Raw genomic sequence first — 71691 nt, 5'->3', positions numbered from 1 at the left:
AAGTTCCAGATCCTTTAATGCCATAGAAATATGAGACAGAAACATGGATTATATCCTTATATAGACCTCTCTATTGATTTATAGATTAATAGTTTTACTGGACAGAAATTACAAAAAACAAATCTGGTTCTTAATCAAATCCTAATGAGTCAAACTGAAAGTGTCATGGAGTCGTCAGCCTCATGACATTAACACTGACATGAAAAATAATATTGAAGAAATAAATATATCAATTCTAATTATAACATAAATAAGTGATAAGTTCTTTAATGTTATGATCAGTAGGATATATTTATTCTCAGTATAGATGTGGTCTCAACAAACTCATGGCACTTCAACAATATTATTTTACCTTTTATCTGGAAATAGTGTCTGTTTATTCTTGTATTAATTATTGATCGAAAGGTCTTGCCATACCAGTTTATTCCTCTGTATTTACTTTAGTTTTTTAGTTTATTCTTGCATTTTGTTATTCATTCATTTCCATTTAGTTTCCTTTGATTAGTAATTATCCTCTCTTGGTTTATTGCTATGTCCACTTTAGTTTCTTTCCTGTTGCTAGATTTATTTTATCATGTATTGACACTCGCCATCAGTAATCTTCACTCATCACCTGCTGCGCCTCCTAATCGTCATGTGTTTCACATTATGTGTTGATTTTTCACTGTTCAGCGTCGGATTCTCTGTTTTTATGCCATAATTCACATCTAGTTCGTCTCTCCGTTTTATGTCCCGCTTCTCCTGTTTCAGAGTTTTGCGCGATGTGCGCAAAACGTATCGAAGCGTATCGATGGGGAAAAGGCAGACTGACATAAACCTTTTAAAACAACGGAAACAATTTCTGCATTCTGATTATTGAAATTTAAAAGTTCCGTGTTGTTCTAACACCCCCGTTTCATACCGAACCACTTACAGCACCGTTGTTAATGCTATAAAATGAACGCCCTCTATCGTTGTATCACCCATGGAGGGATTTCTTTATTTCTTTATTTAAATGGGTCCATTTTTCAGAGGGATACACAGTGAGGGTATTGTGATTTTAGCTACCAGTAGGAGGAGAATGGAGCTGCGCCAAGAAGCTAACAAACACTGAATAGAAGAAGAGCTGCCATGTATATTGTTGCAGCCAAGCATGGTTTAATGTTACACAATACAGTTTTACCAAGTTGCTCAAAGTCTAAACTGGCATTGTTGTGCATTTAAGGTGTAAAGTTTACCTTCGACCAAACGCCCCCCAAAGGCATCCCAGCGCCCCCCTTTTGTAAAAATGTCCGCCAGCACCCACTGCCGTACTCTGAACGCCCCCTGGGGGGCGGTACCGCCCACGTTGAGAACCGCTACTTTAACTAATTTCTTATAAATGAGGTATACAAGATATTTCAAATGAGGTACAATGAAAATGAAATAAATATGAAATGAATAAGACATTGATTACCTGGACACTATGAGAACGAAGACCCAACCTTTAAATAAAAGTAGGAATAGGTTAATCTTTTGATTGATATTAATTTGGATTTCTATTTTATTTTGAGAGATGCCATTTTCATTTCCTGTCCAAAACAAGGTTATTGTTGAATGTAAATTTTAAGTCTAAATCTAAAAGGATTATAAATCATCTAAGCCAGTCTTCCTCAAATTGTGGTCTTCAACTACTGGTGGTCAGTGGGCGCCTCCTAGTCGTTAGCAAGGTACTGCATATATATGACTGTTAATTTTCTGCCTACAGTTAGCTTTTTTGCAGTTTATGTCATTAGGAGTTTTCAATTGGACATGGAGGTGAGAATGATTTATCTCAGCTATATAAATGAAGCCTAGTGATTAGAAAGTAATATGTTTTTGAGCAATAATGAAGGTTGGTATTGTACTAGTTTTTAATTGTTTAATACTCTCTGCTTGTAGTTGCAACTGTGCTCTTCCTTTTTTTCAGAACTTTTTAGATAACTTCCCCAGCAGTGATGTGATGGTGTTTGTGGCTCGAGTGTTCCTGCTGTTCCAAATGATTACTGTCTATCCTCTGCTGGGTTATTTGGTGCGAGTCCAAATTATGGGTCAGCTGTTTGGAAATCATTATCCTGGGTAGGAGAATACAAATTTTATTTAAATTTCATATTTGGAGATTGTCTTTTTTTTTTTTTCTTTTTTTTTCATTTATAGCCATTAGAATTTAGGGTCAATATCAGTTTTGTTTACTTTCAAAGCAATATAATACATTTTATTAGATATGACTGATTAACTCAAATCTAATTAACTTTAAATTCTAGTTTTTTTGTTTACCAACCATGACTTGTTTTCAGATTGCATCTTTTGAGCTTTGTCAACATTAATTTCCTGTGTCAGAAATGTTCAATTTAAATAGCTGTTCAATCTGTTTGATGATATTCCCTTATTAATGCATTTCACTGAGTGCTTGGTACAGTGACTGATCTGGTAAATCTGAACCAGTACACTGGAGCATCAGATCAGTTTTTCCTTCTGTTACTGTAGGTGTTGAACTTGCCTGGTCAGGTTCATGACACAGCAGTTTACCCATTTCAAGTCTTACTGGATCACCCAGGCATCAGAACTTGATCTTTTCTTGGAAACTCTTGAACAACGTTCAGGCTAATTGAATGCTGTCTGTCCCATTGTCTCTACTCAGTTTCATTCACATTCTTGTGCTGAATATTCTCATTGTTGGAGCTGGAGTTCTAATGTCCATGTTTTATCCCAACATTGGATCTATAATACGGTATGTATAGGTTTATGTTATTAACTGTTTATGAAAGAAATATCCAGTAATGTTAGCTTGGAGATGCTTCTTCAATAAACTTGTTTAAAGCTATTAATTCTTCAACTACTGTTATGGAATGATTATCTTTATTGCAGAAATATTCTTCTAACAAGTAGCACACTGGTTTTACTCATCCTGGTACTTTGCTTCAGAGAGCCATCTAGTGTCCTAACAGAGGTTGAATTAATTCTAATTCTTAATTTAAATAAATGGCATTTTAAGAAGAACAGATGTACAGAGATTGGACCAGTAATTGTATCATTGTAGCAGAATGAATTTGATTGTCCAGTCCTATAGTATGTTTGGTTTAAAGCCAGCCTCTGCCAACTAGTATGTCAGTCCAAAACTTTACAGTTACAGAAAATCTCTAAAGCTATTTTATATAAACATGCATTAAAGATAATCCTTTTCAAGTTTCAGGTATTTTGGGAATGTTCAAGGTAACCTGAATCTTTAAAAGATTCAGGTTACCTGAATCTTTAAAAGTGAAGGGTCTACAGTAATTTGGAAAGCACTTATACACCTTCTGACAATATTAAATCTGTGCATGTTACAACCCCAAACATCAATATATTTCAGTGGGATATGTAATGATCCAACAGAAAGATTGTGAAGTGGAAGGAAACCCCTCAATCCCCCCACACACCATCTTCTAGTATAAAAATAGAAACCTGAACCTACTGAGTAGCAGTCTGTTCTCTCTCCAAAAAGGGAAAGACACCCAAAGTCTTGTTCTGTTTTCTTGAATTATTACAATATAGTCAATTTTCCTCTGTGGCCCATATGTGTTTTCTCATTCACTGATCATAAATCTATTTCTCTCTGCAGATTTTCTGGAGCAATATGTGGACTGGCCTTAGTGTTTCTACTTCCGGCTTTAGTCCACATGTTCTCTCAGAGGGAGCAGGGGAGACTGACCTGGCAGTCAGCCTTTTTCCACAGTTTCCTCATCGTTCTGGGTGTGGCCAACCTGATGGCTCAGTTTTTTATGTAGGAAACAACTAGGCAATAATTTAAAGATGAGAAGATCTAATGGAAGGTTTAGCCGCTACCACCTAACTTTGGTGTGCTTTAAATATCTGCACAACAAGCTCCAAACATATGCAAGCATTTACATACATATTTATTTCATTATATTCTTCATATTCAAATAAATTTAGAACCATCAGTTGTTTGAACTTACATTGAGTAAAAAAAGTTTTGAACACGTCAATATTTTCTCAGTTTAAATATTTCTAAAATGGCCATTGGCAGAGTTTAGGAATGACCCAAGTAATCCACACATATGAAGAAATCAAACAAATTAGTCCACAAAGTCTGTTATGAGTAAACAAATGAATTGAAACAGGGGACATGTGAAGAAAAGCATCTTCTACATCTCTCTTCTACAGATGTCTCTTTCACAGAGAGATGTAGAAGGCCAAGAAAGTAGCTCAAATCTGTGAATATCTAGGAAAGATTTCTGCTGCTGTGTACAAATCTATATCAGATGATTAACTGGTAGCCTTTAAAAAGTTGCATGAGTGGTAAATGCAAAGACACCTTCACAAAAAAATAAAAACATAAATAAAATCACTTATCTGTCCATTTTCCAATGCGCTTATCCTTCTGGCGTCTATCTCCAGCGGTCAACGGGCGAGAGGTGGGGTCATTTTGAACAGGTCACCAGTCCAGCACAGGTCAAACGATCATGCACACATTCATACCTCATGAGAATTTAGAGACCAGTCAACCTAAACATCATGATTTTGGACTGTGGGAGGAAGCCAGAGTACCTCGAGAGAGCCTACGCATGGACAGGGAGAACATGAAGAGTTCATGCCGGGAATCGAACCCAAGCCCTTCTTGCTGCAAGGCAGCAATGATACTAACTGCTCCACCACACAACGAAAAGCTTACTGTTCCTAAACAGTCAGTAGTTACAGCTGCATTCCCTCCCACCCCCCAAATATAAAGGCTCTAGTGGCCTTTATTTGACAGGAAAGTGGGTAATTGGAGAAGGGGGGATGACATGCAGCAAAGGTCGCCAGGCCGGCAATTGAACCTGTGACATCCGCTTTGAGGGCTAAGGCCTCCTGGTGCAGGGGTTGTCCTTAATCCCTGCACCATCTCAGCACCCCACAGGTGCATTTTTAAACTTCTTAAACTTCCTAGTGAGCGCTGTTGGATCTATTATCCGAATGTGGAACAAACATGACTTCACTATAAACCAGCCAGGCGGCCCTTGTAAGATTTCTGAAAGAGGAGTCAAAAGAATAACTAGAAGAATTGTCCAAGAGCCAAGAACCACTTGCAAAAAGTTGTGGAAATAGCAGGTGCAGTTTCTCCAGTTAAGCAATAAGTAATCTACACAACTGCCTCCCCATAGGTCCATATTCCCTTGAGTCTTTATCTTTATTATATCTCTGATTAGTTTGACATTTTCTAATGTGGGAGTCTCTTGTGCCTTCATGTCCATCTGTCTGTTTTTAATCTCTGTATAGCGCCGCTTTGTGTGGCACTTTGCTGTATGAAGATCGCTCTTGAAAAAGTTTGGTGATAGTCAGAATCAGCTGACGCATAACAAATCTCATTCCAATGTCACCATAAGCAAAGTCAAATAAACAAAGGTTGGCCTGCATTAAAATGAGGCTGGTAACATTAGTATTAAACATGTCAACATTTTTCTCAGCTTAAATGTTTCTAATGGGGACACCAAGTAAAACTTAACACCAGATCACCATCAGCAACAACCCACACCCAAGTAATCCACCAACACAATCAAAGCAAATCAATCCACCAGTGAATGTATGACTGAAAACATAGAATGAAACATGGAATAGAGCCTATTGTCTCAGACAAAATGTCTCCAAATCTTAAAGGTTTTCAGGGTTCTTTTAATTGCACATTCAGCTCATTCCATATATTTTCATTTAGGACAGGTGACTGAGCCATCTCAACAGTTTTACTTTCCATCTCAGAAATGATTTAAGCGTTTCCTTGGCTGTGTGTTTGGAACTTGCTTTAAATTAACATTTGTTTCATTCTCACATTATCAAAAATTTCCCAGTAAATCTATCCATCTTTCCTTGCTTTATATGAAGTGTCCCAGAACCAGGAAAAGAAAATGTATAAAGACATAAAATAATCATAAACTAAATGGTAAACTGTTTGATTTGAAAAAATACCAATATAGACAAAAACGTTACAATAACTGCAAAAATGTTAACTTGTGTAGAAACGACAAAGAACATATAGATACTTGTAATGTACTAGCAATAATTAAAAATAATTAACTTTAAGAGGTGACAAATGGGTATAAACCAAAACCACCAAACTGAATAGATGTCTTTAGCATGCTCTTCAAGATGTCCAAGCTCTCAGGTGGCCTCTGACCTTCAGGCTTGTCCCACAGTAGACGGTCATAACGATGCCTCACCTTGTGATTTAGTTCTCACTGTAGGTACCAGTGAGAACCATTTCAGAAGACAGAAGCAGTTCTCATAAATGGGGTGGGCTATAACATTACGGCCATTATTAAGTTTTAAATGCCACTAAGAACAACTTAAAATCAATTCTAAAATGCACACCAACTTTAAATACAAACTTTAAAGTTGCCATGATGTGAGCTCAGCTTCTGAATTGGCTGTAATAGAGCTATGATTTTTTTCAGCAAGGTTAATAAGCAGAGTATTACTAAAATTGATTGTACTGGCTGTAAAAGTGTGAATCAAAGTTTCTGTATTGGACTATTAGAAAAATAGTTACGGTCTTGCAATGTTCCTCAGAAGATAAAAATATGTTTCTAGTGACATTCTTGATATGGTTTCAGAAACCATAGTTTGAATCAAATATGTTTTTCAATTTTGTCCTAATTTAGATGAAGGAAATTCTCATAATTTAATATGTAAAAAAAAAACGGCTTCAAAGTGCCTGGATGTAGGCTCATCAGGACGCACTAATAAATGGAGCTGTGTGTCATCAGCATAACTATGAAAGTTAATGCCATGTCTCCTAATAATGTATGCCAACAGTTGGTGGGTGGCATATAAGGATTCAAAATATTGGGACTCAGTGCTGAGCCTTGGGGGACACCATAGTGTAAACTACAGTTTTACACAGATTGCTTGTGTAAAACTGTAAATGCAAAACTGGGATGCTGCTAGTTTAGCTGATTAAGGAAAAGCTTCTCCACATTTTGCTAAAAACACAGCAGATTAGATTAGAGACATTAAGGTTTGTTCTCTTCCCATGAGGCTTCACAACAGCAGTCTTAAAGACAGTTGTGAAGCCCGCTGCCCCGCTCCATATGAAAAGAATAGTTGATATTAAAAGCATAATTTTGAAAAATATATGGCTTATAGGGTCTAAAGGATATTTTTCTGTTTTAAGTAAGAAATAATTCTGCTTGCCAGTTCATCAACCATTCTCCAGTGTTTCCCCACCATTTAACAATGACTCGGAGGTAATATTTTTATGCTGCCATTGAAATAAATTATATCTTATATTGTTTATGTTTCCTCTGAAGTAGGTTGCAAAATCTCCACACTATGTAATTGTGGAGTTACTGGTGGATACTGGGGAGGGCTGGTTTGGTTAGTCTGTCAAAAACTGAGAACAGGATTCTTTGATTATTTTTAGTACCAGATATTAATTTTAAGAAATATGAATGGTTCACTTGCTTGACTGTTAATGATTTAATTCTGGAAATTGTGGTAATTTATTTGCTGATCTTTCCTTTCTGATTTTCCTCATGTCTTTCCCTGAAGATTTTATATTTTGTATTTCTTGATAAACTGTTGGATTTTTTCCAACCATAAAATGTAAAAATTCTATTTATGTAAAAGTATTTTATCAAGCAATGTATGATTGTTGTTAATGCTGACCAAAGTGAAACTTCAGCTTCATGAAGTACTGTGGTTTGCTGTCTTTGTAGAGCAGTTTTTCTCCATTCTTCAGTTTAACAGCCTGGTCTCACTTTTTGGGTTGCAGCTGATTTCTATGGCAGAGCTCTTAAAATGGCTGCTCAGCAGTGAAAACACAGCAGCACTCAGCAGTTAGACACTGCTCTCAGGCATTGGTTTTAATCAGACAATAACATTTGGAGCAGTCTGAACGAAGAGTAGAGTTGCTTTTCCTCCTCTGTGGGTTTAAGTCCAAGATGTTTGCTGTTGGGTTTAATTCAAGTTAAATATATTATGAACTTTATGTTTCTGAAAACTTTGTTCTTACAAAAGGTACAGTGTGTTGACATTTTTGAAAGAACTTCAGTAGTATTTAAAGCTGTAACCAAACGACTGACCGGTATTTGACATGTTAAGATGATGTCTGTACACAGCATTGTCCCAGTAGTGATAGACAAAGGGAATACTTGTGTGAAGATGTAGGATCTGTATGTTTGGTAACTTTAATTAAACTTCTTGTTGATTTTATCCTTTGCAGTTTCAATTTATTGGACTTTAGATTCTATTACCTTGCTTCCCAAGAACCAAATGGGAAAAAATAAGCTAGAATACAATATTCAGGAGCTTTAAGATTGGATTTATTTTCTTTTTTGATTAGAGGGATAAACTGTTCTATAGATGTGAAGCAGCCACTGTAAAAAGTGTCCTTTATATTAATCCGAATCTAAGACAAGCTGATTGACCAGCAGGCAGAGATTTAAACATCAGTGATGTTTAAATCAGTGATGATTTAAACATAATCAGTGATGATGTTTAAATCATCACTGATTTAAAGTGATGATTTACTTTAAATCATCACTTTAGTAGAACATAAAACATATGTTTTATGTTCTACTAAAAACATACTAAAAATTATGTTTTTAGTAGAACATAACTAAAAACATCATTTAAGTTATGTTCTGCTGAACATAACTAAAATTATGTTCAGTAGAAAGGAAGACATTACCTGAAGTTTTTAGAGCTTTTTGTGGCAGTTAATAGATGAGCCCCTCTGTAATCTGTAAACAATTCAGATAATAATTTAATAGGCTTTTTAAAATCTCCTTCACTAAGTGTCTTAATTTTGGCATTAAGTTCTTGGAAAAGCTTTAATGCAGAAATTGCTTAACAAAAGTGTTACTCCAGTTTTGACCAGTAAGTGCCAACAGGGACAAGGAGTCCCTGATGGAAGTCTGACACTCCTTTTAATTTACTGTGACTTTATCAAATTCTTATGCTACAACAATTTTTTTTCTTTGTTTTATTGTGAGAATGAGTTATGAGTTTTCTTTTGTAAATGCAAATATTCAAACCAAGACCATGAAAATAACACATTCATACTTGCCTATTAAAAGTATCCTTTCTAATTCTTATCATGCTATATGTAGTTGATAATTTATCTAATGAAACATTTGCAAGCTTAGGTCTTATTGTCTTATGGTCTAAAGAGACTAAATAACACTGTGATAGTAATAGACCTAAACCCCACAGATATTTATTATTCTGAACTTCCTGTGTCAGATTATGTATCCTGAGAAGTTAATCAATATTCAGGTCACTAATTCAGAGGCCTGACAGGAAGTGCTCCCCCACAGATACCATTACTGGTATTAACTCTGTCTGAGGATGGGATAGGGTCACAGGAGTGTCAGTGCTCAGTATGGTGATAAACTGACCTTTTAGATGCTCCTCATCTTGTTGAAGTCTTCTCCCCCTCCCAAACTCCACCTTGGATTTTTCTTTTATCCTATTTATAAGTGTGCAGTGCTAGTGGGGGGTGGGGCTTGGGCATTAATTGGCTTAATGAGGATCTGGTGGCTTTATACCACTCTTGCAGCTTATTTTTTTGAGAACAGTGAACACATGGGTAACATTAGGAACCATTTCCTGAAACATTTAACCAACTGTTTCCCGTGGTAACTGTGGGAAATGTTCTAAAGTTGTATGTTGATGAGCATCAATAATTTATTTCCTATGAAGTTATTTGTTTGTTTTAGTTTCTGACCCATTAGCAGCTAGTAGACTGCTGAGATAAAACTGTATGCAATGATCAACCAGTGATTACAGTTTCCAGTCACAGAAAGTTCTGATGTTTGAATATTAAATGCTTTAAAAATAAGACCTGGAAAATTGTTCTCTAAAGATTGTGTACATTAAATATGTTAAGATCTTGAATATTTTTTTTCACTTCAATATATTTCAGATGCAATAATATATTAACTAAACTTTTATGCCATTCATTTCTCCATGTGTTTCCTATGTGTGCTTGGCTGTTCGCTCCCCAGCCTTGCAGTAGAGTCATTGGGGAGTGGTGCTGGGAGGGGTGGCTACAGCAGTTCGGCTGTCTGTGATTCGCTGACATGCACTCTAATTGGATCATGTAGGAACTTGCTTAGCTGGATGCTTTGTGCTTGGATTGGGAGCAGCCTGCAAAGACAGAGGAAGTGAGGCAGAGAGGGAGGAGGCCAGAGGCTGCTGTGCACTCCAGTTGGAGAGAAACGACAGCGAGAGGAGGAGTGAGAGAGGAAAGAAGGAGAAGGGGAGTATCCATCCTCCTCTGACCCACTGTGCTACTGCAGCCCCCCTCCCTCTCTAGGATTTGCTTTCTTTCCCTTTTCTCCTTACTCATCTGTTTCTTTGGCTGCACTAAGAGGAAGGACACCTACCGCTCCCTGATGATTCAGCCTTTCAGCTGCTTGGAGCACTTTAGACAAGGCAGCATGTCCGTCCTGCCACTGCAGTGCCCGGCCAGCCTGTCCTTGACGATCCAGTTACTGCAGCCGGCCCATCACGTCGACACCGCCCCTTCTCCTTCCCCTGCCAAAGTGTTCAGGTGAGTCACAACTACTTTTCTACCGTCGCTCACGACTCAACCAGATACAGCATTAATATATGTGTATGTATTTCGCCTGCAGATAAATTGACTGCAGTACAACTCCCTGACTGTGTTTAAAGCATGTGTAAAAAGCTGTCTTTCCTTGGATGCAGGTCGTCCTGCCACCTCGTGGACCACTGTCAAGCTTTCAGTCTCTGAAGGGCATTTTGCTTTTTCGTCCTCTGACTCTACAGCCTCATGTTGGGAAGCCTTCTCATAGACTGTCGTGGCAGACCACACTTGTGTGATGCCCTGTTTTAATGGTTGAAGCATTCAGAGACTCTTCCTCCAGCAGTTTAAAAGGATGACTGAGGGAATGGAGGACTACTCTGCAGGACCAGCTCCATCTCCTGAAACGGCCTCCCCCACTGGCCCGCCTCCTGATACTGGGCCAGTCCCAGAGGAGAAACCAGAGGAGACGGAGGCAGCTGGTGAGAGTGGGGATGAGGGTGTAAAGGGAATTACAGAGGAAGGCCGAGGTGATGGGGAGCGTGAGGGTGCTTTGGGAATTGTGCCTTTGCCTGCGACCTGCTGTGTGTGCATAGAGATGGAACAGATTAACCGTTGCCTCCACTCTGAAAAAATCTGCATTCTGCCCATCCTGGCTTGCCTTCTTAGTTTAGCTCTTTGCACTGCTGGACTCAAATGGGTCTTTGTGGATAAGATCTTTGAATATGAACCACCCACCCACTTAGATCCTAAACCCATTGGCCAGGATCCCATCATTATATCGGTTAACCCCACTCTTGGAATCACAGTCTCTATTCCTCATTCTGCTCCCTCTACCGTCTCCCTGACCACTACCATTGCCATTACATCTGGACACCCGGACATTTTTGGGAAAGAGAAATCTACAGTCGGGCCATTTGTGCCTCAATCTCCACAAGTGACATATCCTTCTGTGACCCTGAAGTACAATGCTGAACGTTCTACTGTTCCAAAGCAAAACTCCAACCCACAGACAACCCAGGACTTAGACAAACTCTTTCAAACTATATGTAAGTATCCCAACATTCTCGTCAACAGGTTCTCTCCTTCTCTTCTTGTTTTCTGTTTAAGAATAGGCTTTTAAAACTAAGGTTTAGGAATGTATTCATGGTGCTTGGTGACAGCATAACGTGAAAAAGTAATTTAATTTACAGCAGTCTAAGCACAGCACTCTTTTAAAAAGTTTTAATCCTTGTATTTGTTCTCGGAACACCTGATTTTCTTTTTAAATGGCAGGTTGATGATTGGAGGATTGCTGAATTTGGTCTGGACCTGGGGTCTGTGGCTCCTGGTCCAGACCAAAGAGGACTCTTTCAAACACAGCTCTGTTCTGTGGATGTGTTCTGTCAGCTGTTTAAAGAATTTCCTTTGAATGATAACATGCTGTGACATGCAGAGTGTAGCAATTGCCTACTTTGCCAACTGTTGCTATACAGGTAGGCGTGTTGGAAGCAACAAATGAACTTGTTCCAATTTCTGTTGCCAGCTTTTATTCCACCAGTGATTCAGGTCAATTTCTGGAAGCAAATGTTATCAAAATACTATGCAATATTAGGATCACACTAGCTCAGTTTCTTTCTTTGGAAGCTTTTGAGTTCAGAGAAATGAGATGGAAGTATCCACAGAGCTGGTCAGGATTTCCAGAACTCAAAGGAAAGAATTGTGTGTTTCATTTCTGAACTCAATCAGCATAAGAGAAGCTGAAGCAGACTTTATGAAGGGAAGAGACATTTCTTCACATCCTTTCTTCTCCAAGTCAAAAAATTAGCTAAAGACTTTCTCTTATCACAAATTTGGCTTGGAAAGTCAGAGGTTTCTCGACCTCGACCTCAAAATCCAAGATGGCTGCATCATGTGTTAAATATTAAAAGCAGAAAAATACATAAAGAAACCCTGACCTAGCACCATATTGTACATGGTACTGTACAATATCTATCCAACATTCTTTTTTATGTTTGAATTAATAAAATAGATAAAGACACTGTTTTCAGTTTGTAATTCTAATAAATTCAGCAAACATCCAAAACACAAACCATCAGGAATGTAAAAACGGGCGTTTTTCAGTAAGGGTTGTGTCTCAGCTGTGCTGGTCTCTGGTGAAAACCTCTTACTTTCCAATTAAAATATCAACTTCAGCACACTTTCCAGTTGATTTACAGCTATGAACAGAACTCACAGAAGAACCATGAGAATAATCAGTCTGTGAAAGCACTTTAACTTTTTATTGATTTTCTACAATATTTCACATTAGTTTGAGAAATGTAGGAGAGCTTATTTGAAAGGAAATGTGATTAAAATTCCAATAAGTTTCTTGTTTTTTTATGCTCATCAGAGCTTAGTGTTAGCTGGGTTCCATTAGCTGAGCTGTCTTTATAAAGCCCTTGTGTATTTTTCTAGATATTCATCAGAAAGATGAATGAGACAAAAATGATTTTTTTTCCAAAAATGGGACATAACTATCAACATTTCAAAAGCCAGAGATTGAACAGTAAAAACGCTGGCAGTGAATAAAGACCACGATATGGTGTGCTGCTCCACAGTATTCCTGATTGATCTGTCTTCTTCTTCATACACTGTAGTCACTTCAGTGGGGACATCCATTTAGTATAGTTTTGACTTATACATTTGTCTTTTCCATATTTCATCTCAAACTATCTCTAATCTTAATTTGATATATTTCCTGATCCACATTCAAGTTGTTCTTTGTTCTGATGCTGACATAAATATCTGAGCTCTTGAAAAAACTGCAGCAACAATAAGCTTTCATTTTTAAAGAAAGCAATATTTAGCAGTGATAGAAAGTAAACCTGCTAATAATGTAATGTGTATGACTATGCAATGTTTTGATAACCTTATCAAAACATTGCATAGTAAACTAATAATATGGTGACAGTGATCATTTTCTCTAAATACGATATGTTGTAATCAGTATGTTTAATGCTAGATAAGAAGTGAAATCTTGCTGGTTCCATTTGCCTTTTGCTCCAGCACTGCGTTGTCAACATGAGGTGTTTCCTGCACAAATGACTCCAAATCAAGCAGAGATGCTCTGCAGTGCTTCCAACGTTTTAAAATTTGCTCATGCAGATTAAATTTGTCATGCATACCTAGAAACTACAAACATCATCAATTTGAACAATTATCTTGTAATAAGAATTATGCCAACTATAATTTCATCTATAATTATATACAGAAATGTATATATATATATGTGTGTGTGTGTGTGTGTGTGTGTGCTTGGTAGCTCCACTCTAAAACTAAAGGCACCACAAATCTTATTTTATCTGCACTGAAGATGTGGGAGCTGAAAAGGTCCTGCACAACTGTAAGCAACGTGCAACTCCCTGAAATGTGTGGATGAATAGTTCCAGTCTTATGAATAAGTAAAAATCAATAAATGATGCACGACACTAACTGAAACCCTGGGCTCTGATATGGAGACACTTCCTGTTTTCTGCCTGTGCTCCATTTCAAGGTCAGAGCCTTCTGGAAGCTAATTGATGCTGCCGCCAGAAAAACCAGCACAGTAATACTGTCTGTCTGCCTGTGGCTCGCCACCATGATGCTTCTGTTGTGATCACCTCACTTTCTGATTTATTGCCCTGTGAGTGTGTTAGATCATCTCCACTGATGATGGCAGAGGTATTTTCTTTATGACTCAATTAAGGTGAAAACGTATCGGTTTGACAGGAAGGGAACATGCCACAAATATTTTTTTTTTCGAAATTTGATCTGGGACTATTAAAAAAATGACATTGGGCTTGATTGTCATAGCCTACAATTTTATAATATTAATTTAGACACTTAATTTAACCATGGAAGACCGATTGAAATTTCAATGATTCCCTGTCAAGGTTATACACTGGGAGAAAGGGATCAACTTTACAGCATTCTGGATAATGATGCTGAGATCCTCATCTAGAAACAGTCAGACTGTTTCAAGGCGTAATCAGCCCTCAAATTTTTTTTTATTACCAAAACATGAACTTAATGAAAATTATCTTTAAAAATTATTTTCAAAATGAATCAAACAAATGAGTCTCATTGGACCACACATTCGTCTGTGTTGATACGGCTGTGTATTAATCTAAGAAATGTATTTCTTGATGTTCATGTTAAAAGAGAAGATATATTTTTAGAAATTAGATTTTAACCTTATCTAAGTGCTTCTTTTTCTATAGTATTTAGATACATTTCAGCTTAGATTGGAATTGGATGTTGCAGTATTATTGACAGTGATGTCAACATTTCTGCCATCAGACTTTAGACATTATCAGCACTGATGAAGAATGATCAAATGTTTCCTGTTTGAGACTTCCTGGCTTTGCATCATTCCTGTTTCCATTCATGATTCCCATGGTGAACACTTACAAATGTGCTTCCAATTCACTTGATGATGGCAGTAGCTGCCCCATGTGAAAGATACTGATCCAGCCTTTTGGATTTAACTAAACACTAAGCCAACAAAAGAATTGGTTTTGCTAAAATTGTTAACATTCTTGTATAATCTTAGCTGTCCTATTTTGCTTTGTGTATTAAAATTGTTAATTAAAAATTAGAGGCCTACCACCTTAATGACTACTTAATTCACAAAAGTTCTGTTCCTCTAATTATAAAACAACTCTTGTGTTTAGTTATGGCTCAAAGTTATGTGGCTTAACAAACAAGCAAACATTTCTGTAAAATTGAAAGACGTCCAGAAAGCCTGAAGATCTAAAGCTAACCACTTTAAGGGCTTACCAAAGGTCTGGTTTCTGAAAAGCAACATAAAGAAATCAGAGATGACTCAAGAGTGGTTAAGCTAAAGGGATGTGAGGTTCTAAGCTACAAAAGTTGGCAAAAGCAGGAACCCATAGCAAAGCAACCGATGACGCCATGTTAGAAAAGAAACTGTCTGCAAGGCTGTCTAAGCAAAACGTAACGTCATCTGAAGACTGACCAATGGACTCAGACAACCTTATAATCTGGTTTTATGATTAATTTTAAGACAGCTTTGATTGTTTTTCATGTCTGTGTATTTAACAATTTTTGTCTGTATTTTGCTATTATTGGAACTAGAGAGTTGTGCATGTGTGAGAGGAGTTTGATCCACATTAAAAACTAAAACCCTCTTCTACTCTAAATCAATTTGCCAATGAGTAAAACAACAGCTGCAAAGGATTGCAGTCAAGTATGGAGCAAGGTCAAAGACATCTTAACCATTTGTGATTGCTATGGGGAATGGGCAGCCTCCGGTTAAAAGCATGAGCTTGGAGCGTCGCCGAGGACAAATTGCAAATAAAATATTGCATGTTTCAAGGAGACTTGTCTCCAGTGATTTATTCTCTGGCTCACTGTTGTTTTCAGGATTTGTGGGCAGACAGACCCTGCAGTCAGTGCAGTAGTGACTGAAGCACAGTAGCAGCTGGTGCTGAAATGCTAATTATTATTATTACTTTTTTAATATTCAGTGTTGGGGGTTTGCTTGTCATTTTTCAGTAGCAGTGGGGAACTTAGGTGCTTACCCACAGTGCACCCTGCCTCTAGCCTGCCATACCCATCACAGCTATGAGTAACTTTAATCTGATTACTGGATTAGAAATAGTAACACATTAGATTACTTGTTAATGAAAAAAGGGATGAGATTAGAATTGCGGGTTACTAAGTAACATGTTACCGACGTCACTTTCCAATATACAGATTGGCACAAAACTTTAGATTAATATCCTTGCCCAGGTGCACAGCAGCATGTGGAAGCTGGAATCAAACCCACAACTTTCAGATTGTGAGGCAACTACTTTTCCCTCTGTTCAATCTTTGTTGTGTTGAAACACTGATGGACTGGAAGGACAGACTGTCAAAAAAATGTTTTTTTTTTCAGGACCAAGATAACATTCTTGAAAAATTAAGTTATGCCAAGCTGAGGATTCTGCTGAGTCTGTGGTGTAATAGAGCGCTTTAGTAACATACATGCAGAAAAAATTATTTACCTAGAGGTAATGTAAAGTTTAATATGCATATAAAAGGTAATGTAAAGTTTAACATGCATATAAAAGGTAATGTAAAGTTTAACATGCATATAAAAGGTAATGTAAAGTTTAATATGCATATAAAAGGTAATGCAAAGTTTAACATGCATATAAAGTAAGCTTAGTAAGATATACTTTAAGTAAAATCCTAAAGTTTCTACACAGTCTTTCAATAAAGGCAGGCAGTAAAAAAAATGTGTCCATGTTTTTAATTCTTTTTGTACATTATGTATTTATTTATTACTTGCAGTTAAAAAATTGATTGTAATTGATTTTATTTATTATCCTTCAAGCAATAACCCTGGTTGTCATCCTGCAGCTACCACCAGCACCTCCTCTCCAACCAAGACTTCCAGCCACATCATGCGCTGCAGTGACAGGCAGAAGAACTACTGCGTTAATGGAGGCGAATGCTTCACACTTGAAATCATGCCTGGCAGTACAAAGTTTCTGTGCAGGTATGAGACAGACTTCTGGTTATGTCACCAAATGTGTTGGAACTGCTGGAGGAGAACTTCTAACCTCTGGTTATCATTATGTACTCTGGGTTAAAGGGCTTTCATTACCATGTGTACAACTGTTCCTTTTAATTTTGTTTGGTCTTGTAATTCATAATATCGTCTGTATGTCAATCACTCTAAAAACGGAGTGGAAGAAAGAAATGAATGTCTATGTGGACCATGAGTCGGATAAATCAATTGATTGATCAATCAATCAATAAATAAATGAAAGAAAGCACCGGTTAGACTAGAACACAGCCTAATGTTGCCAAAGATTGATGACAATAGGTAAGTAACACTGAAACGACTGTACACAACACAGTGTAAAGTCTTCATCTTGAATGTTAACTAATTACTTAAATAATAAATAACAGTGATTTATCCAATCAAGAGAAGGAAGTCTTGAGGATTGCTGTCTGAGAGCAGCAAGTTGGAGATCTTACAGACAGGCTCCTTTCTGGGGGTTTAAAAGTGGTCTGTGATGATCTACGGAGGCAGCTGACAAAATCAGGAAATTAGAAGGCAAAAATTCTGGTAGCAGTGTGTTTGATGCAGGCGTACTGATTTCTGTTTCTGCTGGTGGATCACCGTTGATAGGCCTGTTACTGGACTGGACATCACGTGACTACTGTGTGTCACGTGCAGCACTGTTTTGCACTGAGTCAATATTATCGGTGATCAGGAAAATGACTGTAATACAAAGGATCTGAAAAAGTATGCAATGTTTTACAATTAATTGTCAATACTATGACAATTAGATAACAACATCCAAGGGTATCTTATTTCACAGTTCTGGAAAAAGTAGTAGTAAAACAAAAAGTGTTAGTTGCCATGGCAACCATGTGTAGGTGGAGTCAAACCGACAGTGAGAGAAAGGAAGAATACAAGTGGTTTTGAGTTCTTCACCTGTTTTTCAGCATTTTTTCCTTTGCCGTGGTGCACTGCAGCTGCTGTAATTTCTGAAAGTTGAATAAATGCCAAAAACTGGACTGCCTTCTTTGGCGATCATTGCAAAATAACATTTGTCAAATAGGGTAAAAAAATATCATGAAGTATTTAACAAACTATATCTCCTACAGCAGCAATTAACAGTATGTAAAATTAAATTAACTGTCTAATATAAAAAAGAAATTTGCTTAGTCCTCTCTTGCATCTTGACACAACTGACTGAATTTTTTTACATGCAATTTTCTTCTCTTTAATTTAAGTCATATTTTATAGAAATCTGATAAGGAGTAAAGGCGCTGTGATCATTTCTGTGCCAGACTCTTGCATTGGAACAGTATGGTTTTGTGGACATGATGTCGCCTGCAGGTACGTGCCACTAGCTGTGGCGACTTGTTGGCGCTCTCCAATGCAGTAATCTACATCGATGGTGCTCAGCTCACCAGGCCAGCAGGACTTATTGCTGTGGTCATTGACAAATCAATGAGAAGTGCAGGCTGCCTGGCACACGTTGGTTCTCAGGAATCTCTGTGGAATGAGTATGGTTGAAGTAATTTCCACTCAGGTTTTTGTCAGACAATACTTTTCTCTGAAGAATTGTGTCACCAGTATACTTTGTGTCTGATGTGCTTTGTTTGTGTAGCATAACAACAGTCAGGATAAAAGTTACAATTTGTTGCATATAAATTGGTCTGTGTTTTACTCACTGATATACCGTCACTCTTTCATCTGACTCAGACACTCAGGAAAAGGAAATTCCTGCTTCAGCTAAATATTATGGGTAAACATACAGGGGCTGTTTAGAGACCATGATTATTTCATAAAATAATCCATGGACATCAGCAAACAAAAAAGTTAAAGTGCTGTGTTGTGTTCATCCTGATGTTTCACTCTTATGAAGGTGTTTAAGATGGAGGGACTGTTTATGATGGATGAGGAGAAATTTACCCTAAAAAAATCCCATCTTGCCTTTAATCACAGTTATGATTTAATGAGAGTGGAATTACATTTTCACAAAAGACCAGGTTGGTTTGGATAACTTCTTAATACATCATTTGAAAATAAACATTTGAAATCTGCATTTTTGCATTTATTCACATTATTTTTGTCTGTTATTAAAATGTGTTTGATGATCTGAAGTGTGGCGAAACAGAAAAGCAAAAACAGACGATGTCTATTAGAGACCAAACACACTACCTGCTTTGATGAATTTGCGATTCCTTTCTCAGATCATAGATCTGCATAAACACGTAACCACAGGCCTCCCTTAGAGATTACTTTAAAAGTGTGTTCTTTTTGAACATACAGCTGGGATTGCTGAATCAAAGGGGCGTGGCCTATTCTCAGCAAAATTCCCCTGAGCTGATGCAGTTGAACTCTGTCACTCTCCTCCTGCAGGCAGTCTACATGAATCGAATGCTTTAAGAAGCAAAGCTGTTGTTCAGCCATTTTATCTGCAAGAGGTTCTACTGAATTAAGTACTTGTGAGATTTAAAGGACACTGGATGATCAGCTGTTGGTTCTGCTCTGTTTGCAGTGGCAGATTGTAGCATTACAGCTAATAGTTTTGATTTGGGTCACTTTTAAACACACTTTCACTTGTGTTTAAAAGTGAAAGTGAGCATTTCCACTCCACAATGTGAAGGGACCTCAAAAGGAACGGGACTGAACAGCTTCCACAGATCAGTGAGTCTAATCTGCTGGGGAGCATCAGACTGGACTCTGGAGCAGTGGAAGGTCAGGTGGTCTGATGAGTCCAGAAGACCAGGTTAGTCCATCTGTGAATTTCCTCTTTGCTGGTGGCATGATACATTCCAAGACGGCAATGCCAGGATTCATCAGGCTCAAGCTGTCTAAAAGTGCTTCAGTGATCATGAGTCATCATGGATTGGCGACCACAGAGTCCAGAGTTCAAACTATGCACAGCACTGGGACTCTCCCATCATCTCTGCAAGACCATGGCACAAATCAATGCAACACCGGTGGGAAATAAAGATTTACATTGCAAAGCTTATTGAAATGATGCCTGAGGTAATGTATTCTGTATTGGTCCAGGTAAATATTACAGTGTGAGACACTTTTTTTTGCACTGGTAGTGGTTTCTCAGTTTCACTTGCTTCTAATTCATTTTCATCCATCCCAAAATGAACTTCAGACAAAGAATGGTGACCAGCTGAAAAGGTCCAGCTATAATCTAAGCATTTAGTGTTATTGTTTGTTGTGAGCAGAGGATTGTTCTACAGACTGAAAGCTTTGAAGTTATCCTGAGCTTTCTGTTATTCACCCTGACTGAGTACCGACTCATTTACCTGTTTTAATCAACCAGAACTGGCTGCTACTTCATTTACTGACTTCAGCCTTCACAACATCATGCTCATCAGATGCTTGTTTGGTATTTGGTTATATATGTCTTCAGAAAAACTTACCTTAATAATCTTTACAATCTTTATTGGATATGTATAAAATCTATTTTATTTTAAACTTAATTGAATAAAGTAATTATTTGGGTTTATTGTGTTCTCAGAAATGTGAGGTCATTTTTTGAGTATAAAAAAACAACTTGTCTGATGAATTTCAAGAGCATGATAGTAAAGTAATATATATGAAGAGGATCTATTATGGCCACCAAAATAAAACTGCCAGGTCTCAGTGAAAGTAGTGCTCTGTAACTTGAGTTCTTAAATTATTCTACTTTTGTTTGGCCATACGACGTTTCTCCTGGATCTCTGTGTTTTTATTGGTGCTCACTGTGCTGTCAATCAGTGTGTGTTTGTGTGTAACACATAGCCGTTGTGTTTCTCCTCTCCCTTCTATCCATCACCCAGGTGCTTGACCGGATTCACTGGGCACCGATGTGAACAGGCTGTGCTTAAGAAAGTCTCAGACCCAAAACGTATGTGAACACAGCTGTCTTCAGTCCCACATGTCATTACTGGTGTCTCACCCCTGTCATGTTTTCTTCAAGACATGATGGAGAAATCCACATTTCCCTGGTAACCTCTAACTAAAATCATGTGATGCAATGATCTTTTAAAAAATAAAATCTGACACAGCCAAACCGGGAAGCATCTTAAGAGTTCTGCCCACTCTCCTCTGCAGAGCACTGTACTGAATTTTGCATGTACTTCACATCTCATCACATGTCATCTGTGTTGTAACCCATCATGTTGAAGGGCTGAGTTGTTTTCCAAGAGGCAGAGATACGTGTATGACTTAATGTTGTCTCCATTCACACTAACATTCTTCCCCTGTGACTCCCAGTCTATAGGATTATATTAGTGACAGTCTGGAATCAGTGGCCACATAAGTACATGCAAATTTCAGTCTGTTGCAAAGAGACAAGTTAAACTGACTTGCTGGTGATGCAAACCCCAACAGTGTGTCATGTAATCTCTGCATGACTGCAGACAAACTAAAACACACAGGAACGTCTGAGAAAAATCACATAACTCAGATTCTCAGATGTAAAAAAGTGACAGCTAGACTTTTTGGTCTTGTTGGACCCGTCCTCCTAACACCAGTGATGACTGTTGTGGGTTTTACACAGATCTTTCGTAACTAACAGCCTCTCGTTCTTGTTTGTTTCTTGTCTTCCATGCGTAGGTGTCCAAGTGAATTTACTGGTGATCGCTGCCAAAACTATGTGATGGCCAGCTTTTACAGTATGTGTCCTGTTCTTCTATCCTTTCATCCATATTAAAGCATGCATCACAAACAATTACTCACATTTGTCCTTCATATCATTAATGTTGTCACATGTTTTTGCATGCTAGCAAATTTCTCTAAAACTTGCCATGATTTGGAATTGGTTCTTAGCTTTTAACTTGAAGGGATGCTTTTACTGTTATCTAGAAGAGTTGCAATAAAATAGAATGGAATTTGCATTGTTGTTTTTTGAAAGTTGGAGAAACAAAACAGTGAAAAGATGAGCATCAGAAACCACATCAGGCTTCATGCACATTGGCACATGCGCGAAGTACATGCAGCCTGTGCATGACCTGTCATCTACATGCACTCCCACTGGATTTCTGACCATTGCCACCCATCACTAACCTTAACATTTGCACACAATATTTTCATTCACTGATGCCTTTCCCAACCCTTGGTTGATAAATTGGTTTGGTTAAGTAGGGTTTTGTAAAGTACTTCAGAGTGGCCAGTGTCTTACTTGCAGTAGACAGGTGATTAAGAGACTAATGAGGCCAGTCAAGACAGCGTCAGATGCCAACATTTGAAAAAAACAAACAGATTTTATCATCTGAACTCAAACCCCATATAATATTTTATAGTGCAACATAGTGGAGATTTACATTGGTTAATTTCAGTCTCCTTTGTTAAGTTAGACACTACAGGGTTTTTGGTAAAGTACTGCACAGGTAGGTAGTCCTCATCCTAAACACCATCAGTACAGTAAACTAGCTGCACAGATGAAGCCTGTAGGATGTTCATAAATCAGAATTCCTTCAAACTGCTGTGAGGTCAGAAGGTTTGAGGTGTATGAGTATCTTCTTAGCCTAATCTGAAACCTTTTGTTGATTACAACTTTTCCTCACCATATAATAATGCTGTTGTTCTTAAAGCAAAAAATTGCTTTTCATCAGATGGGATTTGATTAGTTTTCTCCATGTGTTTATTTTGCTCCATCACAGAGGTTCACTTTGCTCATGCCAACATGACCCTATAGTAGGTCAGATTCCAGGCTTTAGTTAGGATGCAATTATAGAGAACAGAGGAATCTTAGCTCTGCTTTGGGTTGCTCCATTATGAAAGAACATATAGTTAGTATTATTTTGGCCAGTGTTGAAATTGTAATGATTTAAAATGATTATTCTTTAGGTTGGTTAACCTCTGCCCCCACAATGCAATTATTGCAGTTAAAGAACAGAGAATTGCTTTGAAGCTTGATATTTTCCCTGATACCTCCTTGATAACTCATGCCTTAAAATATTTATTCAAATTCAGAATAATATATGAAAATCAACAAATTACATTAGAAACTTTTCTAGTATCCAACAATAAATTGAAATTAATCTTATTAAAAAATCTTCCTCAAAAAACAGCATATGCCAAAAACTACAATGTTATTAAAGCATTGTTTATGATGGTTGCAATGTTCTTGCATTTCTTTTGAGCCCAAGTTGAAATTGAATGATAAATTTATCATCTGCACGTTTCCTTCTCATATTAATGTGTATAAGTGTGTGTTGCCATAATGTCAGCTCTACATATTCTACATCTTCTAATGCTGCATCTTCTGTGGAGATTGGAGGAATTGTTTGTCCCTCCAGTTTCATTTCAGTGTTTGTGTTTTCTAACACACCTGCTTCCATTTAGCGCATCCGTTCATATTTATTTTATCTGTCTGCTCTGCTCTTCTAATACTGTATAAAGATGAGCAAAAAGCAGAGCAAACCAATACAAATGGATAGTTTGGTGTCTTTATCAATGGTGAGATTTGATCATCTAACTTTTTCTCAGTGTTGTGCATAATGCAGTGTTGCATGCACAATGCTCTCTTTCGGTTTGCTTTTAGTGATGTTTGTGATTGAGTGTTACTTTGATATCATAAAGAATTTTCTGTTCTCTTTCAGAAGCCGAGGAACTGTATCAAAAGCGCATTTTAACAATAACAGGGATCTGCATAGCACTCCTAGTTGTTGGAATCATGTGCGTGGTTGCCTACTGCAAAACAAAGTAATTTCTACCACTTTTTTCTCTTTTAGCATAAATGTTTTTAATTTTCACACCCAAATCCCCAAATCTCTCCAATGGGGCAAATCTCAGTTTCTCATCCCAGACTGCAGATTGATCAATTAAATTAAACCTGAATATTACATGCTGGGAGTTTCACTGGTGCTGATCTTAAACTTGAAGCTTTGATGCTTTCTGATGGTGTTTTAGTTGATTCTCAGGAGATGACCTGAAGCGAAGAGATCTGTTTGGGAAGGTTGAGGTGTTATTTTGATCCTGTCTTTTGCTGATCAAAAGAATACAAGAATAAATAAAATTGAATCATTCGTAAAATTCAGATGAGTTTGGATGTATTCTGAAAGTAATGGTTTTTGTGTATCTTTGTGCATGGTCAATTGAATGCTGAAAACACTCATTTGTACCCTAAATGGTAGTTATACTTTGGGGTGAAGCTAATGCAACATGAAGTAGAGCCTTTCTGATCTGTATTTTGAGTGTGTGTGATGGTGTGAGTGCCCCTTCTTGCTGCAGCTTTCACTGCATCATTCACTGCATCATTCACTGCAACATTCACTGCAGCATTCACTGCATCATTCACTGCATCATTCACTGCAACATTCACTGCAGCTTTCACTGCATCATTCACTGCATCATTCACTGCAACATTCACTGCAGCATTCACTGCATCATTCACTGCATCATTCACTGCATCATTCACTGCATCATTCACTGCAACATTCACTGCAGCATTCACTGCATCATTCACTGCAACATTCACTGCAGCATTCACTGCAACATTCACTGCAACATTCACTGCAGCATTCACTGCATCATTCACTGCATCATTCACTGCAACATTCACTGCAGCATTCACTGCATCATTCACTGCAGCATTCACTGCATCGTTCACTGCATCGTTCACTGCATCGTTCACTGCATCGTTCACTGCATCATTCACTGCAACATTCACTGCAACTGCAGTTCTCTATGTAAAAAGTAAATGTCAGTACAGATATAAGCCTTTATTTAACCACTGATATTTTCTAATTGGTGGCGAAGGAAGTGCAAGTCGTATAAAAGTCCTAACTAAAACATTTGACTTTATATGTGTTACAGTTTAGAGGTTTTTAATGTATGTAATATTTTGTAATAATGATTACTTCTGTGTTTACAGTCAGTTGTGCAAATGCTTGTAAAGAAGAAGCATTTGCACGTCAGATTCTACCTTCCCTGTCCGTCTTCACACTGTAAACTCTTGATCAGCAAGATGCATTTAGTTCAGTGTCCATGTCAGAGGTGACATTCAGAAATAATGTGCTTAAAGTTGAAAGCGTCCCATGTGTCTTCACAAAGTACAGTCAGGGGTGTAAGCTGTAATCTGTCAAAATGTTCCAGAATTTTCCGTTGATTTAAAGAAAATACACCAGTCAAATACGGAAAATATTTGTTATGCAACTGCAGAGATTGAAACACTGCTGAGTTGATTCTGTAACAAAATAGACATGATAAGGAAAACTTATGAGCAGGTGTCACTTTTGACTCCCTGTGAATATTTGTAACACCTTCTGGAAGTATTATGACTCTCCTTTGTTTCTCGTCAACCAGCAAGCAAAGGAAGAAACTACGTGAACGCCTGAGGCAGAGCCAGAAGAAGAAGAGAAAGAACAATTCAAATCCCGCTGCTGGCACCTGTATGGAAAGCTCTGCTGCAGGACGTCCCTGTGCTGCTGTGCCTCTGCAGGATTTGAAGATTTTCAATGTAAGCTGTCGGTTTTAAATTAAAAGTACGAGAACTTATATCTGTAGAATAAATTCTCATCCTGGTTCTGCCTACTTCCAGCCATGTAATGGTTCCATGAGGCAGCTTGTAACTGAGGAGACAGAAACGACTTTTCCCACAAGCAAATATCCGACTGCTAATCAGCCCACCACACTCACCAACATCTCCAGCCAAAGGTAAAAACAGACATTTCATTAGACACTCTCTTTGGTTTGAATTTGTTTATGGGAATTTTTGTGTTACTAATTAGATTGAAAATGTTGGCGTAAGTGAAAGAATGGTTTACCTCCATGAAATACCGACAGTGAACCTTTTCAAACCCAACTGTTTTGTGTTACCATAGCATGTTTTTGAACTTACCTACAATAGTATCAGAACAACAAAAAGCAATATACCCACAAAAACGTTTTCAATCATGTCTAGCAGAGACAATATATCCATCAATCCAAAAGAACACATCATAGAGTGTCCTGTGCAAATTTCTGGCCCCTCCCAGTGCGATGTACCAGGAGAGGATTCAATGCAGGATTACACACTGTGTGCTTAACATAAAGACAAAAAGCACAATTGAGCTGTGTCTTCCCTGGAAAAGGAGGTGCCAACATGAGGGCTCCTCTTTGTTCTGTCTGCATCAAGGCAACATGACCAGCAGAGTCAAGAAGACAGAACACAAGAATCTTGGCAAAAACCCAGGGTTCAAACATTCAATCAAAAAAATGTTGCAAAGTCATGGTTGCAGTATAGCTGCTGTTGAGCCAGCTTAATCAGGTTCTTCGATTCAATTCAACTCAGTTTATTTGTGTAGCGCCAATTCACAACAAATGTCGTCTCACGGCACTTTACAAAGAAATCATTTCAGTTCAATCATACATACATTTCAATAGATCCTAGTTATCTGCCAGATTCTAGACAAACATTACACTGCACAAAACAGTGAAGTCCTGGAAAAAGCTGAGATTCAGCACAGAGTGGAGGAACCCTCAGTCCTCCTGCAGAGCAATGAAGCCAGAGGTGCCAACATGAGGGCTCCTCTTTGTTCTGTCTGCCTCCGGGCTCTTCAGATGGTGACGAAGCTCACATAGTGTACACATTATTCCCCACCACTGTTTTAATTTAGCTGCCAAACCAGCTAAACTACTGTAAAAGACCTGTTGTAATTCATATGTTATAATTTTCTTTACCAAAATGAAGTTCGAGGCTTCAACACTCCATATTTCACATATCCATTATTCATGCAGGTATTTTAAGGGTTGCAACACAAACAGCTCAACAGCGCCCCCTAGCAACTTAATAATAATGATAATGGTAATAAAACAGCATAGAGATTGTGATTTAAAATGATAACACTTCCTTACATAACTGTACATGTATTCTGGTTCCTGAGTGTAAAGAGGAGAAGTCTTTTCTCAAGTCCTGAACAAATCCGGGTTGGGAACACTCCGACCTTTGACCTGACACTGAGAACATGGACTCAGGTGTACTTTTACTGATTACACAGAGATTTGTGTCCTGGCATGAAAACTAAATCCAAGTGTGGTTTTTGCAGAGGTGCAGTCTTGATGAGCTCCATGCATTCACCAGTCTCATTTTGGGCTGTTTTCTGATCTGACAGTCTGTTCCTGTTTTCCGATTCCCCTTGTGGCTTCTCCTGTGCATTGAGAATAAATACCAAAATAGAAAGAAACATACATATTTTAGGTGATTTAATAGATCAGACTCTGTCTAAACACCTTCTATGTGATATGAGTTAAACAGACAGTGGGCAGAAAACGTAGCAGTATATGGTCCCCATGTAAATAACTCCCTCCCTGTCTCTGCAGCTGGAGTGAGGACTGGAGCAACAATGTTCTGTCTGATACTGAGTCTTACTCTGTGATGTCATTGGCGGAGAATAGCCAACGTGCCACACAGGGCGTCCGGGGCCGTCTGAATGCCACAAGTGGCACCACTGACTTAAGTTCTAATTCAACAAAGTGCCAAGACACCAAACTCCAACAGGAGTTGCCTTAAACTTCCAGGTAACTGATAAATGAATCTTAAATTTGACAAATAAACAGAACTATGAAGAACACTTTAGGGGAAAATCGTCTACAACTATCAGTTTTAAATCAAAAGGAAGCACTTAATCTGCAAATAATGGGAAATGAGGTTCATATCGCCATGTAAAACATTTATCAAAGGTACATTTAGATATGTTTAATTTAATCATTTTCATCTCTTACTTTAATGATGGAATTTGGAAATCCCTGCTCATTGTATAGTTTCCAGTAGAGAAGCTATTTCATGAACATGTGTGGACTGCTTCTTTTATTATCTCCCCATCAGTTAGTAAGTATGGAATTAGTTTTTCAATCAATTAAATTTGAGCATAATTAATGCAATTATTTAACATGTAAATTGTCCTGAAGTGAAACGTGTCCATATTTCATTTTAATGGAAAAGATGGACAGGAGAAATATGCCCTGTGATTGGTCAAACCTCAGAGGTTGACATGCACTCATTATGGTGTGAATGTCTTCACTTTGAGCTCTTAACATTGAATTTACAGATGAAACAACTTCCATTATTTGATGCAGAATTTGATGTTTCCTATTAAACTACCCGTCAACTGCTGGTTCTTACACCAATATAGGACGTCTTTTAAAGTTGGGCAATAGGATGTATTTATTTTTCTTTAATTTTTTATTTTATAACAATGGTCGGCTGAGGCCAAAAAATGCAGCCTGAGAAAAATAAGACATAATGTAGCTTTTAATGGTATACACNCATTCACTGCAGCATTCACTGCATCATTCACTGCATCATTCACTGCATCATTCACTGCATCATTCACTGCAACATTCACTGCAGCTTTCACTGCATCATTCACTGCAACATTCACTGCAGCATTCACTGCAACATTCACTGCAACATTCACTGCAGCATTCACTGCATCATTCACTGCATCATTCACTGCAACATTCACTGCAGCATTCACTGCATCATTCACTGCAGCATTCACTGCATCGTTCACTGCATCGTTCACTGCATCGTTCACTGCATCGTTCACTGCATCATTCACTGCAACATTCACTGCAACTGCAGTTCTCTATGTAAAAAGTAAATGTCAGTACAGATATAAGCCTTTATTTAACCACTGATATTTTCTAATTGGTGGCGAAGGAAGTGCAAGTCGTATAAAAGTCCTAACTAAAACATTTGACTTTATAAGTGTTACAATTTAGATGTTTTTAATGTATGTAATATTTTGTAATAATGATTACTTCTGTGTTTACAGTCAGTTGTGCAAATGCTTGTAAAGAAGAAGCATTTGCACGTCAGATTCTACCTTCCCTGTCCGTCTTCACACTGTAAACTCTTGATCAGCAAGATGCATTTAGTTCAGTGTCCATGTCAGAGGTGACATTCAGAAATAATGTGCTTAAAGTTGAAAGCGTCCCATGTGTCTTCACAAAGTACAGTCAGGGGTGTAAGCTGTAATCTGTCAAAATGTTCCAGAATTTTCCGTTGATTTAAAGAAAATACACCAGTCAAATACGGAAAATATTTGTTATGCAACTGTTCAGAGATTGAAACACTGCTGAGTTGATTCTGTAACAAAATAGACATGATAAGGAAAACTTATGAGCAGGTGTCGCTTTTGACTCCCTGTGAATATTTGTAACACCTTCTGGAAGTATTATGACTCTCCTTTGTTTCTCGTCAACCAGCAAGCAAAGGAAGAAACTACGTGAACGCCTGAGGCAGAGCCAGAAGAAGAAGAGAAAGAACAATTCAAATCCCGCTGCTGGCACCTGTATGGAAAGCTCTGCTGCAGGACGTCCCTGTGCTGCTGTGCCTCTGCAGGATTTGAAGATTTTCAATGTAAGCTGTCGGTTTTAAATTAATAGTATGAGAACTTATATCTGTAGAATAAATTCTCATCCTGGTTCTGCCTACTTCCAGCCATGTAATGGTTCCATGAGGCAGCTTGTAACTGAGGAGACAGAAACAACTTTTCCCACAAGCAAATATCCGACTGCTAATCAGCCCACCACACTCACCAACATCTCCAGCCAAAGGTAAAAACAGACATTTCATTAGACGCTCTCTTTGGTTTGAATTTGTTTATGGGAATTTTTGTGTTACTAATTAGATTGAAAATGTTGGCGTAAGTGAAAGAATGGTTTACCTCCATGAAATACCGACAGTGAACCTTTTCAAACCCAACTGTTTTGTGTTACCATAGCATGTTTTTGAACTTACCTACAATAGTATCAGAACAACAAAAAGCAATATACCCACAAAAACGTTTTCAATCATGTCTAGCAGAGACAATATATCCATCAATCCAAAAGAACACATCATAGAGTGTCCTGTGCAAATTTCTGGCCCCTCCCAGTGCGATGTACCAGGAGAGGATTCAATGCAGGATTACACACTGTGTGCTTAACATAAAGACAAAAAGCACAATTGAGCTGTGTNAAAATTAAACATGAACTAAAATAAACCTGATCTCCTCCAATGAACGTGTGCTTCCATAAAACAATTTCAACTACAGGTTGAAGTCTTTTTGAGCGATTTTGCTAATTCAAAATAAATAAATGAATGTCTGCGCTCACTGAACGCCTGGAAACCTGAACTGTCCCCAGGTTCTAACCATCGAGCTTGATGAGTTGAGACTTAATATGGAAGAAATTGGCAGTAGTCCTCTGTCTTCATTTTGTAATGCATCCGTGTCTCTGGTAGCAAATAAGACCCACAGCATGATGCTGTCCCCTCCACTTGGACATTGCTTTTCTCATTGTGAATAAATAGTTCAATCTTTGTCTCATCTGACCGTCAAACGTTTCTCCAATCTAATCCAGGTAATAAAGTCTTTGACATGTCAAAGACATTAAAATTTATTTGACATGTTAATGCCAAATACCTTCAGTCATGTTCTCTCTGTCCATGATGATTGCTTGGGTGTCTGGGTTGCTCGCCAGTTTCCTTCTGTCTAAGGACAACACTTGGGGTAAACTTCTTGAAATTTTCATAGAGGTGATTGTCACGCTAGGACACTGATTATAAACACACACACACTACAACTGGTTCAGACGCATTATTAAAGGACAAAGATAAATCTGATGTTCAGGTCCATTGTGTGTGAAAGTAAACCGTTTTTATGTCCTGTTTCTAGAGTGGACAGCTGTCATTAGGCCTAATCTAGGTCACTTGGTCAATGTGAACTCTGCACTCAGTGAAAGATCCAATGTCAGCATAATAAAAATGTATAAAAATATACATCTGACCTAAGATATTATCTCAGCCCATAACAATGGACCTGTGATACAATCTAAAAATCAGTCTTTCCTTCATAACAGTTAAAAATATGGTGAAAAATCCTGTGCTGTTGCTAATAAGATGGAGCTGCACAGTCAGTACATTTTCTCTTTGTCTTTGGTTTCTGGTTGTAGATTGTAGAAACTCTTTAGCTAAGCTAAATTTAATTGTATTATATTTTTTAAACAGTGAAGTAAAAAAAAATGGAGAACACTTATGACAAATAATATACCAATTGATATCAAACCTTAGAAATGCTTAAAAGAAAAAAAAAATAAGACAGAACAAAATTATGTCCTGAAACATTAAAACCAAACTTATTTGGTTTCATTAACTTTGTCATGTTGTTTGGATTTGCTTCAAATTGTATGGATGGCTGACAGAAATAGTCATTATGTATCACCATACCAGTGTTTAATCACTTCTCACTGGAATGATCTGTTTCCAGTTAGGGTGCACTGATTGCAGTTTTCTGGCCGATTGCCGATTACCAACCTTTTAAAAAGCCTGAGCTGCTGATTCCAATTTTGGCCAATATCTTTGTTTTTGTCTGAAATGTTGCTAAATACAGCAAGAAAGTCGCTGAGTGGGTAACATTGGGGTGACTATTGTTAAAAGCAAACATGTAGACATGACCTGGTGGACCAGTCTATCAGTCAAATATCTCTCACTGGAGAGCAGCAGAGGACAGTGACTGACTTGTAAACCTTTGCTGAGGTACATGTGGATAAGATTGACTTCACATGTTAAGTATCGGATGATCAGAGAACACACAGAACTCCCAAAATAATGGAAATCTGCTGGCTGATAAATCGGTGCACCTCTAGTTTCCAGAATAGCAGTAGGACGCCTTCTTTATTGTATCTGGCTGTTTTGACTTGCACTGTGTTCCTTTATTGGTGATGTATGTGCTATGAAGCCATAATTTTCCACTTATGACTTAAATGATTTGGTATTTGATCTTTTTTTTTTAAATTTAAACACAGAAGAAAAATGTAAAAACTTTAAAGTAATAGTTCTGTATGTGGATATAAGAAGAGTCTGTCTGCTGACAGTGTTGTTGCTGATTACTCAAACTCATCTTAAGTGTTTGAAGTCAAACAGAGGGCTGACTGATGAAGTGAGTTTCTGCAGATGTGTGGCACAATAGTTTCTGTTGGAGAGCTTGTGAAATCATAACAGGAAATATTACCTTAGGAAATGCTGCACTGCTATGGTAGACATTAGAAGACTTTACCAGCCAATGTCTGAGATATTTGACAGAAATTAGTTAAAAATATAATAATGGAAAAAATTATCCTAATGATATCAGGAATAAAGAGGTCTCTCTGTGAAGTTAGCTGGAAACAGCGCCCCTAGTGAACTTTCGGTTTAAGGCATGTGGGCCTTTATGACTGATGTGATTTTCCAGCTAATTTTCATTGTTGCATCTGGTGAAATAAAAAAATCTCATCTTGAACTTGCTCATTTACTTTATCTTACTTTGAGTTTGTAATAAAGACTTCATGGGTTGAATCTTAAATATTTGTATGTTATTTTCATTTTTCAGGTCAGTCCTGCAGTATGAGTTTTTGAACTAAGTTGTTTCTAATATCTCTGTTCTGACTGTGTTTGTGCAGATTTGCCTCTCCCATGAGAAGCCTGTCCCAGCTGTCTCCGGACTCAAAGACAGCTCTGAGCACTCCTGTCTCTCCTCCATCAGAGATGTCTGCTCCACTGTCCAGCCTGGCCCTTTCTGTCCCCTCAGTGGCTCTAAGTCCCTCTGTTGAGGAGGAGTGCCCGCTGCTGCTGTCAAAGAAGAGCCAGCAGCAGCTGTCCGCAAGACTGGCCGATCAGAAGAGAAGCTTCTCCCACTATAATCACGGCCTGGTAGCACACAGCTTACCTCCCAGCCCAGCCCTCGTTGCAAAGAATGTTACCTATGGAGTCACGGGGGACTGTGGGACAGACGCTGCCAGCTACAGCTTTTTAGAATTACCAGAGAAACTAATGAATCAGAACTGCAGCACCAAAAGTGCTGTATGCCATGTACTGCATTTCGTGGAGTCCAGTGACAGCATGCTATTCAGTGAAACAGACGAGCCTCATGGAGGAGACGCGCCCTTCCGTACTGCAGACAGTAGCACAGCCCTTTGGGACGTGGACAGCAGCAGGACTAACCCAGCATCACCAAGCCCTGTCCTGCTGGTTAAACCTTACAATCCCATTGCTGTGTAACATTAACAGAAATACCTTCTACAGAGACACATTCACTTAAAATGTAACTTTCAACAAGCTAACTGCTGTATAAAGACTTTTGAAAAAAAAGAAGGAAAAAGAAACTTATTTTAGTGACGTAGCAAATAAAGAGTTTTATAAAAGAAGACACAGCTGTATAAAGATGTTCATGAGCTGCAGGTTAAGTGCCATATGCTCGTATGTAGCAAAGGTTCCCAGTAGATTTCAGAGCAGAAAAATATCAACGGTGCCTTTCTGTTTAGTGTGGCTGAGCTGGAGTAGCGTTGCACACTGAGCTATGGATCACCGTCCCAACACTTGGTTGGGTTCAAGACGCATGCTTTGATAAAATAGTGAGCATGTTGTGGTTTAATTTCCAGGGTTTACCTTTGACAGGTCACTCCTTTCATACCCTTGTCTGATTGGTTCACTGAACGGCTTAAGGGAATGTGTCACTGAACTACCACACCTGGACTCATACTCAGTAAACATTTTAAAATGGCTTGTTATCTGAATTTGATGAGAGACAGAGAAAATATTAGCAAAAATCAGATTTTTGTTGGTCAATATCTGTCCCAGTAACCTGTCACTGAATTAATATAACTGTGAGATAAATGTGCAATCACTAAAACCTGCTTTGTAGGTGTTGCTAATGCTGTCACATCTATACCTAACATAACTATGTAGATTTCTTTCAGTTATATATTGGCTTCTATTCTGTATTAAAGTTCTAATGTTGTTACTGGAAGCACTGCTGTAGCTCTGGAAAGTCGATACACATTCCCACTTCAGGCTGGGGAGTTTCCAGAAAGGCTGCATAAGAAGGCCAGTGTCTGCAAGCTAAAGTCTTACCTGTTTGCCAAGCGGATTTAAAAAGCTGTTCTGTGAGATGTAATATGAGTAAATAATGAATATCTAGAGCAAAGACATGAAGAGAAAGATGGAAATGCTTTCTCTCCTTTTTTTTGTTGACTTCCAGCAAATCACTGGAGACAAAATGGCTGCTAAAATGGAAACAGCAGTGATCAAATACACTGATTTTATGTTCATTCAAGCAAAACATCTTCTGACAAAGATATAGTTTTAAAAAGTAACGTTTCATTCATTTCTATAAGAAACAGTTTACTTTGTTTCACAACCTGTAGAAAAACCCAGCCAGGGTTGTTTCCCTGAAGAACAATGATGAAAATACAGAATAAATGGAGCATTGTTCCTTTAATGAAGGCTTTCATGTTGTACAGACTGGCCATAAATGATGCTTTAACTGCACATGGTGGTTAACTGCTTTCACTCTTACATGGACTTGTAAGTGTGTTTGTGTGTTTGGACTTTTAAATTCAACAACTCACAAACTTCAAAAGACTTGTTTGCACTTCTGTTCTCAAATGCTTTGGTTTGTGACTTATGTGTGTGGTGTCATTGTAAATGTAATTGAAAAGAAATGAATAAACAAAAACCTGAAATGGTTTAACCATCCAATCTATTATTTGAACACAGAGTCATCTACTGAACACTCACTCACCATGGAACGAACAGAAAGAAACTTTATTTTTGGAGGTTGTAAACAATTATAATCTACTAAAGTTACACGATAATTAAAATATGTAATACTTCTAGCACAAAAATAGACCAAAAAAGGCCCAAACAGTTGATTGCCAAATTTCTTAGTTTTACCCCGTAGCCCTGACTTTTCAACTGTGTACCTCTACTCAATAAAAAACACTTTTGAACTTAAATATATTCTGTTTTGTACCTCAATGCACCATTATATTCCTGTTCTATATTTAGTTCTTGCAGTGCTTTGTACAAGTATTCATAGAGCTTTTACCCATTTTGTCATGTTACAACCACAAATGTTATATTTTATCAGAATTATATGTGACAAACCGACTTAAAGGAACTGTGAAGGGCAGATGAAGAATAAAACAAGAAAAATGCTAGAAGTAAGATTTTTTATTTTTATATTTAGATACTTTTATCAGGTATTCGTGATTTTTGACTAAGGTGTTGAAAAGTCGCCTACTGCTTCCCCTTTACTTTGGAGTAACTGTTAGTCGAACTTATACACCCCGTCCACTAGGCGGAGTAAGAGTCATGTAGGGGTTTTCATGTTTTCTCCATTAGCATCGAAAAGACATGAAAAATCTACTTGTTCTTATATTAATTATAAGAAAATCATTTATATTTAATGGTGTATATCAAAGTTGGAACTTAATGTGTCTTTTTTGGCAAACGTATTTTAAAATGTCATTTATTACACATCATCCCAGGAAAGGATAATTCCATGATTAGAACATGAAAAGGTGGCTGACTGAAACTACCAGCTGTTTACTGATATTTGTTCTATTAAAACACATTTAAATCTGGTCATTATTGTCTACAAAATATCTTCGTTCCCTTCAATCAACGGGACCTACAGTCTCCACCACTACCCAACATGTTTCTACTCGCATTATAACAACATTTCTGCTCTGGAATCTCGTACAGTAGTGAGTTTTGCAGCAGGGAAACGATGGGAGGATGACCACTTTCCCTCCTCTCTCCGGACAACAGGAAGGAGGAGAAAAGGAGGAGGAGCGCAGAGATCTGACGCAGTGTGAGCTGCTGTTGCTGCCTCTGCCTCACTTCCACTCCGCTCCCCGGAGGACCCACGGCGGCTCTGCAGCCATCACAAACACTCGGCTCCTCCCGGACTCTGGGAGCCTCAGGGCGGTTTCTGTGCGCGACGATGTTGACTGTGATGATCAGAGGGCAGGCGGAGCCCCGGGCCTCGGGCTCAGGGTTGAAGCTGGAGCTGTAATCGCGGTGGTCTGCTCTCATTGTGTGCTGAGTGGCGCAGGAGAAGAGGATGTCTCCGCGGCCGCAGGAACCCCTCCCATTCCTGCCACAACACTTGATTATTAGCCGACGCCGAGGGGCTGTTGTCCCCCTTCTGACTTCTGGCTTGCTCATCGGAGGAGCGCTGCTTTTTGAGGGACTTTGTCCACCATGCTGCCCGCTCAGGAATCATGAAAACTCTAAATGAAAACAACGAGGAGGAGGAGGAGAAGGAGGGATCTGGGTGCAACGCCATGGAGGAAACGGAGAACAATCTGAAAACGGCCAGGTTGTGGAGGGATGCCGCCCTCCGCTCCAGGAAGCTGCGGAGCAACCTCCGCCAGCTGACCCTCTGCTCCAAAAACAACCAGATCATCCTGCCTGACGATATATCCGACATAGAGGTGCTCAACCTGGGAAACAACTCCCTTCAGGAGCTGCCGGACGGACTGCAGTCCACCCTCAACAACCTGCGCATCCTCATCCTCCGCAGGAACAGGTTCTCCTCTGTGCCCAGGGTGGTGTTTGAGCTGGGGCAACTGGTAGAGCTTGACATGAGTCACAACTGTGTGAGAAGCCTGCCTGATGGTGTGGGGCAGCTGAGAGGACTGAAGAAGCTCTGCATCAGTCACAACAAACTCCAGAACCTTCCAGCTCAGATTGGAGCGCTTCAGACTCTGGAGGAACTTGACATCAGTTTTAACGACCTGCACGACTTCCCCAGGTCTTTCACCAGCCTTTGCAAGCTGCGAACTCTGGATGCAGATCACAACAAGCTGAACCGGTTCCCCGCTGAGATCTTGGCCCTGGGGGAGCTGGAGGAGCTTGACCTCTCTGGGAACAAGTTTCAGGCTTTGCCAGCTGACATTTTGAGGCTGAAGTCCACCAAGATCCTGTGGCTCAGCAGTCTGCACATGTCCTCCTTACCTGACACTTTCTGTCACCTGCACAACTTGGAGAGTGTGATGCTGGATGGAAACAACCTCACAGTGCTGCCTTCATCCTTTGCTCAGCTGCAAAGACTGAAAATGATAAATTTGTCCTCCAACGAGTTTAACGAATTTCCACAGGCTGTTTTAAGCATTACAGGATTAGAGGAACTGTACCTGAGCAGAAATAAACTGACTAATATTCCAGAGGGAATTGCTCAGCTGGTGAAGCTGGTAAATCTCTGGCTGGACAACAACAACATCACTCATCTACCTGATTCCATTGTGGAGCTGGAGAAGTTGGAGGAACTTGTTTTACAGGGTAACCAAATAGCCATTCTTCCAGATCATTTTGGCAAGCTGTCCAGGGTTAACATTTGGAAGGTGAAGGATAACCCTCTCATCCAGCCTCCATATGAGGTGTGCATGAAGGGAATCCCATACATTGCTGTCTACCAGAAGGAACTAGCACAGTCTCAGCTTGCTGTGAAGCCATGGCTAAAACTGGTTCTGATGGGGACAAAAAATGCTGGGAAGACCAAGCTGAGACAGAGCTTGGTACCAACTGAGCAGGACGTCAGAGGAACCCAGGGAAATAAAGGAATAGAAGTCACTAATTGGGTGGCAGACTCTGATCGCCATCTAATGTTCTTAGTGTACGACTTGTCAGGGAACCTAAACTATGACCTCATCAAACCCTTTTTTCTCTCCCCCGGTGCTCTCTATGTTCTCGTTGTCAATCTTAAAGCTTACTCGCCCAAGAACTTTTATGCCCACATCGGGTATTTCCTTCACCTGCTGTGCGCTAAAGTCCCTCATGCTGTTGTGTGTTTGGTGGGGACACATGCAGACCTGTGTGGAGAGATGGAGGTGGAGGAGAAAACTCTGGACATACACAGACAGATCGGCCTCCAGGAGAGGAGCGACATCCAATGTCTAAGAAGCCTGGTCCAGCAGGTAGACCTTGCTCTGGAGCAAGGCTATAAGGTCCGCACCTCCAGCCCACATGTTCTCTTTTATGGTGTCAGCGACAAGAACCTGAGGCGCAAGAAAGCCCAGTTGCAGTACATGCTTAACCAGCGATTGCAGATCCTGTCCCCAGTCCTGAATATTAGCTGCACAGAGACCCAGAAGAACATCCAGAGGCTGAGGGAGAAGCTCATGTCGGTTGCAGACCACAGGGAGATTTTCCCCAACCTTCACCGTGTGCTGCCAAAGTCCTGGCAGATGTTGGAGGAGTTGCATTTTAAATCCAAAGATCTGTGGCTGTCATGGTGGAGTTCAGCCCGTCTGGGCCTCCAGGCGGGACTCACAGAGGACCGACTGCAGAGCGCCTTGTCCTACCTGCATGAGAGTGGGAAGCTGCTCTACTTTGAGGACAGCATCACACTGAAGGAGTATGTTTTCCACAATCTTCCACGTTTTATTGCAATTCTTAATGTCTTCTTTCAGAGGGACAAGTCCACTCTATTGGACCGGCTGCTGTCTGAAGGGGAAAGGGGTGACAAGGGGAGAGTGAGTTTAGTTATTGAGGATGAGAAGGGAGAGAACCTCAGGGTCACTCATCTTCAGCAGCACCTGGAGGGCTTCCTCCATGATGGCCTCCTGCCCTCCAATGTCATCCGCCTGCTCCTCAGACCACACATTGAGACACAGCAGGACCTCCACCTCATTATGGAGCTCCTGGAGAAGATGGGTGTCTGCTACTGCATCAACAAACCTCGCACCAAGCCCTTGAATGGAGCCACAGTGTGGTACAAGTTTCCCAGCTATGTCAGTAGCGAGGAGGCTCAGTTTGAAGACTCAGTGGGAGGAAACTCTCTGAATCTTAGCCCCTTGTTCTCAGTGGAGCAGCTCTACATCCAGTACAGCTTCCCTTTCCTGTTTCCTCCTGGACTTTTTGCACGCTTCAGTGTGCAGATCAACAACCATGTGGTCCAGCGATCAGATGGCAGGCATCAGATATTTGCCTATCGGGGGAAGGTCCCAGTGGTGATCAGCCACCAGCCCTCTAAGGGGAAGCTGTTCATGGAGACTTTGTCCATTGTTAGCCACGCCTCACTGCCTAACATCTGGACTGCCTGGCAGGCTGTCACTCCACTGGTGGAGGAGCTGAACATGCTGCTGCAGGAGTGGCCTGGCCTGCACTATAATGTACATATTCTCTGTTCCAAGTGCCTCAAGAGAGGGTCGTCCAACCCGCATGCCTTCCCGGGTAAGTCCTGTTTGATGAGCTCATCCAGGTGAGCGTCTTTAATCCAGGCTTATTAACACAGCTCAGACATGTGAACCACACTGAACTGGGAGTGGTGCAGGAAATATTAAGTCTATTTAATAGAAAGCAACATTACAAAGTTGAACACCTCTGAAAGCTACCAGCAGAGCTAACAGTTAGTGTGTGACCTGAGCGGATACAATGGAAGATTATATTACTTCCTTATCTGGAGAATACTCTGGTTGCTACCTGGAGTTCACCAACATGGTTCATTATTTTCTTTTTCCAGCAAGAAATTATTTTGCTGGTTTCAGAACATAAATTATCTGTTTAAGTTCAGACTGGAACCATCTGATCTACTAGCACTGAAGGTGATGCTTGAATCATGATGGATCCTTTTTCTTCTTCAGCTTGTTTTACTGCAAAATATAACAAAAATCATAATTCTATATTAATGTCAGGCTTGGTGTCATTATGTGTGGTTTTGGTTAGATTTCAGAGCTGTGTCCCCATTAACATCCAGGACACTTGATGTTCCATCCTTAGCAGTTTGCTGTTCCTGGACAGGTTGCTACTGGATGGGCACAAGCAGATGATGATGATGATGATGATGATGTGTCTGAGTGAAGAAGGCTGACCTGTGATATTAGACGGAGTTCTGTCTTTGTCCTTGTCTGCCTCTGCTGTGAGAGGAAGATTTGTGTTGACATGAGCTGAACCACTGCAGCTGTCAGTAATCAGATTCAGCCACACCCTGATTCTGAATGCAGCTCTATGGAAGATGGAGACAGATGCCTCCATCAGTGGGGGATGGAGGTGGAATAAAGCTGCAGCCGCTCCCCCGTTCCTCAGGGACAGAAATAATCCTCAGTGCTGGTCAGGCTGCAGCTGCACCATGACCTGCTTTTAATGCTGGGCTCTGGTTCTGCTGGCTGCAGACTGGATGGAGTGGAACTGGTCAGCTGCTGCTGTCATGTGATCTAATGTAATGCTGGATATTCTCAAGCTTTTAGGACTCTTGTTTTACAAGATTTCCAGTAATTAGATGATCAGTTTTAGCTCCCAATAACTTTACATACTTTGACACATTTTACAGAGGAGCTCTGACACACACTGTCATCTGTTATTGCAACAGGAGGCAGTATTGTGGTGACAGTTTCCATCTTGGCTTGAAATGTTGACATGCCATGTTTCCAAGGCCGATGAGCCTGGGATGCTTTCTGACATGAAGGCTTCTCTGTGGGCTGTTCACTGTCTGAACTTAAAGTACAGAATCTTTTTGATCATATTCAATGAGTGTTTGGATGTCAAACTGCAAGCACACATTTTATTTTGAAGGTCTGTGATACTTTTTTTTTTAAGTTTTGCAGTTTATACTCCTGGTGGCCAGAGGACAAAAATATTCTGAAGAAACTGGAAGTGGGAGGTCCTCCAGTCTCTGTTCCTGCAGATCTGCACTGAATTGTTTCCACTGAACATAGTTTTGTTTCAACCAATGATTCATTTTCCGCCTCAGTGGTCAGGGCTTGGGAACTGGCTTTCTGCAGTGTTCATGTCTGGCATAGTGTGAAATGTTGGCCAGTGTTAGGGTCTGAACCGAATAGCTTGAGTGTGACAGCAGAGTGATCACAGTGCTGATGTTTAACAAGTTGTTTTCTGCTGCAGTCATCCTGATAAAAGACAGAAATTCCTCCTGCAGGACTCATTCTGCTCCTGCACACCAGCAAGCTTTTCACTTTGTCTTTGAGGCAGAACACATAGAAAAGATGTGGACTTTTATGGCACATCTTACCTCCACAGCTGGCAGCTGTGGAGGTATTTCCTCCTGCTTATTATATTTAGAAAAAGCAGCTGGATTCTAGTTTTTGGGTAAAGTTCAGCTGTGCTCAGAGGAAACAGGCTGAAGGTCTGCTGGGAGGAAAGAGTCATGTGGACGAAGGCTGAAAGATTGACTGTTTCAGGATTGAAAGGGGCATTTCAATTCTGGTCAGAGGAAAACAGCAAGGCACACTCCATAAAAATCAAAAGATTCAAAATGGAAGAAGTGATTATTGAAAGCCTGAAGTTCAAAGAGACACAGGAGTAGGTATAATAGGTATTTCGTGTAAGGAGATCTGCTTCATCTGGCCTTTTATGGACATGATCCTCGTGGCTGCAGTGTGTTGATGCAGTTTGGACCCACAGAGACTAAACACACTTTGTCCTCAGATGATCCGCTCCGTTTGAGAACAAAGGCCTGGGTTGATTGAGTGTGTTAGATTGTTAGCATCTTCTCCTTTTTCTTCGTCCTATGATTCATGTCACAGGTCTGAAGGCTCAAAGTCTTCTCTGTTCTCTTTTCCGGGTTTGTTGCGTTCATATTTAGTATAAATCTGCTGAATTGTTTTCACCTTGGTATGTTGTTTGGAACCTATCACAAGTTTCTCTTCTTTTTGAAATCATTTTTACTCACATGTGTAACTACAAACCTTAAGTTCATGTATTGAGGAAGTGACAAATATTATGTGTGTGTTGTGTGTGTTTTTTTAATTATTATTTTATTTAATTCCAATATTTAAAACCTCAGGAACCCTGTGGATGATGGTCCACTCTTGGTCATTTTATTTCATTTGGCCAAAGTAGTTATAGAGAGTGCAACACTGTGCTGCTCACCCTGCAAAAATACTCAGACCTCTTCATCTTTTTCACTTTGTCACATCACAATGACAAACATCAGTGTATTTTTTATTTTGGGGTTTTATGTGACAGGTCCACACAGCACAGTGTTTATTCCTGAAATGGAGGAAAAATTATGCTCGATTTTCAAAATTTTTTACAAATAAAATTCTAAACAAAATGTGGCCTGCGATCGTGTTCAGACCTTCCATAAACCCCTAAATTAGGGATTAGTTTATGCCCATAAATAAACTAAGGACATAAACTAACACCGGGATGACCTGCAGACGCAGTTACCAGCTACATGTCATGTAGCTGGTAACTACATGACATGTAGTTACCAGCTGGTAACATGACATGTTACCAGCTACATGTCATGTAGCTGGTAACTACATGACATGTAGTTACCAGCTGGTAACATGACATGTTACCAGCTACATGTCATGTAGCTGGTAACTGAGATCCTAACATTTAGTTTATTTTTTGGTACAGTTAATACATTGAATGAAAATCACATCAAAGTCAGTTTTTGCAAAGTTGTAATCAAAGTTTGGATGTAATATTTGGTAGAATATTAGAATCAAAGTGTCATGCACTAATAATGTCTCTGTCCTGTTGGATGGACAGTCACTGGTCATGCTGAAGCTCAAAGAAGGATGGGTCATTGTGACGGGGTTAACAGGAAGAAATTGACTCATTGTCATGGCAACATTCAGCAATTCTATCACAATGACATGTTTCCTGATGTCATGCTGCATTATTAATTAGTCTGGTTAGGGTTTTATTGTGAAAGTCAGCAGAATATGCCGTTTATGGCTGTGTCTTCTTCAGAGGATCACAGTTTCTACATGGACTAGCTTCTCTTTCAATGGAGGACATAACATTACTGTATTGAGCCCAGGGGTCAGATACAGGTCAGACTGAGATCAGTGGCTAAGACTTCTCAGAACATAAACAAGAAGGAAGAATGTCTGGATTCTCTGGTCCTGTAAGTTCTTCTTCTCTTCATTAGCTGCTCATACAACTGACAGTCAGCCTTTAGCGGCGAGGCCTGGTGTGCAGCCCATTGGTGGTGAACACCCTCACTAAGCTTCACAAGGAAGCAAGGAAGCAAAATTAGACAAACATAAAAATAGATGAAGCAGAGTTCATCCTGACCTGGAGGCTCAGACTCATCAGAGCTCCATTAGCTGACAGTGAAGGATTACTGTTGGAGCAGGCAGTAGGAGCTCTGGTCTATTTGAAGCACAGAGGCTTCCTCATGGCTACAGGGCTACCATGTGACTGGAAGAAAAACACACGAGTCATCACTAGTTCCAGATGATGAGCGCCTGTATCTGTGTTTGGGAGGTTGTTCAAGCTCTGTGGTTCTTGTCTTCAATAGTATAGAAATTCCTGATGCTCCTGACCTCATCAGGAGCATCAGGATGAGGTCCTGATGCTCCTGATGCATCAGGAGCATCAGGACCTCAAGCCGCTTAGTTTGAGTTGAACTAAGCGGCTTCAACTCAAACCGCTTAGTTTGAGTTGAAGCGGTCTGTGTCAGTGAGCATCCGGAGCTCACATCCGGAGTGTCCTGCAGCAGCTAGCTGCTGCAGGACACCGTCATAAGACCAAAGCACCAGACTGAAGGCTTGTCATCCAGTTTTTGAGAGAAATGATAAATCATGCAAATGAAAACTATTGAATTTATTTTAAATGATCAAACTATTAATTGATTTATTGTGTAGCGTGACAGGCCTAGTGTGTGTCTGCACATTTGTGGTCTAACGCAAAACCTTTTTTCACATCTTTGGTTAAAAACAATGTTTTTACCAAGTTCAAACATAATTTCAATCACACTTGAAGTATACATAAACGCATAGGAGACCACACACCCTTATTTTTTAAAAATGAAAATGAATCTGAAATTAAAAACTGTAAAAAGTAAACACACCCCATGCTTGATGTAGCACCTTTGGCAGTAAACCCTTACAGTGCATGGTTTCTCCATGATTCTTATTTGCAGTAGTGCAGATTTGTGTCCCTGTACTGTGCTGTTTATTCCCTAGCACATTGTTTCATTCAGCTTGTGGTCTAGACTTTGACTGGACCATTGTAGTCCAGTCAAAGTCTAGACCACCCCCTGGCTCCTTTCTGTTGTGGAAAGGAACCAGAAATGGTGACCAAACGGTGATGTTTGGGGTCATTGTCCTGTTGATGATCCAGTTTGAACCAGTCTTCAGCGGTTACACAGATGGGTTTCATGTTTGACTCCAGAATATTTTGGTAAACAGGAGTTCATCATAAACTCATGTGGCTGTAAAACAAGCCGAAATAATTCCCCCTCCCACCACCGTGATTGACTTTTGGTGTGAGATGTTTGTACTTATACCTGTATATTCTGTGTGTGGTTTTCTGCTGGGATACATGCCCTTTGTCTAATCAACGTTGTTCTGGGATCCTTGTGGTACAGGTCTGCACACCAAAGTTTCACCATCATATATTTTATATGGGGAACACATTTTCTCGACCTTCTGGGCAGCCTTTCCAAACAGACCAAACATGTTCAGGTCATTTCTGATGACCTGAACATGTGCTGTAGATACATAAATGCTCCAGATGAGCTAACAGCCAGAAGAACTGCTTTTCTGCAGGTGGTCACATGACAGATACGTTGTTGTTACTTCCCTTTTGAATTCGATTCAAAATTTGGTTCAAAAAGTAAATTCAAAATTCCCTTTTGAATTTACTTCCCTTTTGAATTCAGTAAAAGCAGCAAGCGAGAGTATATATATATATATATATATATATATATATATATATATATATAATATATACACTATATATTTATTTATTTTTACCTTTGTTTTTAGATTTGATTTATTTTCAGGGGTGGAACTGAGTTAACTGAGTTAAGAGCAGGGTCTATAAATAATCACAATTTATCACATTTTATTTGAAAACTTTATGGCAACAAAATAAGAAACATTTTGTGTTCAAATTATTAAATATATGAGCTCAATAACAAAGATACTTATTGTTTTTATTCACATTTGTGCCAAAAGCTGTTCTTGCCATTCAGCTTTCCAGAGTTTCAGGAGCTATGATCATTTCTGGAACTTCTTTAGAAATGTGAATGAAATGAAATGCTGACATTAGCATTGGGATGTCTGAGCTGCTGCTACATGTTTAGCATGCTTTAGGCTAGCATAGCTTCACTGATAAGCTAACTTGTTTTAGCACAACTTGAACACAACATTTTTTCCTTCAAGTTTGATTTTTGAAGCAAAATGAAAATACTATTATTTTTCTGTTATATAATTTTTTTTTACATACAGTATATATATTTGTTAAAACTACCACTCTCTTTACAGTGCAATATGAAACAGATAATCAGTGAAAAAGTCAAGTGACTTCTCCTTATAGACCTGCTGCCACCTCACAGATACATCGCTCCATCAGAAACAACCAATCAGAGCCAGGAGGAGGGTCTTGGGGCTGTCAGTCAGCATCATGTATGAGCTGCTCACACCCTCCCTCTTGCTCTCTGCTATGCTACATTTTGATGAGGTGTGCTTGTGTTTTCCACAGTGAATGCTCAGGCTCGTTAGCTTGGCCACTAATGATGATGGATAAACTACTTTTCCTGGAATGATAAGCTGTTTCTCCATCATTAGCACATTGAGCAGCGTCTACACAAGGGTGATTGACAGTGCTAAGCCCCTCCATCTGATTCTGACCTGTTGTTTCTGACCAGAGTTAATTTCTCTAGATGCCAATTGGTCAGGGAGAAGATGGAGAAGTTTGATCTTTTCATAGATTATCTATCGCATACAATACTACCATGACATAGTGTGACATAGTTTTAACAAATAGATAAAAATATATTTTTCATAAAATTCGTATAACGCAGCTTTAACCACTGACTGCAGAAAAGCAGTTTTGCTGTTTGCTGATGTTGCTTGTGCGTCAGGTTTACTGCTGTTCCAGAAACGCGCTAATACAAAGGTTATTTTACAAACTGGTTTAGATCATTTTTATTATGTCCTGCTTCATAAAACGTGACATCCTGTTCCCCATTTCTGTAACAATTTAAAATATGTAAATTATCTAAAATATCATAAAGATGTATATTTCTGAATACAATCATCATGTTAAATGGAAAAGTAAACAAGAAATCTTTAGTAGTGAAATTATTTAGATTCAGCTTGTAATATTTTTTCCTTGAACCTGATAGACAGAGACGCAGAAAAGACTTCAGTAGATCTGGTAAATGATTAACAAGTTGTTTGCTCTATGTACTTTTGGTGGTAAAATGTGTATGTGTGTGTGTGTGTGGGGTTGGGGTTTACCCCTGAGGACACGTGTGGCTGCATCTGGTTGTCACAGGACTTTCATTCTTGCTGTAGATCTTTGTGCGACTCTTAAGCCAGTTACAGGATCTGCTGGGATTATCCTGAGTTTCTGAGCAGCAGGGCACTCAGACGCAGTCAATCTTATTTAAATGACTCTGGAGCCACTGCCTTTGCATCAGAGGGCGGAGTGAAGCGGAGCAGAGGAGAGGAGGCCTATCCTCCCAGCCGTTACCCTCTCAGCCTGCAGCTGTTGCATGGCTTTAGCTGCAGGCTGCTCCGGCACTCATTTGTTTCACATGTATATTTGTGATGAACCTGAGCCAGGTAGCAGTTAGAACATGTTCAGGCTAAGGGCTCATGTTTCCGCCTCAAGCTTAAGTTTAGAAAACTGAAGCAACATGGATGACTTATTAAATCATTCCCATGCCAAAATCCTCCTGGGAACACATTTTACTAAAAAACATTAACAGTTTTATGGTTGTTTTCCTTTCTCTGTTTTAAGCATTAGAACAGAGACATTTAGTCACTTCCAAGAACTTCATTATTTATTTATTTATTTATTTATTTTTCCTTTAACATACTGCATGCAACCTGAGTAGAATGCTGTACTCCTGTTATTAGATGTTTACAGAAGATTTACTGTAGCACAACTGTTACATTTCAACACCAAACACATGTATTAACTGTTTTTCAGAGATTTTAAATGAAAAATAAATAAAAAAATATGCAAGTCTTGGTAAGCTCCACAGTACCATGTTTTTTCCAGATATTCCCATCAGCAGCAGCTTTCTATTGACAGTGACAGAATGAAGTGTTGAATGAAGCAGAGCTGCTGTTGGTCCTGATTGGCTCCCACATTCCAGCTGCTCAGTCCTCAGACTGCCACTGCCCTGTTGAGGAGATTTTTCATTTTGAGGAAGCAGACCTTTTAGCTGTCAGCTTCAAAACCGCTTTTATTGAATTACAAAATATAGTATGTAGATGTGAAAGAAGTCAAAGTAGGCTTTTCCATTTTTAGTTCTTCATTTTATCTTCTGAATGTGTCAATAATGAGGAAGAGACTAAGACCAACTGAACTGGCTACATTGAAATAAAACATTTAACATGAGACAAGTGTAAGTATAAAAGGTGCTAATTATGAATAAATCCCTGCAAATAAACCAAAGGCAGAAATCCCTCAAACTGATCAGTGAATTTCATTCAGAGAGGCACAAAGTCATTTATTGGTGAGTCCAGATGGAAGCAGCTGGTTCTCCTCTGCTGGGGCTCAGATCAGCTGACAGGTTTCAGAGTAGTACATGGATTAGCATGGATTCAGTGTCATTTGGGAGTTCCAAAAGTTGCGTCTAAAGTCAATTAAAGAGAAAACACTGGCCATACAGGACCTCGAGACCATCATAGACGTGAGATAAAGGTCAGGACAAGTCACTGAAGTGTAAGAGATACCAACACCAGCCTCAAGTACCAAACAGGAAGGATTACAAATCCAGTTCAGTTTATTTATATGGAATCAGTTCACAATAAATTATCTCAGATGTGCACACACTGGCACTGCAGGCTGCGTTCATGGTTCTGCTTTAACACTTTCTGTCTTTACAGGAACTTTCTATTGACTTCCATTCATTTTTGTAGCCTGACCCTAAACCTAACCTCAGCTTAATTCATACCTTAGTCCATAACCTAACCCATAACCCAAAACAGCAGCCCTTCTCCTGGTAAGGAGCATGATGTCATCACCTATGTGGGTCCAACTGTTTGTCCTTCGGAACCAGAACATCTTGTAATCTGTTAGATGAAATGGAGAGCGATAGCATGACTCAGGCAGATCAGTTGTTTCATCTGAAGTGCCAGTAAGTGTTTTCTTGCTTTGGTTGTGAATCTTCATGCTGGCCTTGAGGTCATTGCCATGGTAACTCGCAGATGCTGAAGTGGAGTGAGGCAAGATGTTTTGTCTGAAGCTAAAACAGATTAGATTATTTCCTCTTGACTAATTCTAAAGGGTTGTAGCAACACCATCTGGACCAAAAACTGAAAGACAAACCTTCCAATAGATTTAGTCATTTTAAGCGGTTCAATCTGGAAAGCAGTAATTTATTTTCAAATCAATTTAATGCCATTGTATGCTAAATGTTATACAGTCTGATAACTCATTAATACACAAAAAGAAGCACAATATAACAGCAGACAGCTGTGTAGCTCCAGTGTATTTTCTGTCCTGTTAATGAAGAGACCATAGACTCTAAAAGTCATAACTGACGTTCCAGCTTTTTCCAGCTGCTCTGGCTTCCACCCATAGTGAGGAAGAGGTGCATGTCATGTTAATTAGAGAGCACTGTTAGCTCTGTATAGGGAATTGCAGACTGGTGTGGTAAGTGACTGGATGGATGGTGCGTCGCTGCATTGTATCAGCTCTGGGATTTTTGATGAGCTGGAATGTTTCTTTGTGTGTGAATGGAGCCATGTTTTCTCTTAGTTGAACTGCAAGTCATCTGCAGTTCCTTCTTTTAAAAAAACCCCCAAAGTGTGTGAGCAGCAGTCTGAGGGGAGAACATGCTGTGGTTTCTCTGTATGCCGGAGACGCTCCTCACAGGACGGGTGTGTCAGAGAGGGAGGGGACGGGTGACAGTCTCTGCTGGGAAACCTGAGGATGGTTATTGTTTGAGAATATGCAACAGGTCTGAACAGATCCCTTTACTCCCTCTGAGTCACTGAAGGAGGAACTTCTGAGTGGACTAAGACTTTCTGGTTTCATTACTTCAGCCATGCTAATCAGCTGGAATCCTAGCACTCCTTCCATCCTGTGTGTTGTTTGAGAACATTCCCCAGTATTCCATGTTCCTCATGTTTGTCATAGCGATGTGCTAAAACATGTCTGTTCCAGTTTGGAACTCCGGGATCAGATGTGAGCTCTGTACTGGTCCGAGCACTTCGTTTGTTGGCGGATGTACCAACTTCTGAGTAAATGGATAATATCACATCCCACTAAAATCTTCATTTGGATGTTTTATTTAGGAAATGAATCTGCAGACGAAACATGACTTTAGAGCTCAGTGTGGTTTCGAACAGATTAAGATCAGCACCATGGCGATTGGGTTCCTCAGTCCAAGAAAGAATTCATGACATCTTCTTCAGTGACAAAGCTCCGTCCTGCAGAGTTAAGTTAGAACCTGATTAAAACAGATTTCAGCATCTGTTAACGCTGAAGTAAGTTGATGCCTTAAAGGATTCATGCCAACAAGCCAACACGAGCTCCAACAAAGTTAATTTGATTAATTTGTGAGGTAAAAAACAACCATAAATACCATTTATCACATTTTCCTTCATTTCATCAATTAACTCTTTCTTCAGAGTTAATTGATGAAAGGAGGTTTGTTTCATATCTTGGCTGGTGAGTAATGTGTCGGCAGAGAGACGATCCTGTTACGTCACCCTGCAGTAATCCTGCTCTTTCCTCACATGAGTCAGGCTGCAGCTCACTCAGTCAGGTGTGTGTGAACCTTAGTACACACAGGTTTGTTCATGAATGAGTTAGGAAACCTGGAGAGCTGCTCACCCACGGTCACCGAGACGATGCCATCGCAAGACAAACTGGTTCAACTCATAATTTGCTGATTATCAGTTGTATTTTATCCAGTTTGGAACAAATTTAGTTCAAATCAATTGAGTTCATTCCAATAATATTCAGTCATTCATGGCTGTAAACTAGCCACTGGCCTGCCTCAGTCTGAGAAGGGTTGTAAAGGAATTTCAAAGCTTTGGTCTGCAAAGAGCCACAATGTGAAGTGGAGGTGGTTGAGGAATATAAATACCTCAGTGTTCATAAGGACAGCAGTCTTGACTGGAGAAAAATCAGTGAAGCATCTATAAGAAGGGACAGAGCAGACTGGACTTCAAAGTTTGCAACAAGATGCTCCAGATCTTCTATCAGTCTGTTGAGAGCGTCATCTCTTCTGCTGTTATCTGTTAGGGCAGCAGCAACAGAGCAAAACCTCAAGAAACCTTCTGGTTAAATAAATACTCAATAAATACAAATAAAATGTAAATAGTTTTTAAACTTATTAAATTAAATCCTTTTTAAAGATAGTAATCGGCTGGAAACCTTCAATAAGCCGACTGATTAAACCTATAATCAGTTTTTGTATTTACTCAGGATGGTGTTGTCTGATCTTGAGGAAGCATGGGGTGACAGTGGAGAGGAAGCACTCTTTAACAGGTGGAGCCCATCAGATGATCAGAGCCAGGCTCAGGGTGAAAGGTCATCTGGGGGCTTGTAGGAGAGGAAGAGATGGAGTAAAAACACAGAAGAAGTCAGTTGTGGTCGTGCAGTACAGATGTCTGCCCTAAGCATCCAGGATGCAGTTGGATCAGAACACTTTACTACTTCACTGCTCTCTGCCGTTGCTGAAAAGCCCAACTTGGATTTAACATGAGGCTCTTTGTGGCTGCTTGTTTTCACAGCTAAACAGCAGAGTGACTGAAGCCAAGATGGCGGCTGCTGCTGCTCACCACAAGCAGCCACCAATTTGTCAGAACACAAATGTTAACAGATCCTCAGGCCACCACTGCTTTCTGCTCTGCTATTTTAGGACTGAAGGTTTTAATCTGCTCTTTCATTTGGATCTAACCTGTTGCAGAACCTCCATGGTTCTGCTGCTATGATTCAGAACAGAACCTTTGCCCTCAGCCAGGACTCTGAACTCATTATGAGCTCTTTCATTTTACTGTGCAGATAATGTAAGAGCATGATTAAACTAAAAGTATGAGCAACAGAGAAGCTCAGTAGATTCTTAGGCCATTCAGTCATTTAGTTGTTATAAGCAGGATTCTGCCTCATTTCATTTCTATTTAGGTTTCCACTGATCATGACTTGAATCAGGTCAGACCAGCCTCAGATGAGCAGTGCTCATCAACTAGTCAAATAAAAGTTAAAAGATAAGTCCAGATGAGCCCAAGTAGGGTTGCACCGATTGAAGTTTTCCAGCCGATTACCGATCTTTAAAAAGCCTGACCTGCTAATTCCAGTTTTGGTCGATACCAAATATTTTTGTCTGAAATGTTGCTAAATACCAAGAAAGTCACTGAGTTAACAACAGTGGGGCGACTGTTGTTAACTGCAAACCTGCAGACATGACCTGGTGGGCTGGTCTGTCAGTCAGACCTCTCTCTGCAGAGCAAAGAAGACAGAGGTTGATTTGTAGGCTTTGCTGAGGTAGATAAGATTGGAGAATAAGATCAGCTTCACATGTAAGTATCGGCCAATCACTGATCTACCAAAATCAAAGAAATTGGTGCCGATAAATCAGCTGGACGATCGATTGGTGCACCTCTAAGCCCAAGGTGTACACAGTAGCCATGTCTTGTTAATGAAATGTATTTATGAACTCATCTACATTATCATCACTGTGACTGCCTCTGAAAAGCAAAGTCTGCCCATGCTGTTATTGTTGGTTCCCATCAATTTGGAAAGGGTTAAAATTTCAAACAGATTGGATGAATTCAAGCAATCTGAAGTCCATAATTTGACCTTGAAAGAAAATATTTCAAAACAAGCAACATGTAACATAGTTTCCACTCCCCAGAGGTCTGGACAGCTCAGCTGGATTCCCTCTTTTCTCCATACCTGTCTGTGCCGTTACTCTCTGCTGCTCTGCAGCTGCAGTGATGCCTTGCTGTGGTCTTACCTGCTCAGATCCACCTGCAACACTGAGTGCAGCTGCTCCAGCCACCATGCATGTATCTGCTTTAATGATTTCTCTCCAGACAGGACAGAACAGCAGTGTTGGCATAATAACAGGGCTGAGGGCCAGCCCTGGAGCTGCAGGCCGAACGGTTTTCCTCATGAAAAGGACCTTAAATCATCACCCTATAAATATCCATAGAAAAGCAAATAACTGTCACTCATCTGTAAAATCTGGTCTGTAAAACAATGTTGGAATATATACCACTGACAGAAGAGTTTATGCCCAGAAGTTTCTCCTATAGAGCTGGTTAACAGAAGCTCTGTGATTCCCCTGAAAAATGCAACTCTGCTAGCTGTGTGTGTGTGTGTGTGTGTGTGTGTGTGTGTGTGTGTGTGTGTGTGTGAGAGAGAGAGAGAGAGAAAGAGAGACCAGCCATTAACAGCTGGTCTATAATGACATGTGTTCCCAGTCCAGCTGACATTGATCCACAGTGTGTCATCCTGACTCTGTGTGTTTATCTGAAGCAGACTCTCTATAGCCACATTAGCCTTAAGCATGAAGCTTAAGGCTAATGTGGCTTATTTACTTTTAGATAAATAATCTGTTTTTGTCCCTGAAATGTGACAGAAACAGATTGGATGAATCAGGACTGCACTGTGTCGTCCTGGGTTCAGATCCTAGTCTAGAGCCTTTCTGCAGGCTGTTTGCATGTTTACTTGGTGGGTTCTCTCCTGGTACTCCATCTTCCTTCCACAGACCAAAAAGATGCAGGTTAGCCTAACTGGTCTCCACATTCCCCTCAGAGCAGCATGGTGCATCTGACCCCCTGCAGCTCTGTAAATAGAAACATGGATAGAAATGATTTGATGGATGGATGGAAGAGTGACTTTCAGTTTGCTTTGAGAATAATTATTTCAGAGGAATAATTGTGTAACAAATAAAATAAAAGTGAGTTAGTGGAGGGCTAGTAGAGGAGCGATGAGCCTCACTGCTGCATGCTGAGGAACAATCTGTCCAACCCATGAACAGAACTTCCTCCATTCTAACTGAATTAGACTTCAGCTTGGTTTCTGTAAGCAGCATCTGCAGTTGTGTTTCTGGCTTTCTGGGCCAAACATTCCTGAAGATGATGCTGAGTTCATCAGAAGGCGCTGAACCGCCAGTGTTGGCCGGTTCTCTGAGCCCATCCTCCCCACTCATTCCGCTCCATTTCACACATCCTGCGTTCATCCAGTGCAGCTAGTGAAGGCTTACAGAGCTCCTTAGAGCTGCTATAGTTTCTGTTGGAGCCCAAAGCTGTCACTACTGACAGCTCAGGTTGTTGTTCATTTTGTCAAAAAGGATCAAAAGAGATAAAAAGCGACAGGGACAGATGAGATCATCAGCCTGGCATCTTCTGCAGGACTCAGTTTCCTTAGTTCCACATTTTTCTATCAGATGTTTTCCAACATATTCTCTTATGTTTGGGTGAGGAGAACTTTTCTAAAATAAGGTACATCACTTCCTGAGACAGAGGTGCACTATAGAGTTTCCAATACTTTTTCAACCTTCAGCGTTTTGTGTGCGTGTGTGTGTGTGTTTGGTTGATCCACCCTTTTAACACAGTGCTGTGTTAATCCTCAGTCTGAGCCGGTGGCCTCTGCCAGCCTCCCAGCAGCTGCTGTGAATCTGTTCATTCTCTGCACACAGCGATCTCATTATGAGTGGCAGTCGTGCCGCCCAGCTTGCAGACGTGTGCAGCCTTGCAACCTGAACTGATGGCTATTTGCAGTCGCTGTGGGAGGTGGTGCTGCTCTGGTTTCTGCTGGAAAGGCCACATCACACCTGAAGCTTAGGAGGGTTCTGATGGTTGAGCTCCATGTTGGGCCTGAATCCTGAAGTCTGCTCTGTGGAGTCGGGCTGGGTTTTCTAAAATCATTATCAAAATAAATTGTCATCTGTTGAACTCTGACCCCTGCCTAAAATGAAGTTCGTTTCTGTGTTGACTCAAACTGCTGCAAAAAACTCAGTGTTCTCCATAATGTAAGAGAAAATGTGGCCAGTGGTTGTTCTGTTTGTCCTCTTTGCTTTCTGCCAACGATGTTGCAGTTTCCATCCAGGAGGTTTCCACCATTTGACAGTTATTGTTATAGTAGTTATTTAATGAAGAGTCATACAAATGTACATAATTCTTCACTGCCTTAGATAAACATTCCTCAGAAGTATCTAAGTTCCCTGCAGACACAAAAACCGGATAGTGGAAGTGAACTAGTTGAAGTGAAATATGAACTTTGCTGATTGAGCAGAGTGATACTCTCATCCTGCAGAGTCCCTCCATGAGACATTAGAGAATAATCGAAATCATTCCATTAGCTTAATTTATAAATACATGAAACTACTTTTAAGAATCAATGTTCCTACTGTTGATACACTAATTCGTAACTTCTGCAGTTCATTCTGACTGCAGATTTTGCATTATGGGCCGGAACCTGACAGATATTGACCTAATATTGTCTTATTGGTGCTGCATCTCTTTCTCCACCTGCTATTTACAAGCAACAACTTGTCAGTGGCATAGATCTGTGGAGTTTCCTCACCGTGGGTCCAGCTTACTGGAAAAAATTGTGAATAAGTCCACTCTCTGATAGGAAACATCCCTAAATGGAGTGTATGAGGACAGCTTTAATGTAGATTTAATGTAGCTCTCAGCTTTTCTTGTTTGAACAAATAATTTCAGATAAAGCAAAAAATCTGTAAGAGGATTCACCAGAGAAAATAACTGCAGTAGCCTTCCTGCAGGCTTTCAGTCTGTTTTTATTGCTTTGCAGCCTTGTTGCTCTCCTTCTTCTTACCAGGCTATTGTCCAAAAGTAATCACGTCACAGGATGCAGATGCTTTTGGACCCATTTATTGTCAGTATTGGTTGAGCTCTACGCTCTGGGTTTAGGCCTCACATCAAATGTCATGGATGCAGAAATTGAAAAGAAAAGAAAAAAGAAAGGGAGAGAGGTTGTGCAAAAATTAAAAGGTAAAGAGGGAGAAGAGAATAGAGGAGAGAAAGAAGGATAAGGAGAACCAAGAAACCCCAGAGACAAAACACATAATATAGAACAAAAACAACATCACTGACAGTACTAGTTAATGCAAGATGTATTTAGTGGTTCTGGTACTAAATAAGCACTAAAACCAGATTGGTGGAGGTCTCTGACATGCTGTATCAGAATCTCAGCATGCATACTTTAGTCTGAGAGAAAACACATTGTTCATTGTTCTCTGCTACTGTGGGACTTTGTGATAAAGAAATCCTGAAAGTCCAGCCGTTCTTCCTTACAACACACACTCACAATGGAAGAGGAAGTTTAATAGGAAGTCTGAGTTGTTGTGCTGAAGCTTGTGAATGAAGCAGACCCTCGAAACTCGCCATGACATCCCAGTGGGAGTTTCCTGGAGACAGGAAAACTTTTGCTGCTCAGGCAGAAATGTCCGTTTCCTTTTATGGCTGCAATTGAAAACCGTTTAGGAGAAGCCAAGGAGGGTGGTTGGTGGGGAGGGGGGACGGTAAGAGCCAAAGAAAGTCATTCCTCTACCTGCAGTGTTTGTGGAGGGAGGAGTGTGTATATGTGTGTGGATGCATTGTGTATTTTGCAGTTGGGGTGAGCATTCCTGTGTTTTGAAATCAGGCCTGTGAGGGTCACAGTGTGACTCCTCTCAGTCAGACAGAGGAAGTGGAGGAGGAGCTGATTCAGCCGGAGGCTCCGGCCCTCAGCTGCTCTCATTCTGCCTCTATTCCTCCTGTTGACACCTGCAGATATGTGATAGCTATACATGTGATCTCATGTATTCTCTAATATCAATGTTGGTGCTGTGATCTTACAGTATTGTAGTTTTTTTTCATCTAAAATTTGTGTTTTGAAATCTTGCCTAACAATTCACAAATTTATGACCCTTTATTCTTTTCACCACAACTAGCTTTGGCAAAGTCAGACTTTTGTTTTATAGCTTTTTTTTTTCTTAGCTTTTTTTTTTTAGTTTCCTAGCTTTGTGAGTCACACACTCCTGCTTGATATCTGCTAGGCTACAAATAAGTAGTATATTGTTTATTACATACTGCAGTTTTAAGAGCTATTTTACAACAACATCCAGCCATCTTTGCAGGGCGACTGGAGGCTGATTGTCCTTAAAACATGAACAAAGACATTTATAATTTTCCTGAAAATAAAATAGACACAACATGCCTAAAGAGTATCAATATTTTTATTTCCAAAATAAAACAAATAAATAACTAACTTTCCTACTACATTAATACTGAAATGTATTTGTTTTTAGTAACATTTTAATATTGTAATAATCTAATAATTTTGTATAAGAAGTTTTTTGGGTGGTAAATTTCAACCCTGAATATTAATGACCCCAGAAAACTACCCTGGTTCCTGAAGTAGAATTTTTTTTATTTTGTAAACACATCATTGATGCTGAAAACAACAAACTTTGACTTGTTGTTTTGGTGATATGGTTCTCAAAGAAGACTGCAGCAGTACAAAGGTGTGCTGCCTTAACTGATTGGAAACAGATCAGATTTCTGAGTTTCCAACCGGCAGGTCATTAGTCAGACCTGATTGATATGAAAAGTAATTTTGTGCTGCCTGTGAGCCTGATTTTAGTCTCAAGACTTTTAGCAGAGAAGGTGCGCGTGTGATGCTTTCTTGGTAAACAATGTGGGCTTACTTCCTTCTTCATTTTGTTAGCTTAGCGCAAAGCAAACAGAGCAGCATCCTGTCCAGCCCAAACCCGTCAACAGTTTGCAGAGCTGCATATTCCATTAGCGTGAATAAGAGCGTATTGATTTCCACTGTGAGCTCTGTGCTGATAACGGCTGACGGCATAACCAGCCCTTTTACCTGGAACTTGTTTGTGTTTGATTTGAAAGGCTGCCTGATAAGATGAGGTCAACTTAAAGGTGGCCCTACAACAAACAGATCATCGTGTCTTTTCAACTCATTAATATCTTTATACAAAGTCAAAATGGCTGAAAAACACAGAATGACCTTTAAATCAATTACGTATCTTAGAATATTAAATTAAAATGTAATCCAGACTTGTTTACTTTAACATTGCCATATGAGAACAGCACTAAAATGAAAGCTTGTGAAAGTTTGCTGTCCCTGTTAGAGCTGATTGAGCTCCTGGGCTGGAATCCTTTTCATAAGCTCAGTAGGATTGCCAGGAATTATTCAGACAATCCTGGGGTTTCTGCATCGATTATCTCAACATCTGGCAGGTCACCAGATGCTGCAGCATGTGTTAGATCCTTCCTGCTGGAATGTCTAAACATGACCCTCTGGGCTTCCTAAAGCTGCTGGGTTACTGTTTTCTATCTTTTCCTTCCATTTAGAACACATTACATGGTTCTAAATGGCAGGACAGCCTGAGATGATGGATGAAGAACCAGCATTCTGCTGCCTCAGGACTGGATCTGTTGTGTTTGCTCTGACATTATTGTGTCATTATATTTTATTTCCATATTTACAGAATCACTGACCATCTAGGGAAGACATAACTATGCTCTGTAAGTGCCTGCAAGTGAACAAATAATTATTTACTGAATTAGTTAGAAGCTAAGCCGGACTGCTGGCAGTTGGATCCCAAATGTGCATTTGACATGCAGAGGTGAGTGAATCCTCCCCAGAGCAGACAATGTGTGTGTGCATAACGTATCAAAATATGAGATTACTGGGTCATTTGAACATCTCTTGCATAACTTCTATAGCTGTAGCGAACATTGTCAATATTTCTGATGAAGGCATGAGATGTCCCGTCCTGCAGCTATTGGCATGTTGTTGGGGCAAGATACGGTGTTTAACAGATAAACCAGATCATCTGATCAGTGCTGAGCTGTAGGATGGAGCGGAGACCCAGGCTCCGGATCGTAACGCAGACATCTTCAAGTGACTGAAACACAGCACTCATGAGGCTGTTAGTCAACTGCTGTACAACAGCAGGAATGGTTTTCATGACTCCTCCGCCATGTTGAGTGATGCTGTGGTTTTGTTTGTTCCTGCCTGCTGCCATGGCGACATGAGCCCAGAGCTGGCTGTACTTCTTTTTCAGAACGTTCTTGTCTTATCATTCAACTTGTTCAGAGCTCAGCTGGATCAAACTCTGCTCCTCAGGGTAATGAATTGAATGAGATGTTGAAATCCAAACAGCAGAAAGGAATTTGTGGGGGTTGGGGGTAAGGGGTGACCCCCTTCCGGATAAAAATGTGAACATATGCAGAAATATTCCTCCTAATGGCCATCTCATAACAAAGTCTGTTGTTCAGAACAGCTTCTTCTGCATTCAGCAGGTTAGAATGGAAACTGCACTCAGCTCGATATCCTGACTACAGTAACCACAAAACATTAAACTCTGTTATATTCCTGTTTGCTTGTTTTCTTCTTCTCCTTCTAGAGAAGACAGAAGAAATGTTTCTATCAAAACCTGACAGTATTCATAGATGTGGTCCAATAACAGCTTCTTTCCTGAAAGGCACACTGTTGTCCTGCCATGCACACATAACTGTAGATACATTTCAATAATATTTTTGAAAAGAAAACTTGTTTTCACATGCAAAACAGTGTTTCAAACTGTATACGTATTGTTAGAAATGTTTTTTTTGTATGTTAACAAACAAAATAAAGATTTTCAGAATCTCAGTGATCTGCCAGATGCTGTCAGGATGAATTGCTCTTCAGATTAAATCCAGTTTTTCTTACAGCTTTGACTTTGAATAGGAATACAGTTACTACATTGCACTTCCCAACATGCAGCATGTCACAAAGTACCTGATGCTTCCTGCTATATTCAGGTGTGAATCAGCTAAATGGCTACATTTTAATGGAAGTTATTGCTTGCATTTGGGTGGAAAAAGTGCTTTAATTTGAAAGCTTAAGGGATATTCCTCTGCTCCTCTTTAATCTGCTCAGGGCTGATTATCAGACAAGGAGGAAAAATACTGGAAACAGTCACATTGTGCTGATCTCTGCTGATCCCTCAGGCTGCAGCTTGTTTTTGTTTTCAGCCCGTAGGAGAAACGGGCCTGGGATCAGTGCATCTGTACTGTGTGTGTGTGTGTGTGTGTGTGTGTGTGTGTGTGTGTGTTTTCGGATAAAAATTTTCCCTTATTGTAATCTCTTCAAGCGCAAAATTGCGGATCATAAAAATAGTCACAAGCAGGAACAATGGTTGGTGCTGCAGGAAAATGGAAAAACTTGTGCCCTGAATTCAGACTGGCAGGTTTGACCTCACCACCAATATGTCTAGGAAGAACAATGGGATGTTCTGTTGGGAGACAATAAAGGTGTTTCATATTTCCTGTAATTGTGTCATCACTTTGTGTATTATTGTTGTATTTTTGCTTTAATGGAACATTCCAACACTGAGAATAACTCTAAACACTCTGGTTGGTGAGGAAGACTCAGGATGAAAGCCTTCAGGCTCTGTGGAGCTATCTGGATCTGTTCATCAGTCACAAACACACATGCATGACTGACCTTCATCTCTGCACAGTCACAGAAATATGTTGCTGCCACCTAGTGGATAAATTGCACTACTGGTTTACCAGTTTGAGCCAACAAAATGAGTGACATCACAGATTTAACATTCTGATTTCTTCAGGAGTCTGAGCTGGAAAAAAATCCCCAACAGTTTACAGACTGTGACTCAGAATTAGGTTTAAATGTTCTGTGTACTGGGTGTACTGGGTGTACTGGTGTTGAGCTGTGCTGTCGTCCTGTTCCAGGTGAGCTGCTGAGCCAGCTGCGCCCCGACGGTCTGACTGAGATCATCTGTCCAAAGAACGGCTCGGAGCGGGTCGACGTGGCCCTGGTTTACCCCCCCACTCCCACAGCTACGAGCCCCAAGTGACTCCACTGCCCCCCCACCACAGCCTTCACACCCATCTACACAAAAACATGGCTACCCTGGCTCGTTTCGCAGTGTCTCCAGACGCCACGTCCCCCACCACTCCTGCTGTCCTCCTCCATCATCAGCACCGCTGCTTCTGCCAACACTGGAGCTCACATCAACGTTTAGGTAGATAACATTTCCTGGTGTTCCTTCATCTGCCTCATCCTGCCTGGACATCAGAGTGCTTCCTGTCAGAACTGGAAGGCCTGGTGTAAATCTGTGGTTTTTATGAAACAGTCCAGCAGAGCTGAGGTCCAATTCCAGACGTTTAATGCAAATTTGCTTGGGCCTGTCACCGGAACAAATTTTGCTTGATGATAAATTTTCCCAGTAATTTTTGCAAAAAAAAATATAATGTTGTTGTTTTGAGGCCATTTTCAAGTAATATTTTGATAATGGCATAATGATGCAAGTTCACTCTCTTAAAGTCCAAGAAAGTGGAAGATATGTAGAATATCCAAAACAAAACACAACAACCAAAAACGATAAATAAAACCAAAATAAAAACCTCACACAACCAAAACCATAAATAAAATGGATTATGGTGTCTCAGTAAACCAGATTTCTTTTGAAAACTATTCATCAACAGAATGGAAAATATGAAACTAATTTAAGACATGGTTGAGACAAATCAGTAAAAGTCCCATTTACCATAATGATGAGTGTCACTGTGCTGTGGCCTCCTTCTAATGTGTTCATGAAGGATCTTCTGCACCTGCTGACCTTTGATTTGTTTGACTCTCAGACTGTCAGTCTCTAGGTGGACCAAAGTCTGTCCAGACCAGGACACTCCTGGTGACTGGCTCGGTCTCTGGGAATGCCTAATAAAACTTATTATGAAGGAGTTAACATCTTAAATGTTCCAGATTGACTGTCAACTCTTCCACTTTTCCTTCAAATTGAAGTTTCATGTCTAATGGTTGGGATAGAGGAAGTTCATGTTTTCATGAAGCTGCTGTTTGGTGTTTCTGTTTTTACCTGAATATTTCTGTGTGTTGCAGGTTTGTGGCTCTGTCTGTTGGCTTCAACCTGGTGCAGACGGAGGAGTGGCTCAGCATTCTGTAGCATCAACCACAAACGCTGTTTCAGAAGTTTCTGCCTGGACTCTGAGATGAAACAGTGAATCTGAATAGCAGTCTCAAACTCATGGTGCATTTATTTGGTCATTTATCAACAGTTTTTTTTTTTCCAGAGAAACTTGTGAAGCAGAGAGACTGTTCTCTTCCCCCTGAGGAGAACCTGTTGAGCGGTGTGAGCAGGGTGAGCCAGGTGAAGAAGGCTCCCATCCTGAAGCTGCAGACCTGCAGGGCAGCGTGGAGGAGAGCAGGAGCAGGGTGTCTTTACTCTCACATGCAGCTATTCAGTGCAGACCACAAGTCACAGTCATTCATCACAGACATCTCAGTCAGGTCCTAACTAAATGTAACTGCAGAAGACAGGCCAGCAGGTGGAGCCAAAGATGCAGGAGGATCATTTAGATATCAGAGAAGCAGCCAGTAGGTCGAGCTGGTCTGGACGTTCTAATCACTTCATGTCATTTCTCACACAAATCAAAGCTGTTTCTGGGCGGGGCTTCAGGAAATATCTGGAAAACTACATTTTATTTTACCATCAGACGATCCATGAAGCTGAGGACTAGACAGCAGCAGAGCCACCATGGGCTCTGAAGCCTTTCAGGTGGTTCTTCAAGAAACAACTGTAAGATATTAACTACTCTCAACCATTCAACGATATTTCACTTTAAAACTCTTGAACTGTCCCTTTAAGGCCTGCCCTTTCACTGTCCATTTGCAGCTATGATCACACATGTTGTTTAGGGAATGTAGTGAAACATTTCCAGACTTTCCCCCCAAATCCAATTTTCTAAAAGATAGCTTAAAATATCTGCTGGAAATTTATTGTAAACAGCTTTACTGAGATATCAGAGAATGAAAAGTGACGTGATTTTGAAAATGAAAAATCTGTAGCAACCCTGTGCATAATGTACAGGTAATGACAAAAATAAGTTTCCCCTCCCAGGACAGTGAATGCATCAGGATTTAAGGATGACTACAGATATGTCTTATGTAATGAAGGGTTTCGGTCGTCAGGCTTGTTGTTGACCTGAGGACAGAAGGGCTGGCCACTAGATGGCGCCACAATAAATTACAATGATAAAAAGGTTTTGCAAAAGCGCCTCCTAATTGTTCCAGCTGGAACTGCTCCCACAGAACTTTGCAAGAACTTTTCCTGTTTGTTACTTTCATGTTTTTCTCTCCACATGCAGTTAGTTTTATTGTTCCAGAATTTCCTACATCTGGATCTGATATACATCTTGGAGAAGACAGCCTAGCTGTGGGACTGGATCCACATCACTCACTCATAACATTCCTCTCAAAATCCAGATTTCTCAAACACTGACTACTAAAGAAAGCTTGATTCTTATTATAAGTCAACTCAGACATTTACGTGTGTGTGTGTGTGTGTGTGTGTGTGTGCGTGTGTGTGTGTCAATAAATTAGTACATTATTGAAAAGTTAATTAATTACAATAATTAATTCACACAGAAATGTGAACCTAAGGCAAAAATATTTTAATACCTCCTTAAAAGTTATTTGTGTTAATGCTACAAATGAGCCTCATTAGAACATCAGAAGACATTTTACATTCTGATGAGGTGTTGGGATGTAGATCCCTGCTGCTGCCCAATGGGATCCATCAGAGCTGTGGAAATGTGACATGAAGTGCAGAATGGAACAGACCGAATGTGAAACAAAAACAATCTACCATTCAGCAGCTGAAGAACGTTTCAACACTAAGCAGAGAGTTTCCTGGACACCGCTCATCGTGGCCTTGTGGTTTGCACTTCATCAGGCCCTGAATGATGGCTGGTGATCCACTAATCTCCTCTTCCTCACACGCCCTTCAACAGGTCACATGTTAGCAGAGCAGAGTGTTCACATTTTTCTCTCCACTGCCACCTCTGGCTGAACAACTGAACCGTTCAGAACAGTGACTGCTGTGAAAGGATGAGATCTGGTTGTTCCCACTCTAAAGAGCTTTTCTGCAGGATTAAACTAAAGACTGTTTTCTTTCATGTAAATAATATCTTTATTTTTCTACTTAGACACAACGTGTCAAGCTGTGGCATATTTACAGTGCAATGCTGTGCATGACTCGAGAGACATGCAGAAAAGGTTTTATATGTAGCTGGTTTCAATATGAATACCAAATAAATCAATATCTGGCTTTAATGGGTGCTCCCCTGTGTGTTGTTCTTTACTTCTTTTAATTATACATTTTTCTTCCAGCTCTAATCTGGTAGGAAAATGATGCATTGTTCCCATCATTTTAAAGTGTGACGTGTGTTTGTATACAAGTTGTATCCAGCTGCAGGTCTGTGTCTGTAGGTTTACACATCTTGAGACTAAAAGGTTTGTCCAGCAGCTCAAGCTCATTCAGACTGGATATGAAGATTTGTAGACAGCAATTTTCAAGTCTTACCACTGATTCTGACAAGGATTGGGACTGGACTTTGAATAGGCCATCCTAATACATTATAATGCTTTAATTTAAACCTTTTCCTATTTCTGGCTCTAATTTTAGAGTTATTGTCCTGCTGGAAAGTAAATCTACATTCCTGTATCTTATTTTACAGGCTATCAGACTTTCCTGATCCTGGCCTGTGTTTAGCTTCATTGATCTTTCCATCAACTTTCTCTAGCTTCACACACATGACGTTGCCACCACCATGATTCACTTGGAGATGCTGTGTTCAGGGGCTGTGTTCACTGTCGGATTTTTTCTACTACTCATAACTTTTTTCTTGTAGCTCAGAAAGTATAACTTTGATCTCATTTGATCAGGATCCCTTTCGACCTTTTTGATGTCCTACAGTACTTGTAGCAAATTGCAACCTTGACCTTCTTCCTGCTTCTGTTCCGTAAAGGCCGGCTCCTCCACAGCTCCCATGGGAGTCTTGTCTGCTTCCCTGATTAATGTTCTCCTTGGTCAGTCTGTCACTGACCAAGGACAGACTGACCTTGGTCAGTCTGTCCTTGGTGCTCAGTTTTGTTGAGCACCAACAAAACTGAATGTCTTCAGTTTTGTTGGTGCTCAATCCATCCTCTCTCCATGTTCAGATGATGGACTGACCAGAACTCTGTGAGATACTGCTGCTATGATAGCGAATAATAATAGATTGTTGAATGCAGAATTAGCCCAAAATATACATTTCCAGACCATTTTTAATTAAAAACTGTCATATTAAAACCTTTCATTTGCTCAAATAAGCAACTTTAACCTAATAAATGAACAGTGAAAGTCAGTGTCATAAAGTGTGTGAATCTGACAGCAGTTTCACACACTTTTTGCATGTTACCCGATTTTGTTCCACATGTTACCGATAAACAAACACAACAGATCAAGATTAAGTGTAAGAACATTTTACAGTATGTAGATAAATGTTACAAATTACTTACTAATGTGCAAATTACTTACTAATAACTTAGAAGGTATAAGAGCTATAGCATCTTTAATTAGTTTTAGCTATGGTTGACTTCCTGTTTGAGTGGTGATGCCTTTGTTTTGAAGGGACAATTTCCTGCTTAACTGGAAAGGCAGATTAACGGCAATCAAAAAACTAAAGATAAACTGTAACAGAGCTTATAAAATGAATCGTATTAGCAGCCTCATTAATAAAGACAAAAGGTATAGTTACGATGTAAATAAGTACTTGTTTTAAATATTTGTAATTTAAACTGCATTTCTTTATCAAAATATCAAAACTAAAGTTAGCTTACGTTGAAAGAAAAAAATTCAAGCTGTGTTAAAATTCATCTGTAAGGTATGCTGCATCTAATATGGCATCACTTGATTACAATATTTTTGTTTCTTTATGACCTATGTATCTAACACTGCAATAGTCTGTTAAAGGCATTTCTGTCAAACTAGAACAACATTCTTCAGAAACACAATCGAACAGAAACAGAGTTGGTTGTTTTAAAATTGATTGTGGTATTTTCTAGTATTATAACGTTAAATAATAACAGGACTTGACTGAATACCAAGATAAATTAGTGGTATTTAAATTCAGAGTAATTAAAAAGACAAAACGAGACAGACAAGAAAACGGAATCACGGACAAAACTCATTGGTTTCTGAGGACGTGAGCGCTGACTGAACAGATAAGGCTCCAGCCAGGATTAACTGAGCCTAGCTGCACAGGATATCACCATAGTTTATGTGTTACCGCTTTTAAGAAATCAAATCGATGCTTAATTAAGGCAGGATATCCGGAAAACCCCGGCTTAAGCCACTAACCTAGTTTTGTGAAACAGTCCTCTGATCAGTGCCACCTCCTGACCAGCAGGGGGCGGTAAACTAAGACGAAGCAGAAGAAGAGGAGCACAGTCTACCGTACTTCCTCTTCCCACTGCGGCCTCAGAGGTGAGGATCTTAGTTTTTTTTTCAAGGAGCAGAATCTGCTCACAATCTCTTTTAAATCTTCTCCATCCAATGTTTTATCGCATTGGGTTTCATCTATTGATAATAAACAACCAATCTGGCGTCATATGTTTGAGTTGAAAGGCGTAGATTATGGATTATATGTTAAATAGTGTGAGGACGCTGGGTTAGGTCGCTACTGTAGCTCTCCGCCATGTTGGCTACATGTGATGATACACACTTAAATGCTATTTTTTAAAAGAATATTAACAACATATTCTTTCCTCAAGACAGTGCCGAATTTATGTTAATTCTGGTTTTGTTGGCATTTGTTTTAGAAAAATGAGTAGACGATAGCAACTACAATTAGCGTGTTTTCTTGCTGAGCTGAAGGAGGGGGCTCAATGAAAACCCTGACCGTGTTTGTGTTGCAGGTATCTGAAAATGGTCCGCTACTCTCTCGACCCCGAGAACCCTACTAAATGTAAGTAAAACCCGCAGCAGGGTCTGGGTTCGGGGCTTCGCTCGGTGGCTGTGATGACTCTTAGGACACCTTTGGATTAATCGTGAAAAGAACTTATTAAACCTGAGCTACACAGTACTGAGGCAGTGAGTGTTTTGTTAGCTGCTGGGTTGTTGTTTCATGTCTTCATTTTTCGTTTCAGCATGCAAGGCGAGGGGCTCCAACCTCCGGGTTCACTTCAAGGTAAGCCGCCCAGCTGGTCACATGTTGAATCAGACTGTCACTTTAAGATGCCTTACCTTATTTTATGTGACTTTATAAAATTGCTAATAAGGCAAGAGAACTACTTTCTTTTTAAGTATTTAGCTTTTGAATATGACATTCTGTTACACAACAATAGATTTTTCTTTAAGTTGTGGAAATTGTCCAAATGTTTCATCAATCCTTAAACCTCTGAGTGACTGCCAGAAACTCAGAGTTCCTGGTAGACAGAGTTTTTGATTTTAGGTGTTTCAAACTTAGTTTTCCTCCTGAGTTGGCATTCAGTGCAAATCTTTTTTTGTCTCCATCTTAATTTTGTTTTCATTATGAAAAGAATAATGACAATAAAGGATGATCAAATGTACTTGGATGCTGTTACAGTTCAGAGCTCTACATTGAGTTAAACCGTCTTTTAAACCAAACCAAGGAAATGTAATTCAAGTTGAATCAGGGACCTTAGAGGTGTTAGTTCTGCATCTTTACCAGAGTCATATCAGGTCTAGTGTTTAAATTTATACTTTTTAAAATTTACACAGCTGATTAAGGGGCTTGTCTCTGTACATAGTCGAAAAATTGTGACATTGTTGAACTTTTGTTTGTTTCAGCTCTGTTTAATCTCACCAGGTTTTTCTCCAGTCTAAACAAATTAGTTTTACTCAACTCCTGTGCTTTATGTTTTCCCTAACAGAATACCCGTGAGACAGCCCAGGCCATCAAGGGCATGCACATCCGCAAAGCCAACAAGTACCTGAGGGACGTCACGGTCAAGCACCAGTGTGTCCCCTTCCGTCGCTACAATGGTGGGGTGGGCCGCTGTGCTCAGGTTAGACCCAGCACCAACACCTGGAGGGGGCGTACAGGCTGCCATGATGACCTTCTTAGGACACCTTTGGATTAATGATGAAAACAAACTCTTAGTCTGAGCAGTGTTGGGGGGAAACTTTGAGACTGAATGGCGAGGATGTGTCTCTTCTAATTGGTTTATTGTTTCCAGGCTAAGCAGTTCGGCTGGACTCAGGGTCGCTGGCCCAAGAAAAGCGCAGAGTTCCTGCTGCACATGCTCAAGAATGCAGAGAGCAACGCTGAGCTGAAGGTGAGTCCAGGTCTGGTATCAGACAGGCCATATAGCATTTGGCACAAATGTACAAAACACAAGTATGTCTCCATTAGATCTGTCATGTAATGTTAATTTCTGAGAATATTTCTCTCCAATTCCATTAAAAATGATATTTAACTGCTTATCTTGATGCCAACTCAAATTACAATACCATTGAAAAATAAATCCAGTAATTTGATAATTGAAACCAATTTATTACAGTGATTTATTTTCTACATTGCTTTCTGTTTATCTTAATAACTGGCTGATTACAACTTTATGATCTCAAAAAATCAGAATATTCAATAAAATCTATATATGTAACAGAATTATGTTTCTCATATTTGTTTCTTTTCTTCTCCATAGAAGTTTAAACAGAGACTCAAAGGACATGTTTTTATGTCCACAGACTGAAAAGGCAGTTTTCAGTTTTAATGCATTTAATGAAAGCATTAATTCAGATTTTTGTTCTGCAGATAATCAGTTAGCTAAATAAAGAAACCTGCCCAGTGTTTCCCATAGGGACTTGAACTTTTCAACCCTTTTGATATATTTAGCACAGAAACAAATCGCAGCAGGCCAAAATCAGTCAGGCTTTTTAAATATTGTGATCGGCCAGAAAATTGCAATCGCTGCACCTCCACTTTCTTTTAATAACAGTAATAATAACAGTTTCTACTGCTACTTGCAGGAGAGCAAACTGCTGCCATTAAAACACCACCAAACATGTTTAACCCTCTTGCAGTCTTAAGAGATGGGGTCATTAGGACCCCCACAAGTTTTTTGGTCCAGCAGGGTCGCACAGATATGTGTGTGCATTTACAAGGTTTTTTGTGGATGTGTGGTTTCGGAAACTGACAGTTTGGCCGTGACATTTGCCACGCTCCTCCAGAGTGTTGTTAACACTGATATCCTAGTGACTGTTTTTTTGTTCGCTCTGTCTGATGGAGAGAGTGCGTGTTCACCAGCGTGTGAGATCACCTGTGTGTGAGGATCAGTGATGAGAACATGTTTTTCAGTCGGTAGCCTAAAGTGGTGTGAGACTTGAAGCCTAACTTGGATTGTAGGGAAAACACTGGGAAACATTGAACACTTTTCTGGCAACTTCATGTAGGCTTGGGTAGAAAAATGAAGAGTTGAGGTATAACCTAAATATAGGGAAGTTTCATTGTTTCATACTCAATTTGTGTATGATTTTGTGGTTAAATAATTAAATAAAAAATATATCTATATAGAAACACAGTAACTTTATGAAATCCTGCTTTTTCTTCCCAGTGATGTGACTGGAACTTGATACCAGCTGCTTGCTGGTATTCAAGCACATGCTTCATTTTAAACAAACTGCTCATATTTTTGCAGTAAGCATCAGCTCACACACTTTGTAGATTACCTTTTTCTACTCCTGGTCTGTTTAACCCTCCATTGGTCTTACAAAACAGTATTTTTTAGTCAGTGCAGTCTGGTGGAGTTGCACATCTGCACAGCATTGTGCTAAGAGCGCTGAAGGTGAACCAACTCCAGATAATCAACATTTTGCACTGCCTTTTTAACCAGCTCTTCCCTTCTCAGCCAGCTGATTACATCAACAAGCGTTAATGCGGTTAGCCGGTAGACTACAGGACTCTATTGTAGGCCAAATTTCTACTAATTCCATATATGTCGCACTTTCCTATTAGCTGGTTAGTCAGGCTATCTGCTGTGGTAGAACTTAAATTTTTACTCCATAAATATCAGTTTAATATTTCTGCTCAGGTCATCTCTTCCAACAGTCAGTGGTTTTGAGACAGAGTGTTCTCTTAAAACCTTGGTGTGCCTTGACATCTAATTTCTTATTTTCATCACGTATTCAGTCTGGTTTTATGTATTATTTATGATTTGTGACAACTTCTTAGATTTTACCCAATCTGTGATTTCAGGGTCTGGACGTGGACTCTCTGGTCATCGAACACATCCAGGTCAACAAGGCCCCCAAGATGAGGAGACGCACATACCGTGCCCACGGCCGCATCAACCCCTACATGAGCTCACCGTGCCACATCGAAATGATCCTCACCGAGAAGGAGCAGATCGTTCCCAAGCCAGAGGAGGAGGTGGCCCAGAAGAAAAAGGTGCAGTACAGATGTTGACTGAAGAGCTCAGACCAGCAGGTTCAGCTCAGGTTCCTGAAGCCCTTTCTCCACAGCCAAGGTTTTAACCAGGTCTTACCCAGAATGCCTCTTACCCAGAATGCCTCAGCTGCACCCATGTCATTACCAGATCCTTCAGTTCCTTCCTGTTTTCTGTACCACTGTAGAGGTGGTACTAACCAGGTAACTAGGCATGCCACTTGATTGGCCTGTGGGAGGCACAGTGAGACTGCAGTAGATTTTGATCTGCAAGTCAATAATTCCATGGTCAAATCTTTAAGTTCAAACCTTTTTATCAATTATAGCATCAACCGGACAGGGCAACAGACAAAATGTACCCAGAGATTTCAGAGAAGCTGTTTGCCCAAGGGGACAGAGTGACCCCACCAGAGCAGGGTCCACATTCTGAGAAATGCACCCAGTCAGACCAGAACCAAAGCAGACCAAACCCGGCTAGAGGGAGACTAGACAATGGAGAAAGGGCTTCAGACTGAACCAGCTGTATGACTGAACACATCCACTCACTGAGGCACTCTTTGATGGTTGCCATGATGACTACTTAGGACACCTTTGGATTCTCCATGAAAATAAATGATTACATTCTGAGCAACTAAGCAGCAAAGTTGTCATTCCAGTTGTCATTCCTGTCATCACAGAATCGGTATTAACAGAGTGTCTGTCTGCAGGTTTCACAGAAGAAGCTGAAGAAGCAGAAGCTGATGGCACGCGAGTAAAGTCTAATAAAAACTGTCTTGTAATATCAGTCCAGACTCTGGATCTTTATTCTTCTTTACCTACTGAATACCTGAAGTTTGTCCCATAAAGGCTGTTAATTCAGAGAGATTACCTGCAGAGCCTAAGCTGAGGTATTCTGTTTAGAAGTGGCTTTAATCACATGAATGCTTTCTGTTTGATCAGCTGCTGTAAACATGCAGCAGATGGTTAAAATATGACCTCTTCCCAAACTATACAGCTTAGTTTTCCAATTGAATTGACTGAGATATTAGGGAAACTTTGCTTCCAGTCTGTTTTATTGGACTGTACAAACTGCTGACATATCTGCTTATATTTTAGGATGTTGTGCATCCGTACAATCAGAATGAGTGTTAAAAGGAAAAAAAAACCCTCATTGCTCAACTTACCCCAAAATGGGCCAAGTTGAGTCGCATATTTAAAAACACATCATCCTCTCCCCAACTCAGTCCCACCCCTCACTGACCACCTTCTCTAGATGTCACTTTTTTATCAAATGCATTCTATACAAAATTCATGGTTACAACAACTTTTTGTTGTAGATTTCTACTAAACAGGTGTTTGGCTAAAAATGCCCTGCAGGATGCTTTTTAGTGGCCTTGGGAAGCAAACGTTAACATTTGGAAAGAAATGGTAAAACTGAATCCTTGTTCCAGGCAAATTGGCAAATTGAGATTCCGTGGCAACTAAGAAATTCCTTGTAGCCTCTGTTCTCCATCTGAACCCATCTTTCTCAAAAGTACTTTACTTTTTGTCTCTATATCTCAACTGTGTCATTCTGTATTTTTGCATCGTTTGGTGCTGCTCAAACATACTTCCCTTCACTAACTTCACTCTTGGCTCCCCTATTTGTTCAGCACTTGTATCCGTCTGTCCATCCATCCATCCATCCATCGTACAGGTCATACATAGAACAACAAATTTAAAATAATTATTGTGGTCTAAAAAAGTTAACTTTCAAGAATGAAAAACATATTTAAAGAAAAGTCAAATCATCTTACCTTTTCAAACGTCATTTAATGATGCCTTCTAACCAGCACAATTGCTTTTTTTTGTGTCACGTTATCAGTCTTTAACCATTTCCTAGCCACAAGGGGTGGCTCAATTTACCCCTGATAAACATGTATTCATTTTTAAGTAAGTATAATAAATAATAATAATCAGATTACAGTCCGACTAAAAACTGAAGATCTGTTTTAAAATCCTAGACAGATATCAAGACTGATTTCAGATTTTTCGTAATAGTTCTTTGATTTAATTTAGAAATACTAGATTTTCATAGAAAAGTATCTGCTGTTACAGGTGGTATCCACACGGGGGCTCTAGTGGATCGTCACATTTCCGGTGTTTGAAAGAAGAGATGCCCTGTTTTCACTAGATGGTTCATTGCTACTAAAACTTGAATTCTTCCATTTTTACCTGCGCAGACTGCTGACCAGGTTCATCTGCATCCAGAAAGAAGAGTTTAACTGGGTTTCCAGAAAAAAATCACTAGGAGTATTTTTTATACAATACACACAGTGAAAATAAGGAACTTTCTGTCCTGCCTGAAATGAAATGTTTGAGGCAAGTTTTTTCCTGAGTAAAGACGCGTGTAGGGAACAGATGTCAGTGGAAATGTACGTATTTCCCCCACAATTCATAGGGAGGGAAACTCTAACATGAACATGTGGCTGTAGATCCTGAGAGCTCCAATCCCTTCTGTACACATCATCTAATAATCCATCAATGGTTGCATGAACAAAAACCTGATCACTCACTTCAATATTTTTTATATGCAAAGAACTTTTTTTTTTCCTTGCCAGGTTTTACAATGTGTTATACAAGAGTAGGTCAAACTATCAAATTATTAACCTTAGGCTGAGGCAAAATAGCCAGCAGCTGCTGTACAGGAAGTTCACATTTCATCCAAGATTACCTCATAAAGTTCCTGGCTAATGCAGTGGCGATGCCCAGATGATCTGGCTGGAGTGTGAGCTCTTTTGTTCTGTTTCATGGACAAACATCT

At 39.8% G+C, this 71691-nt stretch overlaps 4 protein-coding genes across 7 annotated transcripts in view; all 4 read left to right on the top strand.

Moving 5' to 3' along the window:
• The window catches only part of slc38a9 (solute carrier family 38 member 9), a 20232-nt gene extending 12051 nt beyond the window's left edge, over positions 1–8181 (top strand). The window contains exons 12-14 of the mRNA XM_007574051.2: positions 1928–2076; positions 2639–2728; positions 3599–8181. Coding sequence (XP_007574113.1) covers positions 1928–2076; positions 2639–2728; positions 3599–3764 — 405 coding nt within the window. The 3' untranslated portion in view covers positions 3765–8181. The remainder of the gene's footprint in view (positions 1–1927; positions 2077–2638; positions 2729–3598) is intronic.
• A 448-nt stretch (positions 8182–8629) lies between these two features.
• nrg1 (neuregulin 1) lies at positions 8630–34476 on the top strand. 4 transcript variants are annotated; one of them, XM_016661792.1, is made up of 8 exons: positions 8630–10525; positions 10762–11565; positions 16883–17021; positions 20834–20901; positions 23600–23702; positions 25305–25458; positions 25540–25655; positions 32403–34476. In XM_016661792.1, exons 2-8 carry the CDS (start codon positions 10872–10874, stop codon positions 32998–33000), a joined length of 1872 nt encoding a protein of 623 aa, XP_016517278.1. In that variant the 5' UTR covers positions 8630–10525; positions 10762–10871; the 3' UTR covers positions 33001–34476. The 4 variants fall into 4 exon arrangements, with proteins under 4 accessions (XP_016517278.1, XP_016517279.1, XP_016517276.1 ...); XM_016661793.1 differs by lacking the exon at positions 20834–20901 and adding an exon at positions 21612–21670 and having other exon boundaries at positions 10681–11565; XM_016661790.1 differs by having other exon boundaries at positions 10681–11565.
• Positions 34477–35626: 1150 nt separating this feature from the next.
• mfhas1 (multifunctional ROCO family signaling regulator 1) lies at positions 35627–62798 on the top strand. The gene is made up of 3 exons (XM_007574049.2): positions 35627–38961; positions 59394–59686; positions 60562–62798. Exons 1-2 carry the CDS (start codon positions 36009–36011, stop codon positions 59516–59518), a joined length of 3078 nt encoding a protein of 1025 aa, XP_007574111.1. The 5' UTR covers positions 35627–36008; the 3' UTR covers positions 59519–59686; positions 60562–62798.
• Positions 62799–64932: 2134 nt separating this feature from the next.
• rpl17 (ribosomal protein L17) lies at positions 64933–69693 on the top strand. The gene is made up of 7 exons (XM_007574048.2): positions 64933–64987; positions 65419–65468; positions 65650–65690; positions 66397–66531; positions 66703–66801; positions 68721–68912; positions 69617–69693. The coding sequence occupies exons 2-7, from the start codon at positions 65429–65431 to the stop codon at positions 69662–69664; spliced, it is 555 nt and encodes a 184-aa protein (XP_007574110.1). The 5' UTR covers positions 64933–64987; positions 65419–65428; the 3' UTR covers positions 69665–69693.
• Positions 69694–71691: the final 1998 nt, after the last annotated feature.

The sequence above is a fragment of the Poecilia formosa genome, unplaced genomic scaffold (assembly GCF_000485575.1).
Source record: "Poecilia formosa unplaced genomic scaffold, Poecilia_formosa-5.1.2 Scaffold343, whole genome shotgun sequence".
Taxonomy (NCBI): Eukaryota; Metazoa; Chordata; class Actinopteri; order Cyprinodontiformes; family Poeciliidae; genus Poecilia; species Poecilia formosa.
Note: the sequence above shows the minus strand (reverse complement) of the source record. Positions and strands in the feature narration are given on the sequence as shown.

Coding starts and splice junctions, on each gene's coding strand:
- mfhas1 (XM_007574049.2), top strand. CDS start 36,009: ATGAAAACTCTAAATGAAAACAACGAGGAGGAGGAGGAGAAGGAGGGA. Junction 38,962..59,393: donor CAACCCGCATGCCTTCCCGG/GTAAGTCCTGTT, acceptor GTCCTGTTCCAG/GTGAGCTGCTGAGCCAGCTG.
- nrg1 (XM_016661792.1), top strand. CDS start 10,872: ATGACTGAGGGAATGGAGGACTACTCTGCAGGACCAGCTCCATCTCCT. Junction 20,902..23,599: donor GAAAGTCTCAGACCCAAAAC/GTATGTGAACAC, acceptor GTTCTCTTTCAG/AAGCCGAGGAACTGTATCAA. Junction 25,459..25,539: donor AGGATTTGAAGATTTTCAAT/GTAAGCTGTCGG, acceptor GCCTACTTCCAG/CCATGTAATGGTTCCATGAG.
- rpl17 (XM_007574048.2), top strand. CDS start 65,429: ATGGTCCGCTACTCTCTCGACCCCGAGAACCCTACTAAAT. Junction 66,802..68,720: donor AGAGCAACGCTGAGCTGAAG/GTGAGTCCAGGT, acceptor CTGTGATTTCAG/GGTCTGGACGTGGACTCTCT. Junction 68,913..69,616: donor AGGTGGCCCAGAAGAAAAAG/GTGCAGTACAGA, acceptor GTCTGTCTGCAG/GTTTCACAGAAGAAGCTGAA.